We start from the raw sequence: 72089 nt of genomic DNA, 5'->3' as shown, positions 1-72089 counted from the left end.
ATCAGATCCAGAATCCTTCACAGGCTGACGGAACGCCTCCTGGTCTGGGCTCAGCACAATCTGCGCTCGCTCAGGGCAGCGCATGTGCCTGGCCATCTGAATGTGGGACCAGACAGACTGTCCAGAAACAATCTGCCGACAGGAGAATGGTCTTTACATCCACAGACAGTCAAAATGCTATGGAGGACATTTGGCAGAGCGGAAATAGACCTATTTGCGTCTCAAGAGAACGCTCATTGTCAGGAATTCTTCTCCAAGAGCAGGGATGCGCTGGCTTACGTCTGGCCCCGCTGCCCGCTCTATGCGTTTCCCCCTGTCACGCTCCTACCCCAGGTGTTAGAGCGAATCAGGGAGAGCGGATGCCCAGTGCTACTCGTCGCCCCATTTTGGACAAACCAAGTCTGGTTTCCAGTCCTGATGCAGCTGACGAGTACCGCCCCGTGGCCGATACCGGTGAGGAGGGATCTCCTCTCGCAGGTGAACGGCTCGATCTGGCATCCTCGCCCGGAGCTTTGGTCCCTACATGTGTGGGCCATCAACGGGTACCCGTTAACCTCCCAGCGGGAGTGTTAAACACGATCACGCAGGCTAGAGCTCCATCTACGAGGCGGCTCTATTCCTCAAAATGGTCTGTGTTCACTAGCTGGTGTACAGCGAGTGGCACTTCACCCTCACGCTGTGGGGTGCCGGAGGTTCTCTCCTTTTTACAAGAGCTTCTGGATAAGGGCAGAACCCCATCCACGCTCAAAGTTTATGTGGTGGCCATAGCAGCGTTCGCTGAACCACCGCTTGGCCAGTCATTAGGAAGGAACGATCTGGTCATTCGCTTCCTTAGAGGAGCTAAGAGGCTGAACCCTCCCAGACCACCCTCAGTTCCCGTTTGGGACCTTTCCACGGTTCTGGGTGCCCCATTCGAGCCAATACAGTCAATAGACCTGAAACTCTTGTCTTTCAAAACAGTGTTTCTTCTGGCTCTCGCTTCAGTGAAGCGCATAGGGGATTTGCAAGCGCTCTCAGTGAGCGCGACGTGTGTGGAGTTTGGGCCGAATGACTCGAGAGTCATACTCAAACCAAAGCACGGATATGTTCCTAAATCCCTCAATACACCGTTTAGGGCACAGGTGATCTCCCTGTCGGCCCTGCCAGTATCTGAAGAGGAAGGGGACGCAGGCTTCCTTTGCCCGGTCAGGGCGTTAAGGGCCTATGTGTCTCGCTCATCTGTTTTCAGACAGACAGAGCAGCTCTTTGTTTTGTTCAGCGGACGTTCTAAGAGACTAGCTGCGTCAAAACAGAGTCTATCCAGATGGATAGTTGATGCTATAGCGCTAGCTTACACATCCAGGGGCCTGCAATGCCCGATAGGTGTCAAAGCGCACTCCACAAGAGGCATGGCCTCGTCGTGGGCTTGGTCCAGTGGGATTGACTTGCAAGATATCTGTATGGCGGCAGGCTGAGCCTCCCCGTCGTGGGCTTGGTCCAGTGGGATTGACTTGCAAGATATCTGTATGGCGGCAGGCTGAGCCTCCCCGTCTACATTTATAAGGTTTTATAACCTCGAGGTTCCCGCTTTGCAAGCTAGGTTGCTCTCGGTTAAATTTTTCAGTATTGCCCGCCCGATGCTATCGGCTCGGGATGCTGAAACTGCTAGAGCGTCGATCACGGATCGTCTGTATACTTCTGTGGGCAGTGCGTAAGTCCCCCATATTTACCAGTCCAGGCCGAGTTCGCCCTGGCTGTGTGAACACTTGATATAACATGCTCTTATCAGAGCTCCATATTACAGGAATGATGCTATTCTAGCCCCTCTTCCCGGATTCTCTGTGAGTCCCTTGTGATTAGGCACTGTATGAGCCCCGGGCACCTGCCCTTGGGACTTTAGTGTTATGTCTCAAGCACGCACGGCGTTTTACATTGTGTTCCCCTAGCGTAAGATATCTTACGCAAGTACGAGAGACCTCTCGTAAGAGAACGTACTCGGTTACTAACGTAACCTCGGTTCTCTCTAGAAGAGGGAACGAGTACTTGCGTATCTTGCCGTGCATGCGTCATGTTCTGATTCGCTTCAGCGATGAAAAACTGACCAAACCAGCCTCTCTGGGCCGTATTTATAGCCCTGGCCCCACCCGATTTCGGCGGGACATGACGTAATGGGCGCGAAGCGCCCTCATTGGTTCTGACGTCATGAGGAGCCTCTATCGATAGGCTGGTGCAGTTGCCGCAGAGCAGCCAATGGGCGCGCGAGCTGTCTCGCCCATGTCTGCATGCTGCTGCAATGCGTTTTACATTATTGCAAAATTAAAGATAATTTTTAGCTTCAATATCTCGAGGAAAAGAGGTTTTCCCCTAGCGTAAGATATCTTACGCAAGTACTCGTTCCCTCTTCTAGAGAGAACCGAGGTTACGTTAGTAACCGAGTACGTTTTTGACCAGGTTAAATTAGTGTTTTCTTACAATACTAATGAGAATTTTTAATTAAAGTATATTACAAACTTTTAATTTAGACCCTAAATAATCATATTAGCTTGTACAAAAATGGCATTATATGACCCCTTTAAAAAACATGGTTAATGCCTCATTCATTGTAATTGTGTGGGAAAAGGAGCAACAAATTACATTTCTTTAAAACTTCTTCTTTTGTGCTCCACAGATGAAAGACTTTCTTTCATGAATCCACTAAAACAGTGTCAGTTTTTATGCAAAAAAATTCCATTGCCAATTTAAATTGAGAAGGCCTTTTCAATTCCAATTCAGTTTCTGAATTTGAGTTGAGGAAGCAAACAGATTTTTTTCGGAATTACAATTTCAGTTTGAAAGAAAGTAAAATTAAAAATAGTTTAAAAATAGTTTGCAGTGAAATTTATATAACTATGTTTGAAAACAATATTTGTCAAAACAGACCTTTAAATCTGGCTTGAAAAAGATTTGTTTAAAAGTTCTGGATTGTTTAAAAAGTTTTCTGGTTGGTTGGTTGGTTGGTTGGTTGGTTGGTTGGTTGGTTGGTTGGTTGGTTGGTTGGTTGGTTGGTTGGTTGGTTGGTTGGTTGGTTGGTTGGTTGGTTGGTTGGTTGGTTGGATGGATGGATGGATGGATGGATGGATGGATGGATGGATGGATGGATGGATGGATGGATGGATGGATGGATGGATGGATGGATGGATGGATGGATGGATGGATGGATGGATGGATGGATGGATGGATGGATGGATGGATGGATGGATGGATGGATGGATGGATGGATGGATGGATGGATGGATGGATGGATGGATGGATGGATGGATGGATGGATGGATGGATGGATGGATGGATGGATGGATGGATGGATTCATTCATTCATTCATTCATTCATTCATTCATTCATTCATTCATTCATTCATTCATTCATTCATTCATTCATTCATTCATTCATTCATTCATTCATTCATTCATTCATTCATTCATTCATTCATTCATTCATTCATTCATTCATTCATTCATTCATTCATTCATTCATTCATTCATTCATTCATTCATTCATTCATTCTTGATTTTGCCAAGTAAGACATGTTCCTGGATCAACATCTTTGTTGATCCTGGAACAACATTCCAATCAACCAATCAGATTTGAGGTACAAGTTTACAGTTTATGTCAAGTTTAGGCTTACAACCAGGGTTAGGTTCTACATCAGTATTATTAACCATCATTTCCCTCTGATTTTAGGGATAAGATATAGGGTTAAGTTTAGGGACCCCTAAACTTAACCCTATATCTTATCCCTAAAATAAGTTTCTGTCCAACATTTCTGTCCAAAAATCTAGTCCTAAACATATACCCGTATATGTTTAGGACTAGATTTTTGGACAGAAATGTTGTTCCAGGATCAACAAAATATGTTGATCAAGGAAAAAATATCTTACTTGGCAAAATCACAGTGACCAAAGATAGAGACAGACTTCATTTCCCAGAATGCATTACTTATTTTGAATTTCTTTTCAAATTCCAGTTAATCTTCCTGTGTGCTTTGGCCAATTCACACTCATAAACTGAAAGGGAAATACTTCTACAATTCTGAAATTTGAACAATCCCGCTGTTCACATGTCCAATGTAGATTTGCATGAGATGCAGGTAAGCAGATTTCTTAACAGGTTAATTGCTGTTAACAGTACTGATTGCTTTTGATTGAAAAGATATGTAAAATACGTGCCCGCTCTCCACACTGATTGCAAAGAGCCGACTCTCAGCTGCTAATGTTTTCTACCATCACAGATGTCCTGTGTTTCCCCAATCAAGTCAGTGAATTTAATCACCACATCCATTTGTCAGGCCCCAAGTTTGGGTTGTGGATTCGCCTCTGCATATGAGATGTATTCATTACTGTCGCTGCACTTCAGTAATTTCCAAACAGATGCTTAATTTGGCCGTTTTAACATATGCTCGTCATTTCCACATGCATCGGGGACTTGGCCATACAGAATCCCCACATGTGTTGAATGTGCTAACGGAGGTGTTGATGGGACTGTCATGAGCTAATGAAACTGTCACCAAAATAGCATCACTGTGTATATTTGACCACCGCATCTGTGTCAATAGGCTCTTTAGTCGGACAGAAAGTCAAGTTTTGAAACCACCTCCTGGTTAGTCTTGCAGGTAATAATTTAACTGCAGCACAGATGTAAGCAAGTTTATGGACTGTGTCTTTTGATGGAGAAAAGGAAAAATGTCTAAATTTAAGAGATAGAGAGACATTTCTGGTGGAAAATGTTTTTTGGTTTTTTTTAAGGCATCAATGGTGGAGTAATGTGGCTCACAGACCCATTAAGTTCTATAAAGGGAAATGAGGGGTAGCAAATAGAGGGTTTTTTTTTTATGTGTCCATTGTCCAGACAAATGTGCAAAGAGGAACTAGAAGGCTTTAGTGAATCTCTAGGCAGTTGTTGTCACATTTAATATCCCTTGATGTTATATATATATATATATTCTTATAATTGGACTTAATAACTTTTAAATAAATGTAAATAACTCACAAATGCGACTTTATTTCACGCAATTCAGAGGAGAAAAAATCACTTTCTCGGTCCCACTCGGTAGAGATCCTGCTCTGGGGGCACGCGATATGCGATGCGACAAAAAAAAAAAAATCTGAATTGTGGGATAAAACGTCGCAATTATGTTTTACTTTTCCTAGAGACTGCAATTTTTCTTGTTTTCTTGTGTGCATGATTTGTCTTGACATCATGATCTCTACACAACAAAAGTTCCATTGTTCCAATTATTGAATTAGTTCAATTCATCTATAAAGCATGTAACCATCTATAAAGCGGTAACCTCGGTATAAAGATGAGATAGACTGACTAATATTAGCGTATGCTATTCTTTGTACAATGTAACTAGTACATTGGGTGAAATAGGAAGTGTTCCCGGTTCCGGTTGACCTGATTTATGCAGCCAAGCAATCACTGATTTGAATAATAGAAATTGATAATGCTCTATGTGTATGCCATGTTAAAGAGGTGTGTTTTTTTTTTGTCTAGATTTAAACTGACAGAGTGTGTCTGCTTTCTGAACAAGGCTAGGAAGACTGTTCCAGAGTTTGGGTGCTAAATAGTCTGTCCATGTTGAGGTGAGGGTCACTAGTTCATATGATGATAAAGCTAGTCTCATTCTCAAGTGTCAGACATTGATTAGGAAGTGCTCCATCACAGACAGACATGACCGTATATCAGCCTGAGTGAGTCCTTGGTTAAAAAGCGAAATCCAATTTTTCGCTTGTTAACAGTACATCTATTTCATTAGAATCTCTTGTTCCAGCCAGACAGTAACCAAGAAAACAACTTTCGGGTTGAGATCTTGAGAACACAACTTTTGTTTTGTCACTTTTTTCACCGTTTTCAACTAAAAACAGGAAACTTTTTAACTGTTCATTTACATGACAACAGCGTTTTGTGTGCCTGAAAATACAAACTTTTAGAAAACGGGTTTCAAAGTGCAAGTTTTTGAAAACGATACCGTTATCGTCTCAGTGTAAAAATGGGAATTTGTGAAAGCGCATACATATTATGTGTTCAGTCTATAGGCGTGTAGTGTTTCCTTACAAAGTCACATCGCCCACTACTGGCCTGGCAGCATAATACATCGTTTTTAGTCCTTGTGAATGGAGTTTTGACAAGGTTGTCGTCTGAACACAAGATAAAACCTTTCCATTTTTAGTACACCGTTCCGTTGTCGTGTAAACGTACCTTAAAACAAGGCAGCATGATCTCTTAGTGCTTCTCTACTAATCACTTAAACACATTGTGGCCAACACAAACCATTTGAACCCATTTTTAATGCAGTGTAAGTCGTAGTTTCTTTTATTTTATGTTGGTTTGACGTGATTTTTCGGGTTGAAGGGATCTCAAGGAAACTGTCCATTTTGTTGTCTCTCTATTCTGCAAGTTTCTACCACCTGAGGGATGTATTTGCAGTGAAATATCAGTTTGATGCTATTGGATCCACAGCCATTGATGCCAACAGCAACAACAAAAGGCGTTTTTCTGACTAAAAATTGACAAGCCTATTTGTTTGGTATGATTATATGGTTAGTTGTGTTCTGTTATCTACATTCAACCTTTTTTTCCCCTCTCTGTCCTGACCTCCAACCCATTTTGGGGTTGTGACCCAGCAGTTGAGAACATCTGGTGTAAAAGACAAGATTGGAGTCTTAATACATGTGACCAAGATTAGGTGGTCTTTAGTCTCGCACAGACAAACGCAAGACCCTGTCCAACAAGGTGAGGAGTGTTCCGACAATTTGCCAGGCTGCGCGTGTTATTGCAATATTCTAACATCCATCGGTTAGCAACCCAGAATGAGAGATGGATAGGCATTTTTTCACTGCAGGCTAAAATGTAATGCTAGGCATTTTTCTTAATACGGTTTCCCCGCTGACACTCACAAGCCGGCCAAGGTGTTATTGTAAACCGCACAGAGTAATGATAAGCATGAATCTATGTCAGCGGCCATCATTACAGCAGACCCTAGAGATTTGCACTGTCACGGCTACAGCCTTTTCTTACACCCTATTCTTCAACAATAAAACTTCCATGCAGAAAACAGCAGGTAGTTTCCTCTTCCTCACACACACATAGACACCAGCACCAATTTAAATGGTAGTTCATCAGCAATTATTTTATTAGCACCTTGCAATTATCTGCATGGAAACGCATTACTTCCTGTGTGGGCTGGGGAAGATCAGATCACATGATGTGGACCTGGAGTGCAGCAAAAAATGCTGTACTGTATTTATCACACGTGACTGCAATTATCTATGATTATCTTCTGCCCTCTGTTTGGGGAAAAGGATGACACCTTGCTTGGATAAAAACTTCAAGGATTCACCTTCAAGAGAATCATAGAGAATCGCAAATCCCGCAATTTTCTCAGCTGTGGAGATTGATAATTATAGAGGTCGCTCCAGGGCTCACTTGTTTGAGTTTTGCATGAAATTGACATGCAAAAGGTGCAAAGCATCTGTACTATTTCAAAGTTAGTCTCTGTTGCAGTTGTCATAATCCAGTTGAGAACTGTTTCGGTTGGTCATAAACGTAAAAGGTTAGTTCACCCAAAAGTAGAAATTCTGCATCATTTACTCATCATCATCATGATCATCATACAGGTTTCAAACCTGTAAAAAATGTACTCTCCAATTTTATTTTATTTTATTTTATTTTATTTTGAATGTTCCACAACAGAGAGAAAGTTATACGGATTTTGAACAGCATGACGGTGAGTAAACTATGACAGTTTTTGTTTTGTTTTTTGGTAACACTTTATTTTGATGGTGCATTTTAGACATGCTTATTATTATTATAAGTAACAATCCACCTATACGTCAACTAAAGCCTGCTACAGACAGTCCTATTTTGGTAATTCTATAAGACCATTACAAATCATACGTACAACATGGATCTAATAAACTCACTGTAAAAAAAAATTACATCCCCAAGTCAAAATTTTCTAGTGACTGATAACATCTACATTTTTCAATTAGTCTGACGTATTATTTCTCATTGAGCCAATGTTAACAGACTATTGCAACAAGAATTGCACTTGGGCCAATTAAAAAATTTAGATGTGACCAGTCACTAGAAAATGTTGACTTGGAGAGGTTAGAAATTTTTTACAGTGCTTGGAAACGACATGTTATGTATGTAGTCGACAGTACGATGATGACACCTATTAAATCTTAGGCTATGACACAAGTTAGTATAGAAGAATAAAACGTCATCAGAAAGCACTAGTGGTAAACAAATAGAGCAAGATGAATCACAATTGTGGTTTTTAATTTGGCTGAAAAAAGAGGAGAATATGGACACTGTCATGGCTAGGGTAAAGACACCAACTTGGCATGGCAATTTTGCAATGGAACTCGAGGTAAATAGTTTTAAGTTTTAGCACCTTAACTTATTGTAATGTTACTTATGATACACACCATGTTACTTATTGTTGATCAATACACCATTTCATGTTGCAGTTTAATTGGCTAGTCAGTACGGAACCACGACCACAGAAATCGTCACGATTTGTCATCTTTCGTTTGGGACAGCCCAAATTCGTACAATGTGTACCGGACATTGACTGTCATTAGAGTATTAGTAGATTGTCTGCTTAATATCTGCTAACACTTTATTTTGGATGCTCCCCCAACAGACTATAACCTAACTGTCTACTCAACTAATACTTTAATGAGAGTGCGTTGACATGCAGGTGCAACGGTTCTTATTGTCAACAGAATGTCTGAACCATGAAGGGAACCATCAAAATAAAGCATTATTTATTTATTTATTTATTTTTCATTTTGGGTGAACTAACGTTTTAAGAAGATGGTGTTAGCAGTGAGAAATGAACCACCGACTACAACATATTACTCTTGAACTATGTGCTTGTTCGAGGCTATAAAACCTATTTCTATAAAACTTCCCTTCTCATTATTGTACTCCAGCTCTAGCCAACTTTGTAGGACGAATTTAATGATCAGATGTCATGTTTGATTACTACAGGCTGTGAATTTAATGCACTCTAGCCAGAGGACAACTTTGTCCGTCACAGACATTCGACTTGCACCTGATTCCAACTCACCTGCCAATCTGAACATAATTGTCAACTTTCTTCAGGTAAACTTAATATTTTGATGAAGTAGACCTGCAAAAAAACATTTATTTGCCATATAGCATAACAAATTTATAAGTATTTAATATGTACGTACAACTTTATAAAAATGAACATCTTAATGAATTCTTTGTATTATGTTTATGTACTATTATGTACTACAAAGTTGTTCTAAACTAGATTCTATCTATCTATCTATCTATCTATCTATCTATCTATCTATCTATCTATCTATCTATCTATCTATCTGTCTGTCTGTCTGTCTGACTGTCTAATAAAATATCTATCTATCTATATGTCTGTCTGTCTCTATCTATCTATCTGTCCGTCCGTCCGCACCACTATTCATATTGAAATTCATAGAGGACAGTCGGGCTCTCTGTCATCACTTTTAATTATCTGATCTTCTCATTATCTTGCTGGCCACGCCTGACTTCCTCCCTAAAACAATCCTTCCACACGTGCCATCTCTCCTCTACCTGTTTCAGGCCAGCTCACTCCATCAGCACTTCTCTTTCCACAAGGTCCCTTTATCCTCCTTTTTCCTCCCATGCAACAGCCCGTTTTTATTTCCCTCAGGGTATTTACAGCTGACAACAACTTAATTATTGGATTCTGAAGAGCAGCTCATCAGTTGTCTTCTCTTTTGCTCTTTCACCTTTCCTTGAGCAGGTTGATGGATACACGGCTCGGTCTCCACAGGGGTCGTTGGACAAATGGAAGAGTGGCATTCATCTCAGCAATCCTATCCGCTGCTAAATGCCTGTCAGAGGCTTCCTGCAGCGTAGGGTTGAGTAAGGTGACCTCCAGAGGTTTTTACCACCAGGTGGACCTCAATCAAACTGCTTACAAAGTCCCTCTAAGGAGACCACCCTTCAGTTCATAAGCACTGTCCAAGATCAATGCACTTACTGTTAGCACACATATATTGTACCTCGGTACACATCTTTTTTAAGAACCAGAACCAGAAGGCTGCATTTTTGAATGATAAAGCACTTTCTCGTATCTCAGCTCAATAGGCAGATACAGAAGTAGCCTAATGCGAGTGTACCTTAAACCTTTAGTAAGTACTTTTTGCATAGACTTAACTTTTGTAACATTCTAAAGTCTCACAGCTCTTTTTAAAGTTCAAGTTCTCTTTTCAGCCCCTCAGGAGATCTGCAATCCACCCTCTGACCCACAATGCTATATAACAGAAGACATCATTACCCGGTATAGATCGAGCTGCTGGACAACAACAGTCTGGGGAGAAACGGGATTATGCCAGGAAGTTGACCTCTCTACCTGTGTATTTTGCTCCGACTGAAAGGTAAAACAACAACAACCATTTCAGGTATATTATTTTTTGCATAATGAGACAGGAGGAACTACTAATTATAATGGCAAAATTATACCTTTTAAAATCAAATAATTTTTCAAATTAAGAAATGTATTTATTTATTTGTTTGTTTGCTTATTTCAGACAGAATATAATATATAGAGTAGGCTGATTGTTGTTTATTTTTGTCAATTACATTCATTCATTCATTCATTTATGCAAATCTCATATCCCATATATACATTTCACCCTCAAATCTCAAGAAAATAAAACAAATTCAGTTAAATTTAATTCACATTTATATTTATATGTATACATTTATACATGTGCAAATATAGTGCATTTCACAATACATATCATACAGAAAATCATATCATAGAGTGATCTGTGATCAGAGGTGACTGATATAATGTCAATATTCTACAAGATAATACAAATCATGCATTTAGCTAACATCATGTATTCATTTTAGGCAGAAAAAAAATAATTACAAGTTGTGATCACAATGATTACAATATATAGAAAATTTGGCAGTTGTGTATGTTAATTCAGAGTTGGTGTCACCTGAAGTCCTCACAGGAGCAGGGGCGTCAGACAGGGGGTAATAGTGGAACTGAGTAACAGGGGCCCTTGGCGAAGGGGGGGGGCCCCACAAAGATATATTGATATACAGTGAGGAAAATAAGTATTTGAACACCCTGCTATTTTGCAAGTTCTCCCACTTGGAAATCATGGAGGGGTCTGAAATTGTCATCGTAGGTGCATGTCCACTGTGAGAGACATAATCTAAAAAAAAAAATCCAGAAATCACAATATATGATTTTTTAACTATTTATTTGTATGATACAGCTGCAAATAAGTATTTGAACACCTTTCTATCAGCTAGAATTCTGACCCTCAAAGACCTGTTAGTCTGCCTTTAAAATGTCCACATCCACTCCAATTATTATCCTAAATTAGATGCACCTGTTTGAGGTCGTTAGCTGCATAAAGACACCTGTCCACCCCATGCAATCAGTAAGAATCCAACTACTAGATCATTTGCTAACTATTAACTAAGGCTGGAAAGGGCTACGGGGAAATTGCCAAGCAGCTTGGTGAAAAAAGGTCCACTGTTGGAGCAATCATTAGAAAATGGAAGAAGCTAAACATGACTGTCAATCTCCCTCGGACTGGGGCTCCATGCAAGATCTCACCTCGTGGGGTCTCAATGATCCTAAGAAAGGTGAGAAATCAGCCCAGAACTACACGGGAGGAGCTGGTCAATGACCTGAAAAGAGCTGGGACCACCGTTTCCAAGGTTACTGTTGGTAATACACTAAGACGTCATGGTTTGAAATCATGCATGGCACGGAAGCTGCTTAAACCAGCACATGTCAAGGCCCGTCTTAAGTTTGCCAATGACCATTTGGATGATCCAGAGGAGTCATGGGAGAAAGTCATGTGGTCAGATGAGACCAAAATAGAACTTTTTGGTCATAATTCCACTAACCGTGTTTGGAGGAAGAAGAATGATGAGTACCATCCCAAGAACACCATCCCTACTGTGAAGCATGGGGGTGGTAGCATCATGCTTTGGGGGTGTTTTTCTGCACATGGGACAGGGCGACTGCACTGTATTAAGGAGAGGATGACCGGGGCCATGTATTGCGAGATTTTGGGGAACAACCTCCTTCCCTCAGTTAGAGCATTGAAGATGGGTCGAGGCTGGGTCTTCCAACATGACAATGACCCGAAGCACAGCCAGGATAACCAAGGAGTGGCTCTGTAAGAAGCATATCAAGGTTCTGGCGTGGCCTAGCCAGTCTCCAGACCTAAACCCAATAGAATCTTTGGAGGGAGCTCAAACTCCGTGTTTCTCAGCGACAGCCCAGAAACCTGACTGATCTAGAGAAGATCTGTGTGGAGGAGTGGGCCAAAATCCCTCCTGCAGTGTGTGCAAACCTGGTGAAAAACTACAGGAAACGTTTGACCTCTGTAATTGCAAACAAAGGCTACTGTACCAAATATTAACATTGATTTTCTCAGGTGTTCAAATAGTACAGCTGTATCATACAAATAAATAGGTAAAAAATCATACATTGTGATTTCTGGATTTTTTTTTGTTGATTATGTCTCTCACAGTGGACATGCACCTACGATGACAGTTTCAGACCCCTCCATGATTTCTAAGTGGGAGAACTTGCAAAATAGCAGGGTGTTCAAATACTTATTTTCCTCGCTGTATATTGGTGTTGTGAGGGGCCCACCTCTTGGTTCTGTGACCGGGGCCCAACATTTGGTGCTACACCCCTGCACAGGAGTGTTGGAGTCATCTCTTCACAGGTTTGGGTCATCTGAACTCTTCATAACAGGTTTGGTTTGGATCCAAACTGTGGCTGGTGTAATCTCTAGTTACCTCGGTATGTGCATATCAGGAGAATCAGAAAACGAAAAATGGAAAATGATTTGCATAGCAGCTGTTCATAACATTTCAAGCAAATGATAATTGTGCAATTCATCTGATATAACTGGAGTACAAGGTTATGAGATGCATAATGTGAATGCATGGCTAAAGAGATTTAAAATGGGAGAGTGAGTCTGAGCCCCAATCATTATCAGGAAGGCTATTCAAGAGCCAAATGTGAAAACGCTCTCCCTGGCCTTAGATATCCTAGGTACTACCAGAAGCCTAGAGTTTTGTGACCTTAAAGAGCATGATGGATTGTAGGGAGATAGAAGATCAGTTAAATACACAGGAGCTGATTCCATTTAGGCCCTTATAGGTTAGAAGCAATACTTTGTAATCGATATGGAACTTAATATAGGTAACCAGTGTAGAGATAATAAAATGGGTGTTATATGATCATATTTTCTTGGTGAGAACTCTAGCAGCTGCATTTTGGACTAATAGTAGCTTGTTTATTGAGGAAGTAGGAGAACAGCTAGTAATGCATTACAGTAATCCAGTCTAGAGATCATAAATGCATGAACTAGCTTTTCTGCTTCAGAAACACATAACATGTTCCGTATCCTAGCGATGTTTCTGAGGTGGAAGAAGGCTGTTTTTGTAACATGAAATATGATTTTCTAAATACAAGTTGTCTAGTAGGCCTATAACACTGTGAATATATTATTGTATGTAATACACAGTGACATTTTTATGATAAATGAGTACCCCTGAAATATGGAAAAGTATCATATCACTGTAATTACTGTACTGCAAAAAGTATGATATGATTATTTCAATTGCAAAGTACAGTTATAGTAATTGATATACTGAATATCATTTATTTAAATTAAGATTTTAATAAAAAAAAGGATTAAATATAATTATTAATGTTTGTGTGTGCACAGCAATGTACTCAATCATAATGAAAATAATGTCATTAAGATTTTACTTGTTTTAAAGAATATGGGCTTCATAAGGACTTTTCTCTCATTTTAAGCTGATTTTAGGGTGAAATATGACCCAGAAATGTCTTCTTTGGTTTCATCCATTTAATTTCAATAATATAAACTGTTGTTTCGGATAGCAGTGGAGGCCATTTAGTTCCCAGCTCTAGCTACTACATAGTATCTTGTATAATTGTATGTGAATTGAGACAGGGCCAAGGTGCTTGTTCAGTCTTTCAGTGCAGAATACCCTGATGACATTTGTTCTTGCCCTGCAGAACAACATCTGATTCTAGCTAATGAGCTAGCGTTGTAAGCCAGGGAGGCTAACACATTTGTAAAACCAGCTGGTGTCATGCCTCACCAGGTCAGATACCCAGAACATGTGGTCCTACAGTGAACAGCTCGCACAGACAGGCACATAAAAATGTGAAGATAGATTTACATAATAATGCAGGTTGTACAGATGCAGAGTTATGAATTGTGGGCTTAAATGTATGAAAGAGAAGGAGATTTGTTTGTCGAGTTGAGGTGAGTCCTCAGAGACGTCTGTTTATCTGGCTGAGATCCAGAACTAATCAGAGATGTTGAGTTGCTCCCATAAGCAAACTAAGACTTCATTTTTAATTTCCTAGAATATATACACTCACTATTTGAAACCGGTTATATTTATCTTTATTAACAAAAATGCTTTGGGGAATAAAACATTTCCTAGTCACATTTCACATTAGCATCAAAATGAAATAAATATGATGAGTATAATGAGTCAATACATCATTAATCCTTCTTCCAAAATGTGTTTTGACTTATCCTGATTCACTATGGTGAGCCTCTATTAGTGTGTATATTTTAGACCTGCCTGGATGGTTTTCGTAGGAAATTATGTAGGCCTACATACGTCACCTGTCAAGTATACGAGTAAAGTGTTTTATTAAACTGCCATATGTAAAATTTATTTTCAAGGAAGCACTGTGTCAATGAATGGGTACATTAATTCGAAGCCAAAGCACAACCAGAACAACGTTCTGCCACAAAATGCATGCAGTTTTGTTTTATAACCACTAGAGGACCAAAATTGTACCTTTAAATAATATTTGCCGTTAAAATTAGGCTTATTTTAGGACCATTAAGATTATTTGCATTGTAACATTATTTTCATGACACATTTCCCCCCATAATTCTCATTGCCATGCATTGACATTTTTGTCCTTGCCATTATTCTAAATCTAAATGAACCAAAATGAAATGTTTTACAACAAATAATTCATGATATCCAATAATAATCCTAAAATAATCTTTATTAAAATATAATTTCTTTCTTTACATTTTGTGGTGAAACACCTCACGTTTCTGACATGTTCTGGACAGATGAGATTCACTTTTACAGAACCACTGAAATGATAAATTCCCTGAATTCAAAATGGTAATAAATACACAAAAATAAACAGGCTATAGGCTGTATACACTGCATTTTTATTCAAGACATGATGCATTTCACCCACGCATGTAATGACTTAGAGCACATGTTTGCTGTCTGGCATTTTTCCAAAGGCTTGTTAGAGATAACTGGACCAATGGGTCCTGCTCTTCTCACACTTCTCGCTGTCTAAAAGCACTTAGAGATATCTGAGAAACAACTGTTTTGTATGTTGTAGCAAGAGATTTAACTACAGCCTTAATAAGAGCAAATGATCACCTCTACCTCATGAACACCAAACAGAGGAATGAAAATCTATTAAATGCAATTTTTTTAAATTGTCAAATATGAGTGTTTGGTGTGTTGGTATTATAATAGAGCGCAACAGTCAGGTTCTGGAAGTAAAAATCCCATTCATTTTCTCCATAGGGAAATTTACTTGAAAACATAAACCTTTAAAGACAGCCTTACTGTGAGCTATGTGTCACCATTATGTTCCGTTTTATTCAGTTGAAGGACTTTTAGTTTGTATTTCTTCAGTTCATGTCTGTCTTAGTTTGATTTCCCGCCATTCTTTAGTTACCATGGTCACATCATTATTAGTTCATTTGTTCCAGCTGTGTTCTATTAATTACCTTGTTTAGTTCGCTATATAGTTGTACCCCTGTCTTCTCTCTTTGTCACATTTAGTGGTGTTTTGCTAATGCCTGTTTGCATGTGGATTTTGAGCATTTAACGTCGTTGGAACTTTATTCTTCTGCCTTTGTCTGTATTCCTGCATACACCCCGTGATACTATGAGGTTGTTAATCCATGGTATACACATTTGTTAAAGCCAACAGTTCACGCTATTTCAACTAGTTTTATAAATAATTGTTTCCTGGTAAAAAAAACAAAAAAACATTATGAATGATTCTGCAAAGAAATGACAGATTACTATGCTCTCAAAATACTGAGACAGACAGTCAAATATTTCAGTGTACTGTATATATATATGGCATTCAGCAACGGTAATGTTCAGAGTTGGCAATGGGAATAGATACATAGATGCATTATTAGTAGCTGTTTCTATGGGCTGTTGTAAGCCGTCCGCCATATTGGAACGGTTAAAACGGGTCCATGAACATTTGAGTGCAAGTTAGACACATGTATGAATATCTATATCTGATATATATATATATATATATATATATATATATATATATATATATATATATATATATATATATATATATATATATATATATATATATATGTGAAGAGTTCAGATGCAAAAGCCTCTAAGTGCCATCTGAAATTTTCTTCTAGAATGATCATTTTTATCAAGCTTGTATATTTAAGTTCAATAATTTCACTTAAATGACAATGCAAATGACCTATTAATTGTCATTTAAGTGAAATTACTTAACCTAAATATACAAGCTTTATAAAAATGATCATTCTAGAAGAAAATTTCAGATGGCACTTAGAGGCTTTTGCATCTGAACTCTTCATATATATATATGTATACAGTTGTCAACATTTGAAGTAGATCAAAAAAGTGAATCAAAGTTGTCCTAAGAAAAGAATGGGTATTGTTCAAAATTCATGTATAACTTTGATGAAAGGTTTTGATCCACTTCAAATGTTGACTTCTGTATATATACTGTATATTTATATATATTTACTTGATCCTAAATGTCACGGCAAAAAGCAAACTGTGACTGGTCATTTTACATTTAATGCTGACTTTAAGTAAATCTCGAATGCATTTGGCTAGGCTCGTTATTTCCCCCATCAGTCTCAGGCTCAGCTATGACTCATTTCAAATGATATCAGCACTCTATACTGTAGAGGCTTTTCAGAGGTAAACACATGCATCTGTGACCACTTCACTCTTCTCTCCCTCTACAGGAGGGCGGGCTCTCTGATGTTAGTTTGCATAGCTTTCCCTTAACATGTTCGTCCCTGTCGGATTGCCTAATTGCATAAGATGTCATATTCAAGGGAGCCCAGCTTAGCAATGCCCCATTTTGCATGTGTTATGGAGCTTCAGTGACCTTTTCGTTCCCCTCATTAAAGCTCTGGCTATTTGATAATTAATCTCTGATGTTCTTGTTTTCAAGGGAATGGCAGCGGTTGTGACAGATGCATATCACATAATGACCTTTGCATTGGTCTGAGCCCAGCATTTAAGGACAGTTTATCACAGAACCTGCCAATCAAATGCTCACATGGCAACTTGCTGTTTTTGATACTAAGTTGCTAACTATGTCCTCATTTGACGCCTTTATAGGCACATAAAAAATACATAGGCAGTGGTAGATGCTAATTAGGGGGCTTCAGGCCCCTTCTTTCATCTCAGTCCTAAAAACCAGTGGTAATGTGGTCTCTCTTCACATGTGTTGAAAACAGCAGTTGTTTAATAGGTTATCTGAGGATTCTTCACTCGGAATCCTCCTCTTAGCAGTTATAAAAACTTTATAAAAACATGACAATGATCACGCTTGTTTCGTGTTTATTCTCACACCTTCAGTTCCACTAATATTCACAAATCTGTTTTTTATAACAGTAAAAGCGCTTTTCATGTAATCACGGTGTTATATTGTGTTGTGTTTATCAAAATAAAACTGATGAAAAACGTAGACCCCACTACATTGGTATTTAAATAGTAGGCTATAGGCTTATGTTGAACTTTATTCTTGTTCAAATATGCTGTATTTAGCAGTAGGCCATCATAAAGTATTAAATAGGAACGTATCTGAAACGTCTGTGTATTTGACAAATATTGCATTTATTTCACTTCAGCTGTGGTAAAGTATGCAAACACCACGTGAGCAGTCACTACGGGAAGCAGAAAGTGTCCGACTTCACGTCTCCGTTTTTCTCCGTTGCCTGCACTCGGCAACTCTCGCCGATCGGTTACATCCAGACTCAGCCTATGTCCAACACACCTATTTTCTCTGATTATGTGTTTACTGGCATTAGGGTGGGACATCCCGTCACTCACATGAGATCGACCAATAGCAAACCACAATGATTCAACAATCCAATCAACTCCTGATGGACAAAACCAAGTCCCACACTACATTTTTTCTTGTTCGAGAAGACATTTCACTCTGATATACGTCACAATAGGTAAGAAAAAACGATCACAACTTCTGTTTCATACCAACGTTAAAGGGATAGTTCATCCAAAATGAAAAATCTGTCATCATTTACTCACCCTCAAATAGTTCCAAGCTATAGAAATGTCTTTCTTCTGCTGAACACAAGAGCATTGTGAAGAATATGAGTAACCAAACAGTTGGGGGGGGGGAATACTATGGAAGTCAATGGGGCTCATCAGCTGTTTGGTCACTGACATTCGTCAAAATATATTTTTTGTGTTCAGCAGAAGAAAGAAATTCATACAGGTTTGGAACAACTTGAGGGTGAGTATATGATGACAGAATTATCATTTTTGGGTAAACTAATCCTTTAAAGGGATAGTTCACTTTGAAATTAAATTTTGGTATGTTTTAGCTTACCTCAAGGGCATCCAAGATGTAGGTGTCTTTTTTTCCGCAGTAGTTTCAATTTTGATATTTTTAGGTCAAACCGTTCAAACCCGCGGGCGGGTATAGATATATACGAAACCGTAGCCAAGGCGACATCTAGTGTATATATCTATACCCGCCCGCGCTCTCAGATCACTTGGACGTGGCTGAGTTCAAGAGGTAAAAACGATATAAATACTGTTCGTTTTCTCACACAAACCGCTCGTTTCGTGTCTTAGGCCATCAATGTGTACTTACGATGGGGAATTGTTTAATTTGGACGATGGGGAATTGTTTTAATTTGGACTCTGTGCATGCTCTTTGAGACAGTGACCATCGACCTGCATTATATGACTGACAGACAAGAACGGTTTGACCTAAAAATATCAAAATTGAAACTACTGCGGAAAAAAAGACACCTACATCTTGGATGCCCTTGAGGTAAGCTAAAACATACCAAAATTTAATTTCAAAGTGAACTATCCCTTTAAGTAATATCCTTCTCTCTAGTCAGTGATGGAGCGGGTTATAGGCGACAAATACGTAACAATATTTGTGTGGCATGATTGTCACTGCATGTTCCTTTTCAACCCAACTCTTTCAACTCAACACTCCAGTAAAATCACAAAATAAAATGCAAATCTGACTCAATTTCTGTTTGTTTTAAAAAGTTGACACTCAAGCAAGATTAATGAAAGACTGAACTGAATTACATACCTATTACCCACTATATTTTCCGGTTTCTTTTCCGATAATTGTCACCCCCAGCACTGAGAAAATGATATTGTCCTTCCCAAAAGCCATGTGTTTAATGGTTACCATGGAATGGCCCTGCAGTTTAGTAAGCGAACATCAAATTACAAATAAATTAAGGGCGTGAATCGCCTCTGCACCTCTAATTTAGATGAGTCCAGTGTTTGTGGTTACTTCTTAAAAGCTTTCTGCAATTAGCCGGTGGAAGTGATGCACCAATGCTAATTATCGAATAATTGCTGTGATCACGTTTGTAGAGGTGAATGAGAAGGTTGTTTATTCATGGGTCTCAAATTTTAGGACTCCTATAACTCATACACAAAAGAAATATATTTGAAATATATTTTCAGGATAGATTTTGGAATATATGCAAATATTTGAAATTGGCCCAATAAATATATTTCATTATATTTCATATATTTTTGTTATATTTCAGAATATATTTCAATGTATTTGGAATATATGCCACATATATTGTTGACACTTTTGGGGACCCATACAGAAAAAAATACATTGAAATATATTCTGAAATATAACAAAAATATAAGTATGAAATATATTTATTGGGCCAATTTCAAATATTTGCATATATTCCAAAATATATCCTGAAAATATATTTCAAATATATTTATTTTGTGTATGGGAAGTGGCATTACAGGTAGATTGAAGGTTTGCCTTCATTTTGATGTGTAAAGGCACTGCGTTGCTCGTTGGTATTAATTTTAACTAACATAGCGAAACATTCTCCAAAAGCTGCCAATAATTAATAAACTAACAAAAGTAATGAATAAAAACTAATACAAATTCATTATGGACTCCTTAAAGGGTTACTTCACCCAAAAAGTTAAAATTCTGTCTTTCATTTACTTACCCTCATGTCGTTCCAAACCCATAAGACTTTTGTTCACCTTCGAAACACAAATGAAGATATTTGAATGAAATCAGATTTCTGTCCCTCCATTAAAAGTCTATTCAACAAAACTCTGATGGTTCAAAACGTCCTTAAAGAGATCATAAAATAAATCTCTATGAATCGAGTGGTTTAATCCAAGCCTTCTGAAGAGATATGATCACTTTATATGATGAACAGATTTAATTTAGACTTTTATTCCTATATAAACATTGATCAGCGGGCATAAAAAGAAGCTCAACCGAACCTGCAAGCATGCTTGAGCTTCTATTTACCAAATTTATAAGCTATATATGCAGGTTCACTGATCAATGTTTATGTGTGAACAAAATCCTAAATTAAATCTGTTCATCATATAAAGTGATCGTGTATCTTCAGAAGACTTTTTTATGATTTATTTATGAGCGTTTTAATGCATCAGAGGTTTGGGGGAATAGACTTTCAATGGAGGGACAGAAATCTCTCTAGATTTCATTAGAAATACCTTCATTTGTGTTCTGAAGATAAACAAAAGTCTTGTGGATTTGGAACAATATGAGTAAATGATGACCGAAATAAAATTTTTGGGTGAACTAACCCTTTAAGTGGTCAAGTTTAATGATACAAATTGAAATTGAAAATATCCCTGTTGCTGCTTTACAGGTTGAAGAAATCTCTCCAGACACACCAGTGAACAAGAAGACTACGGTCCTCAAGGAATCATGTTCGGTTTGTTGCGTTCTCTGGCCTCACCTGAAATTAAACTCGACATCTTACACACAAGTAACCCAAGATGTTTACCTGACCTTCAACCCAAGAAGAAATCCATCACGACTGTCTGCTGCTCAGATCCCATATTTCGATATTCCAAAAGACATGCAAAATTTAAAGTGCCATTCAAGACTGACTTTGTACACTGTAAAAAATGTCTAACCTCTCAAAGTCAAAATTTTCTAGTGACTGGTCACATCTAAATTTTTAAATTGGCCCAAGTGCAATTCTTGTTGCAATTGTCTGTTAACATTGGCTCAATGAGAAATAATACGTCAGACTAATTGAAAAATTTAGATGTGACCAGTCACTAGAAATTTTTGACTTGGGGATGTAATTTTTTTTTACAGTGTAGAAAATATAGCTAATTGACAGATGCTTGAGAAAAGTTGAAAGGTTTGAGAAGATGCTAATTGTTAAAATGACAGCTGTAATCATTCATTAACCTTTGTGGTGAACTTTTAAATAGCAAGATAAAAATTTAAATATTTCACACTTTTTTTATGGTATTAGTTGGACACTTGATGTTTGAAGACGACACACATGCCAATAAATGTCTTGACAGCACACTCCAGACCCTTTTACACATTTATACACTAGTGGTCAAAAGTTTGGAATAATTTAGTTTTTTTTATTATGTTTTTGACAGAATTCTCTTATGCTCACCAAGGCTGCATTTATTTGATATGAATGATTTCTGAAGGACCATGTGACACTGAAGGCTGGAGTAATGATGCTGAAAATTCTGCTGTGCATCACAGGAATAAATGACATTTTAAAATATATCTATAAAAAAAAAATGTTACATTAAATTGTAATCATATTTCAAAAATGTACAGTTTTTACTGAACATATACTGTAAGATACTTCTTTCAAAAACATTGAAAATCGTTCAAAACTTTTGACCGATAGTGGTTTTGCTGCTATGTTATGCCCTGCACACACAAAAACAAGTATTTTGAATTGTAATCAAGTAATGGATTGAGAAATGGACTTCTGAGTGTAAACTTTTAGTGGGATTTCATTATCATGGTTGAATGTATACATGTGCATATGCTAATGTTTTTGCTTGCATGTGTGTTTGCAGCCACACAGTTTCCTGTTTCCCTGTGCATCTTGCCACAACTCCCAAGAATAGGTACGTGAGACACAGCGGCAGCTGTCCTAGAAATGTGACGCTCAGCCATAAACTGAATGAGGTGTATCATGATTGATCATTCTTCACATCACCACTATTGAAGTGAAAGAGCCAGTCACCCATGTCAGGAACTGCTCCCAGATGTGTGAGCATCTCTCTCTCTCTCTCTTTCACTTTATCAGCTCTCTGAAGCTTTCCAAAAATTCTCTTATGCAACAATAAAAATCACATCATGCTAATAATTTAAGACTCATCTGCACTCAAGGGAACAGCTGGTTGCGATGATCCGCTGAAATGTTTCCCACCATGTTTCTCAAGGTCAGCAAAACTATTTTTGACACATTCGTTACATAATGATTCTCTTTTTATCTGAAATGTTTGCTAATAATATGTTTGCTTTGGCAGTGCAGTCATTAGGGTGGAACAAAAGAGACGTGGCTTACATCACACAGACATATGCGTTTCTACAGAGGTCATGTCCTTGAGTTGCAGTTTCATTTAAAACTCACCGATTCAACGACTGCAGTTTGCATGGATTGTTCGGACAGCAGGGGAGAAGGACTCTTGGGTGTCCATATAGTGTTTAAAAGGTAAGTTTTGTCATTTATTAGCCATTAGCAGCACCACAATGGCAAAACAATAATAACTGTTGTCAAACTTTCTCTTCAACTCTGTACCAAATTCATGCCATTGGTTGAGCCAGTTTTATTTCTGAACCAGTCGGGATGTTCAAACAAAGATTGCGGCTCAATTTGGTGCAGAAATTATGAACTTCACTGATGTTTTGTGCTGGTAAATGAAAGGTTGTAGGTTCAAACCCCATTACAGGCAGTGAACAATTATAAATGTGCCCTAAACCCTGACGCTTAAAATAATTAATTGGTTTGAGTAGAGCAAACTTAAATTAAACAAAATAGTTGAGTATTACTTTTATACTTTAATGAGTATTTACAACTTTCTTTTTCTTTTGAGATTACGAAACTGACACATTTGAAGTAATCTGAATTGTGTAATTGTTTTGAGTTTAATCAACTTGTTTCTTTTAATTTAGACAAACTTAAATTTAACAGAAACTGGGCAGGAATTTCTATTTCCCAACATGCTTTGCTGTTATTCGAAAGGGCGAGTACATGCTAAAATAAAGTGTTATATAATGTTTTTTTGTGTGTGTGTGTAAGGTTAGTGTTAAGTGGGAGATTTGTTAAATTTTTTGCTATGCTAATTTAGAAGAGTTTGTGTAAAAAAAAAAAACATGTTTTTTTTTTTTGGGGGGGGGGGTTACCCTTTAAATGCAAATGAGCTGCTGCTCCCAGCATAGGGGGCGAAGCTACAATGTTCTTTTATGTTCAAACCGGAGTCAGACAAAGATGGGGAGACTCAAGAAGAAGTGACAACATGTAGACAATATGTTAGTTGATGAATTTATGTAGCTTATGTGTAGTATCTTCTAATCATTGATTAGCATATTCTGTAATGATAATCTATAAATCGCGTTCCCGGGGGCGGGTTTATGTACATTTTAGGGTTTGTGATGTCACTAACCCGCGAGGAAGCTTGTGTAGTCCCTACCAGCCGTTTGTTGTAGTCCTTAAAAAGCTATTTCTTTTTAAAAAATATCTCCCTTTGCTTTGAACTTTGAGCTTCGTAACTTTGCAGATGTTGTTTATGCTCAAACAGCAACATTACACACTAACTAAAGTTAGAAAAGTGAAATCATAATCAACCACCCCTTTAAATTGAGATTACATGATCATTTTAAATTAATATTGTGTGAGTTATCTTACTCAAATACTTCAAGTTAAGAGCAGTTGACATGTATAGTACAAAATAAAAATCTGCTAGTTCTGCTTGCTTAAAATTTGAATTTCTTAACTTGAGGTAACTGATTACCCAAATTTGAGTTTTGCCAACTTATTCTGATTTACAAGCAAGACCCTTAAAGTCAACAAAATTACATTTGCAACCAATTTACCTTCTGTAATTTGACTTATTTCTCAGTGAAACTGGATATTTATTCAGTTTATACAATTATATGTCAATGCTTGAATATGTAAATATCACAAATTGAAATTTCAATGCTTTTGCGTTCTCTCACAAATGTTTTGCGAGAGAACGCAGAAGCATTGAAATATATTTTTCCTCCCATCTCATCATTTTTTCCATCACGATGTCCCTTAGGGGCTCCGTAATCAATAAAAAAACTATAAAAAAATCAAACCTTGAAACAATTTTCACTTAGTATTTTACAAATAGTTACAAATAAAATACATCGAATTAAACATTAAACTTGAAAAGCATGAAAAGTACAAAGACTGATAGCCTATAGTATCTCTTGTAAAACGAACTCCAGTAATCTAATCTTGCTTTATTTATTGTTTATTTACTTGTTTGATTGTTTTTTTATCTTCTAAAAATCTTTTTTTACAGTGTCATTGCAAAGCATTACCTTTTTTGAATAGCATCCCCAAGTTTAGATACAGAAGAAAATTAAAACAGCCCAATGTACAGAGAAGATGGTAAAACATCTTGAGGCTTGGTTCCAGCTCTGTACTGTAGGTCGTCTCTGCTAACTATCTGAGGATAGACTCCTTTTGCTTGGATGCTTTATCGAAAGGCTTTCTGAGCCTGATAATAAGGCTAGCAAGACTAACAACAACAACAAAGCAAAAAAAACAAAGACATTTCGAGATCTTCCCTTAGGCACGAGGGTGAGAAGAGTTACCAAAGAGATCTTCTGGCCTTTCCAGATTTTGAGGCCTGGAGGAAACGCACTGAACCATACACTGAGGATTTTGCTGGCATGTTAGATGTTGCTGTTTTGATGTCGGTACCATGCATAAGTAGACACTACTTGGCCAATCCGTAACGTTAAGAACATAATTTAAATATAATGTATGCTTGGTGTCCTAGCCAGTTTGAGAGAAATTATAATGAACAATAAAAAAAGGAATTAGGTGAGAAGCCAAATAAGCAACTTGGCATTTGGTAGATGTTCTTCATCCAACTCGATCTATGCTAAGTGCCGGGAGAGTCCCACTGGAAATACCTGAAATGAAGTGATTTACTCAGGAGAACAAAAATGCAGTTTATCAGTTTCACCTCTATAAATGCTGAAGTTTTGTTCTGCCATGGTTTTTCATTATTAGGTTACAACCACAGCTTATAATGAGCCTAAAGCCCTATTTGGACGGGATTAGTTTAACATGGAGAGGTGGGATAAAGTAATTATTACCAGAGCTTCTCAGTGATTTTAGTCCCGTCCGAATGTGCCATTACGGACAATGTCAGTAAAGGTTATACGGCGACTTTTTCCTTTTGGAAAAATTACCTCACATAATACTAATATTCTGTAATTTCCTGTTTAAAAGTACTTTTTCGCGGTTTTTCCAAGTATGGAGGCGCTTGAAACAGCATTCAGTTGCGTTCTAGGTGGTGGGACGTCAAGTATGTGGCAAAACTCAAGTGTTTTCCACATACCATTCAGATAAAAAAGAAGGTTGAAAGCACTTGTCAGAGGCATGAAACTTCTTCTAGCTTTAGGTAAGTCCCTTTTACCATCAGAATCCAATCAGAGTTGAATTAATTTAATGAATAAATCGTTCGACCGGACCTCACTGTTATATGTAGCTTATATGTGTTTGCGCACGTGATATCAGGAAGGAAGGTAATACGTACATGACTGCAGGGAGGTGACAGCGGTGCATAAATCTAGTTACCCCTCCCACTTCTGCTGGTTTTACAGAGATTTATTGTCCCGTGCGAATTGGCCATTAATATTACAGACGTCCTGTGGTAAAATTACATTACTCCTTCAACCCTTGTAAAACTAATCCCGTCCGAATAGGGCTTAAAGTCTATATACACTACCGTTTAAAAGTTTTTAATTTGTAAGAAATTAGTACTTTTATTCAGCAAACATGCTTTTTTTTTTTGTGCTTTTTTTTTAAAGATGGACAGGTAATACGTTTACATTTTTACTAAATAAATAAATTCAAATAAATACGGCTATTTAGAATTTTCTATTTATCAGAGAATACTGAAAAAAAATCTTTTCAAAATTGATAATAATAAGAAAGTTGTCAGATTGCAAAATGGTAATGTATTTGACATTTTCAGTCATGCACTGAGCTGAAAGGGAATGCTACATTTTATAGTAAGCTTTCTTCAGGTATTATAGACCTCCTTGAACTGGAACCGAAATGGAATTGACTGACATATTCGCCAAAGTCTTATTTTTGTAAATGATTGTGCAATTATTGTGGCTTTGGGAACAGTTGCATGTCCTGATTTTGTCACAATTTGTTCCTGTCTGAACATTTAATCCTAACCATATGCCTAACCCGAAACCTAATCCTACTCATAAGTTATCCCTAAAATCAGAGTGAAATGATATGTGAATAACACTGATGAACTCTGAACTTGTCCCTCAAATCTGATTGTTTGATTGGAATGTTGTTCCAGAATCAACAAAGATGATGCACTTGGTGAAGTCAGCTTCTGCGGGATGGCACACTGAAGAATTTGGCTCATTTTAGAGGTAAACAGATGCTGCATCTTTGAAGTTAAAATGAATTTACACCATCCTGACCAGGTGTGATAGAGCAAAAAAATCTCTTCCATGTTAATTTACATTTTTAGCATAACTGATACTGCAACAAGCAATATTATTATTGGTCCAAAATGCAAAATAAACTTCAAATATATGTAGATTCACTTTGTTCCGTATAGCATTTCCACTTGCAATGTGGACAGACAAAAGTTGTTGGAAACTGGTTAGGACACAGAGGTGAATTTGTATGCCTTCTATTTGTTTCTGTTTGCTTTATCAGATCTGCATGCTGTATCATTTCTGAAATATCATCATGGGTCAGGCGTATTATTATATCTGGATAAAGCAGCTTTGCTAGTGTGTTTACTAAGGTGATCGTGAGGGCAGACGCTGGCATGGGCTGGGCTGCTTGGATTACCATGTGCCCGGTTTCATTGTTACCAAGCTGGGATGTGTTTACACGCTACTGAAACACAAGCCACCTCACCTGCCTCTCACATACAACCACAGGGCTAGACTTACCGGGGTCCTGTCTCTGCAAACAAGTGTGTTCTGCTTCCTGTGTTTAAGTGTGTTTAAGATTTTCTCGAGATCGTCCATTTTTTCGCATGCATTTTTTGAGCAGGCAAACAAGCGTGAAGATGAACATGCTGGGGAAAAAACAACAGCGTCAATCAGCAAGGCTGAATCTACCACCAGTGTGGACATGAACTATAAGAGGCAATCACACTAATTAATTAATATGCTCTCCAAACAAATCAAACATACAAAGCGTTGCCATGGAGATGAGAATAAAACCTCAGACACAACGATGACTTCCTTTTGAGAGACAGAAATTGGGGCATCGGGAGCCAGGCAGACTTGCTGGCAAAGTTGGTTTTGTTGAATGTGCAGTTTTCTAAACTACGCACAAATGGCATAAAGCCTCTTTATGATTGATGATGTAGTTATCTACATCTAGGCTCTGGTGGATGCATCACCAGGCTCGCTGAATTATGGCCTTGCAGCTTATGACGACAACATCGTGTAAGACGGTGTATATGGGCCAGAGAAAACAAATGAGCCGACTACACGAAGACTTAATACAACACTCTATGTGCTATAAGACAGCATGGAAAGAATCTGTAGCTCTCTCAAGCGTTCTGCCCTCCTTTTTCTTTCTCATTACCTCCATATTATTTGGTTTGGTTGTAGTCTGAGACATGTCGGATTTGTTGACAAAACTGTTAAGGCTAAACAACTAAGGTTAAATTAGTTATGAACATTCCTTTAGCTCAGTCAAGCTCTTTTAATTAATGAAGGGAAGGACAATCCACCACCAAATGGTAAGAGAAACAGAAAAGAAAGGAATATGGTTTGTGATGCATCTATTGGATAATACCTGAAGTTAATGATAGAGAGCCATATCATTCAAAACAATCTTTAAATTAGATGTCATGGAATTTATTTCAAAGTAATGTAATCCCTCATCTTCCTAAGGTTTTGGCAAATGGACTTGCTTAGAAATGTCTAAGAAATTAAGAACAACACTGACTCTTCTTCCTGTAAAAAGCTGTCTCCAAGTTGGGAAAGGCTATTCTGTGCTAAGTTATTTTATCTACAGTAATTTTGCAATTCTTGCTTATTTCCTGACCAGTGATTTGTGATTAAAACTGGGCTTTTTTGTCTCTTTTTTATGACCATGACTTTTCAGACATTGTACAAGGTATTTGACTTACTTTGGCTTTTTCCAATTATAAAGACATCGGGATGTTGGAAATGTGAAAGATGGCTCATTTTCTTCTGTTGCTCAGGGTTTCAGATTGTGCGTTCCTTTGGCCTTGGATACAAGATAAACGTCAGCCCAGCAATAAATTCCAGCTTTGTGAATCCAGTCTTCGGTAAGAAAGAGTCAGATTCAATTCTGAGGTAAGCTATTATCAATCATTACTTTCAAACTCCAACCCTAAACTTTACAAATAATACCTTTAATGACAATCCACAAATCTGAACTGTCTCTAAATGAACAGTATGTTTCCATCAGATTTGTAGTTGAGAGTTTCTAGAGGACCATATTTTATGGCCGTAGGCTTCTGAGACCTTGACATTTGAAGGAACTGTAGAACTGTTTGTTTCTCTCTCATTGACCTCTTTTGTGTCTAGCTTTTCGTCCCCTGATGACTGAGCAACAGGGAGTCAATGTCCACAATCCCGCTAGTGATTATGTGTCATTCTCAGACAATATCACAGACTACAGAGCAATGTCATCCTCTCAGATTCCTTACAGAGACCAGAGCAAACACACACACACACACACACACATTTTTGTTTTCTATCAAGGCTTCCATTAAGTTGTTTTGGGCTACGTTTACACATGGCCGGTTATTTTCATAAACGGACATTTCACCCTCTCCATTTTCAGAAAAGTGTTCGTTTACACAAACCCGTGTATATGCCGTCAAGAGCATGCCAAACCTGTAGGTGGCAGTGTAACGAGAAGCTCAAGCCCATGTTAGCCAATCAGAATCCCGAAAATATAGGTCGCACCTTTGACGCAGTGCAAGTTCTGTCGCATACTGTGACGTCGACTGCCTAAAACTCAGTTTTTCTCAGTTTACATGCAAACAGAGTTTTCCAAAATCTCAGTTTTTAGAGTTTTTAGAAAGAATCGTTTTCAGAGGCGAATTCTCCGTTTGCGTGTAAACGAGGGGCACAACCGAAGGGAAATGTCTCCATTTTTCAAAATAACCATGTACGTGTAAACGGGGCCTTGGTAACACTTTAGAATAATGGTCCATCATTAGTAATGCAGGACAAATGAGTAGTTCTACATTAACACTTCGGCTACTAACTAATATTGAAACTAATCAGAAAGAAATATCAAATTTAGGACTAAGATAGTTCCTTATTAGGTAATCAATAATTACTGATGAGATTAGCCTCAACTGACAAATGATAAAGAATTACCAATTAATTACTAATCACAACATTATCGTGTTTCTGAGAAACGTGTAATTGTGTAATCCATCATATTCACTAATTACTCAAGTGTTGCCTAGTTACTCTGCAGGGACTACTAGTGATCTGTTCTGGACCATTATTTTAAAGTGAAAAACATTTTTCACTTTAAAATAATGGTATTTACTGGAAGACATTTTCTGATATTTCTCTCTTTAATTGTCTCTCTGCATTGCAGTCAGTCAGAGAAGGGTTTTGTGTGACTGTTTTCCTCAGCGCTCTCTGAAATGCCTCTTATAATTTAACGTTCATGCTCAGTCAGCAGGATCATCCTTTAACGTTCATCCTGGTACATTCCCAGCTCTCTCTATCTTTATGTGGGGGTATATAAAAATGCTCACTCCGCATTTTTCCCCCCATTTCCGATCAATAAAATCTGGTAATGAAAAGATGGGGTCAATAATGGGGTCAAAAAAATCTCTTATGCTCACCAAGTCTGCATTTTTAGTAAAAACAGTAATATTGTGAACTATTATTACAATTTAAAATAATGTATTTTAATATATTTCAAAGTATAATTTATTCAGCATGAAATTTTCAGCAGCCATTACTCCAGTCTTCAGTGTCACATGGTATGAGGATGGAATTGTTGCATTATTCCTAATAAATAGATTGAGATTTACAAATAAATGTATAGAGCTTCACAAAAATGTAATAACATTCATTCACACATAAATAAAATCAGATTTGCAAATAAACTGCTCAAGAAACATTTCTGATTATTATCAATGTTGCTTATTTTTTTTGTGGCAACCATGATCATTTTTTGCTGGATTATATGATGAATTGAAACAAAAGAGACACATGTATTTGAAATTGATGTTTTTTTAAAAACGTAATAAATGTTGGTCACTCTTGATTAATTTAATGCGTCATTGATAAAAAAGTATTCAGTAAAAGCATAGGTTTCTGTGGATTGTTTTACATACAGAATGTGTTTATTTGCACATGTTTGTATTTAAAAGCGGTTCTGACCTTCTGCTGTCTCTAAATGACCCCAACATTAATATATTTTTTTTGGTCTCATAATCTCTGCGTCCCGTCCACAAATCGTTAGAGCAGATGGGAATGACCAGATGTTTGTGATTTACCAAGAATGCAAAATGATTCCGGATAAAAAAAGAGTGGGTACTATAAAACAGACATGAATGCCCTTCATGTTCGGTTGTCATTTAATCACAGATGATTATATGGAGAAATCAAACCGCAGTTCAGCAGATGTTGCATAAAGCTGGACTGGACAGAGGGCCAGAGTGATGCGGATTCCTCTGGCAAGACTACTGGAGTGGGCGATTTTACCCACGATTAGTCAATACCTGGAAGAAACAGGTTGAAAGATATTTTCTATTTATTTGAATGTAATTGCTGGAGTCTAAGAAGTTTCCCAACTGTGAAACATGCTTTGATTAGTGATTTTTCTTTTATAACGCACTACGTTTAGTTCCAACTCTCTCTGAGTTTCGCCTGCATAACACACGGGAACCATACTTTCCAATTCATGGATCACCCCTCCCATTATTTGATTGACAGCCACCATAGGAGGTAGTTTTTGATTCTTAGGATATTGTTAGTGTGTTAATGTAAAAAAATAGTGCAATAATCACGATCAATCGCATCTAACGTAAAAGTTTGTAAATATATGTGTGTGTGTAACATTGAATTTTTAAAAATATTTTTATATTGTAACAATTTCACATTTAATCTCCAAATTAATGTAGAAACAACATAAAGACAGTAGCCTATATTTAAAATATTTGTTTAATGGCATCTTTTCAGTGAAGAATGGCCATTAATTATAGCCATTCAGCATTACAGATAGCCTAATTGAAAGCATTTTAACATTTATTATGCTTTAAAATATATTACAACTTTTAATTTAAGAGAACTTAAAACAGTCTTCACATATACCCATTATAATAAATTTCACATTTACCTGTGCGCTTCAATATATCAGGGTTCAATTTTTTCTATTGGCCCAGTCAGACCGGTTCATATTTTTACTTGGCCTGTCAAAATGCACAACAATGTATTGTTGTCGTTGTTTTTGACCCATGTAACCTTGTAAACAGTGCTTTAAGATTTTTAGCTAGGTCTAACAGAGGTCTAATAAAGTTATCAAACACATCACAGTCTTCACTGCATAAATTATAAAATGGGTGGTGGTGGCGCAATGGATAAGACACATGCCTTTGGTGTGAGAGACCCGGGTTCGAATCCACTGTGAGACACCAATGTGTCCCTGAGCAAGACACTTAACCCCTAGTTGCTCCAGAGGCGTGCGACCTCTGACATATATAGCAATTGTAAGTCGCTTCGGATATAAGCGTCAGCTAAATGAATAAATGTAAATGTAAATGTAAATAAAATAAATATAGATGATATTCAGTCAAGAGCAGTGAGTGATTTCTTGTTTATTAGGCTGCTGTCTCTTTAAGACCTGCCGCGTGGATCTGACAAGCTTTTCATTTTCACGTTACGTTCAAAACTTCATTTAACTCATATAAGACTGTGCTTGCGAGGATACTCGACAAAATGGGCATTTTGTCTTAATTTTGTGTTTTTGAATGTTTGAATGCATTAAAAGCATTTGCATGAATAAGAGCGTTATCAGGAACGCTAAAGGTGGCCAAAAAAAATGGATGCTGCATTAATTGCGTTAAATATTTTAAACGCGATAAACTGAAAAAAAAATTATCTCATGCTTTAACGCATTCATTGTGACAGCCCTAAAATATGTCGGCCTATAATCGATTTGACAACACTAGAAAACATAGACACAAATACACACTGGTCTTCCAGGCTGGGATGTCACATCGATGTGAAAGAGACACATGATTGACAGTCACAGCCACAACATCCGGCTCTGAAACTCTAGAAGACATCATGATGTTTAAACAAATGACCTTCAGATAGAAATAAATAAATAAATAAATCCACAAGATATAGAAACACATAAGAGTCTGACAACACACTCAAATACTCAGTCTCTGGTTCCCACACTTGCCCTTGTCGGTCAAAACTTCTTGACCTGGTCCGATTAAAGTCTAGAATGACTGTCTAACTGATTTGGGCAGAGATCAGGTGACCTGTCTCTCACTCACACACACATTCTTGTAGCAGACACCTGCAAGACTATGTGTGTCTTGAACTCCAGGGGCCAATGAAAAATTCAGAATGGCCTGAGCACTCACTTATTCCAGTGCAATGGGCCCTGTGAGAGGACTCATCAGAGAAAACACACCAGGACATGCTATTCCTCCGCACAAAACCAACACCTCGGACTTTTTCCAAGCGGTTGCGTCCAAGCACTATTAATAAAGCACATCTCAAATTGTGATCTTTAATGCTAGAACTGCATCTAATAACAATTTTTTATAATTGCTGATTTTGTGATAAATAATTTAATAATCTAAAGTTTTTTCAAGGCTAATCTTTTGGCATTTTATTGAAATTGTTCTACATTTGATTGTTTGTTTGTTGTTATTACAAACCAAAGATACAAATAATGTAAGTACTTTCCCAATTTATTCTCTTTAAATGCTATTAAATATTTTTTAAATAACTATTATTAAATACCTATTTTGATAAATGCTGATTTGTGATAAATTATGAAATTGATTCATCTAAATGTTTTTTAAAAGGATAATCTTTTTTCCAGTCCTGTATTGAAAAGCATGTTTCATTCATTCATTCATTCATTCATTCATTCATTCATTCATTCATTACTTTATTGTTATTATTTGTTATTACAGAAAAACATACAAATAAAATATGTACTTACCCAAATTATTCCTTTATAAATGCTAATAATATTTTTAAATAACTATTATTAAATAAATACAATATAAATAACTATTTTATAAATGCTGATTTTGTGATAAATTATTTTTTTTAACTGATTAATCTAAAGATTTTTAAAAGGTCTAATCTTTTTTCCATTTTTGTTATGAAAATAATGGAATGTTGTTCAAATGTGTTGATTTCTTATTTTATTATTTGTGTGTATATTTATTTATTCATTCAATTATCACTTTATTGTTATTATTACAGAAAATAAATACAACTAATACAAGTACTTAACCCCTCTACAAAAATGATATTATATTATGTTATGTTATATAACAACTATATTATAGACCCAACAAATTATATTATATTATATTATATTATATTATATTATAGACCCAACAAATCAAATGAAATGTATCAATTTGGGTTTTTTTCAATGTTAACAATTTTATTGTTTTACTGCAGCATTCTAAGTAACACATTTCCATCATTTTGTTATGGAATCAAGAAATTAATGCAATTCAGTGAACAAGATGTTTTCACAGCACTGAGGTCGGCTGTTGAGCATCTGAAGAGCAGTTTTGCGTAAACCTGATGGGGAAAAAATGCATTGTTACAATGGCGTTTGATTCTTTGCAGATGTCGGATGCAACTGCAGAGGTCAGCTGGAGCACCGAACACAGTAAAATGTTTAATTCAGGTCATAATATTTCAGCACAAAATATTTCACAATATATCCACAACCAAGATAAACACACAACACATAGTCGCACATCTTGCAAACATATGTCACGCTGAAGTGCCAATGGTGTGTGGCTAATGTGGTGACCTCTGTGTGCAGAAATACATGGCTAACTCAGAAGATCTCCAGAGGTTGGGAAGGACTGAATCCTGAGGCCATCGATGTGCCGAGTTCCTGTAGCAACAAGGAACAGCTTTGTCTGAAGGGGATTATGGAATATCTCAAGTGTATACATTCTTTGTCTGTCAGGTGAGCTGTCACATGCCCATTCTTATGTGAGGAGAATAGCAGAAGCGTAGCTGCAAGTCTTTAGGAAGCCATTGTACTGAGAACCTTGTAGACATGGGTGCAGAGCATCCGGTTTTTCTGTCGCTCTACTCTGTACAGGATGTGACTACAAAGGTGTTTCATTTTCTCTCCGAGAGCTGTTAAATTTCCAGAGGACTAAAACACAGGAGGGCTGGCTTTCAATTTTGTGTTGCGTAAGATAGAAATGTTCAGTCAGAGAGACAGGCGGCTGTCACGGGGAAGCAGCAACACTTAACCCCTTAAAACAGGAGACAGAGCTTTGGACTATAATCTACATGTACAGCTATAATGAAAATAGAAATATAGGAACACAACAGGAGAAAACTTGCAACCTGCAATTACGACTTTATATAGTATTAATAAAAAATTATACAAATCCATGGAATTACCACAACCAAATAATTTGATGTTAAGGGTGGTTGCCTGCTTGGGCATTACTATGTGGTTGTTAAGGTATTGTGAATGTGAGTGCTTTAGGGTGGTTGCTAAGGCATTGCTATGCAGTTGCTAAGGTATTATAAGTGGTTTAGGGTGTTCAGGGTGGGTGCTGTAGGCATTGCTGTGTGGTTATTGAAGTATTATGAGCGATTTAGTGTGGTTGTACTGCATTGGTATCCAGTTGCTAAGGTATTATGAGTGGTTTTGTGTGTTGAGAGTGGTTGTTAGAGCATTGCTATGTGGTTGTTAAGGTATTCTGAGTGGTTTATGGTGGTTGTTAGGGTGTTGCTATGCTTTCGCTATGTAACTGTGAGTGGTTTTATGTGTTCAGTGTGGTTGCAAGGGCATTACTCTGTGTATTCTGAATGTGAGTGCTTTAGGGTGGTTGCTAAGGCATAGCTATGCAGTTGCTAAGGTATTATGCATGGTTTGGGTGTTCAGGGTGGTTGCTAAGGCATTGCTATGCGGTTGTTAAATTATTCTGGATGCTTTATTGTGGTTGCTATGGCATTGCTATGCTTTTGCTAATGGACTATGAGTGGTTTAGGGTGTGGAGGGTGGTCGCACTGCCATATGGTTGTGAAGGTATTCTGCATTAGGGTGGTTGCTATGGTACCCAATCTGAGAATGTAACAGTAACTCAAGCATTGACATAAATGCAGCATACTGCACTGCCACTGGCATTATATAATCATAGAATTTTAAATATCTACTTGCTTTTCCATTGGGAGAGAAAGGCCAGTGAATGGAAATGATTTGCTAAAAATTGGTTTAGTCATTTAGGTGTAATTATAAAGGTAGGCACTTCCTGATATGCAATAAGGTATATTGATTGGGGTCACATAGAGAGGTCACTGCTGTCTATTATTATGTAAATGAATTGTTCAGGTGTGTTCAAAGGCTCTTTATTGATATTTAATGATCTCTAATGTTGTGTTTGAATCAATTGGATTTATATTTGTTGAATGCATGTGATTATTCTAAACAGTTTTAACATGCTAATAACTTTTGTCATGCTTCACGGAAGGCTTAAGTTTGTGGGTTTTTTAGAGTTGCTGTTTTATTTAGTTACAGTAAACAAGTTACAGTATACTCTAAGGCATTTTTTATTCAAATAGGTGTAAATGAAATAATTTGATTATGATTATTTGGACACTTAAAAGTAATACACACATTATACAAAGTATAATTGTAACCTCTTTAGATCTTTATAGCTTCAAATAGCTCATATTACAATTTACATAATCATTTGTCTTATCTGGGCTCTCAGGCTAGACAGTGACAGCAGCTCCCTGCGGACAACAGCCAGAGGACAGCAGGTCTGATGCCATCCGGTGTGCTCAGGTGGAGACACGGTGTCTGGAGTTACATAAGAACTGTACAAGAGGTGTCATCTTACCTGCATACTCTCATCACTCAGTCATGCCTTTTTAACCACATAATGCTGTAGTTATGGTATTTATGAGCAGAGACTAACTGAAGCTAACCAGCCAGACCATGACCACTTGGGTTTTACACTGCAGATAACTCATCTGAAATAATTTTTTGGCTATGTTAGGAATTAAATATTAGCGTACTGCCTACTGCATACTACAGATGCCTAAAGCCTAAATTCGGAAAGGCATGGAAAATGAGTAATGCATTCTACGGAGCCCCTAAAGCGACATGGTTAGAGGCCGTTCAAACAGAACGCGTTTTTCCATTCCACTGCTCTACTTTTCCATTGTTTTTCAATATAAACACGTGCTAGACGGATGTCTAGCCGTTGCGCTCGTGTCTTTTGCAGCATGACGCAGCATTCTAAAAATGTGGTTCTCAAAGAAAAAAGAAGAACCTAAAAGAAGTTCAACTAAAAAAACGCATCTCTAGACCTTGCGCTTTTATTTTTTCGTTCCATTGACCTGTGTCTCACGTTATTGACAGCAAAAACATGTTCTGTGTGAAACAGTGTGTAGTCTTGCTGAGGTGGACTTTAAAGTACATCAGATTTAACTTTTCATGTGAAGAGAGGGAGAGATGACTGACTGCGATGTCGGAGGATTTTGTGCACGACAGATCCTGAGCGTCATTGACAAATATGTTAGGCTGTCTTAAAAAATGTGTGGTCAGTCACACGGAGTACGCGAACGCAAATTCGAAGTGAAAGTGAATAGCAAGCGCACATTAAAAAAACGATTTCAATAATCCGCATATTGATATAGCGGTACAAATACAATATACAATACAATTTACAATATAAATACATACAATATAATTACTTAACTATAGAATTGCGATAGAACAGGAAAGAATTGAAATATATTTTTCAGATTTTTTTCCATCACCATGTCCCTTTAGGGGCTCCGTAGAATGCGCCATTTCCTTTCCGAACATAGTATTGGGCTAACTGTTTACCAATTATGCTTAAAACAGTATATGATATAGCAAAAATAAACAGCACACACACACAAACACATGCAACAAATTAATTAGAAAATTATTTAAAAATATACATGTCAAATAAGTTTGCAAAATTGTTGTCACGTGACCTTGTTACATTCCATGTGGTGTTATTTCAGAAAAAAATATAATAATTTATAAACACATGAAAAAAGATTTAATTCAATTTTGTCTGCAAACTACATACAGTACTTCAAAATTAAAAGTATTGTAAATCTGAACACTTTAGCTACTGCAACTACCTGATGTCATTGTAGCAAGTTTTCCATGGGCATTTAGAATATAAAAACATCTATTAGTGTGGGTCATGACAGTTTTTACGTATGTTGAATATAAAAACACAAGTAGGTGTACCTCCTCTTTTCAGGTGGTCAGACAGACTGTTGGTTTATGTGTGCGTGGGTTTGCGGTGTCCTGAGGGACTGAGTGTTTGTCTGAAGCAATAGCACTATGGGACATTCCTGTATTGTAGCTGACTGGTGCCTGTCTGACAGTGATGGATGCTGATGTTATGACAGCCTCCATTTGCTACGACTGCCGTGTGTAGTGCCGCAGCTCAGAGTATGAACTGTGAGAGAGGAGAAGAGAAGCTGGCATCTATACAGACAGACACCGTAAACAGATTATGGTGGCTGCACTGCAGCTCTCGCTCTCTGCTTATCCCAGAATTCCCTGCAACGTCCTCACTCAGCTGCAATGCTTTCCAAGGCTGTATCTGAAACCGAAGGCTGCCTCGTTGCCCAGAAAGTCTTGCCATGTGCGTTTTTGTATGAAGGGTTTCAGACTGTCTTTGCACCATATCGTCACATCTAATCATTTAAAATTCATGTAAGCTTTATATCCAGATGAACCATGTTTATTTCTCAGTATATATTATCTCTCAAAAGATTGGGGTCGGTAAGATTTTTAAATATTTTTAAAAGAAGACTCTTATGCTGCATTTATTTGATTAAAAATATAGTAAAACAGTAATATTATGAAATCGTATTACAATTTAAAAGAACTATTTTTATTTAAATACATTTTAAAATAGCAAAGCTGATTTTTTTTGCATTACTCCAGTCTTAAGTGATCCTACAGATGCCTTCACATGATCCTTCAGAAATCATTCAACGCTGATTTGTTGCTCAATAAACATATCGATGTTAAAAACAGGTGTGTCATATTTTTCTGGAAAACGTAATACATTTTTTCAGCATTCTTTGATGAATAGAAAGATGAAACAAACAACATTTATTTGACATAAAAATCTTTTGTAACATTACAAATGTCTTTTCTGTCATTTTTAATCAATTTAATGTGTCCTAGCTGAATAAAAGTATTAACTACGTCTTATAGCGCTTCATTGGAAAAAGTTGGAGGCACCAAGTAGCCTATAGGGAGATGGCAATCAATATGTCGTTGGAAAAAAATTACATATATTATCAAAGGCGGATATAGGGATTTTGAAGATGCTTGGAAACCCTTTATGTGTTTCTTGGAAAAAAACAACAATGGGGATATATCTGATGGTATATTAGAAGATATGTAAGGAAAGTATTGTTGGATGCGTCTTGTACTAGGAGGCCTTAATGTATTTATTTTTATTTTTTGGGGGGTCTGTATATTTGTTGGTGTATATATTGATTTGTTTCCCTTTCTTTTCATTTGATTATCTGTATATTATGTCATCTTTGTTATGTAATCTAAAAAGCAAAAAAACAATAAAAAAATAAAAATATTTAAAAAAGTATTAACTACATTCAAAAACTAATTTTACTGACCCAAAACTTTTGAACGGTATAATAAAGTAAATTATATCCATCTATCCATTCTCCAAAATGCTGGAGCATATTTTAACATGATAAAGTAAATGATTATATAAATGTGTATATACATAAATTAGTACTTCTCGTTCTTTCAAATGCTGAAAATGCAGGGTTACAGAGCCCAAAAGTCATTTAAAATGACAAAGTTTGGGGCTGGAATAGGAATATGTTAGCCTGTGGAGAGGAGACAAAAAGGTAAGAGTTGAGGAAAATAAAATGGTTGATAAGGGAAAAGATGCAATCAAGGAGAGGGAAAATGGAACAGAAGGATGCATTGAGAAAGAGACATTAGTTTGGCCATGTGTGTGTCCAGGAGTCAGCATGGTGCCGCTCCGTGATTGGTGTGCCAGACGTTGTGTAATCACCTTATGCCCACCACAGAGAATCTTCCCTGTCCACAGGCCCAATTCTCAGGCAAGGTATAATATGTAACCGAATGGACCGAGAAAAATATAAGGGGGAAAACAAAAGCCATTTGAACTTATTATGGTGACACTTATGGGTAAAGTGGTGCACAGGATCCTCTAATAGGACATATGCTGCAACATCTGCAGGCCTGACTCAAAGATACACATGCACACTGCAGATACAATTAAACAATAGCACTGGTATTGGATTATTTGCTTTATACCATTAAATTAAAATATGATTTTGCTCTTTAGAAGATTGCATGCATTTCTAAGGAGCTGTGGGCTTGTAGTTAGTGCACATGCTCTGACGTATTGAGCAGTGGGGCTCATTAAGGCGAAGTGCATTTGATTCCAACTTGTAGCATTTCCAGATCTGGTTCTCCCTTCTCGTTCCCCATCTTTTCCAGTCTTCTATCCGCTAGACCAAAATTCTCACTGGAGCAAGTTTGCTCATTTGGCAGCCATCTTGGCGAAAACCCCTGGCTGCTATTTTCGAGTCACGTAAGCACATCTGCTACTATCTTCTTGAATAGGGACTGTGACTGTTTGTCACGCTGTCCAAAATGTACAGTGGGTTCCAAATTATTATCATCTTTTTTTTTTTTTTTTGCCATTTGGACACAGACATTTGGACTCCCCTGTAGGCTATGTCACCACTGTAATAAATACAGCAATTAAATACTGTATTTAAATAAATACTGCTGACAACAACTAAATCATGTCTTCTTATAGCCTAGCTCAAAATCAATCTTTGTTTTTACAAAATATAAAAATTAAAATGTTATTTTTCAAAGTTGGTCCAGCTAATGCGATCTTTTCATTGAAAAGCCGAACTTCCATTCAACCTCACGTTACCATTTCATTCTTTTTCGAGTTTTATAAAATAGCATAGGCTAACAGTTGCCATTTTTATTTGCTTTATAGCTTTCTTTTAATTGACATGCTTAATTTCCTTTGCCCCTACTTAGCATTGCAATTTCCTTCTTTTTTTCCTTCAGTCATCTTTTTATAGGCCTACTGCTTCTTACTAAACGAGTGCAATAATAAAATTAAAAATTAAAAAAGATTGCATGTTTTGTTTAGAGACAACAGAAACCCCAAAGGTGGGACTTTCAAGGCTATATAAAGATATTCATATTCACATTCATGCTATACACAGACACATTGCACAACAACAAAACAAAAATGCCCTGTGTAGAACGTTATAACGTTAGGCTATAAAGAAGAGAGGCAGGAAAATACACCGCCTCTCTTCTTTAAGACTGGCTGTGAGGGATGTTTGCACCTGGAGACCATATGACCATGCTCTCTCTAATTTATCTATCTTCCTTTTTTCCTCCTCTCTGCTGAGCCATCAAAAACTGTAGAAACTTAAATGGCACAGCAGGCACCCTCCCTGGTCGTGACGCACCCCGGTATTTATAACACTGGTCATCCATTTTGTTTACGATGACGGAGGTGCAGTGCTACACTGGAGTCGAAGAGTCATCTAGCGGTCAACAGCGGTACTGCAATTGCAGTTTGACGTGTTCTTGTGGATTTTTCCCTTGGTCAAGGGATACCATATGCACCTATGCCAGCATTAAAAAGTGCACATGTATGACAGGATGAGCATTTTAAACCATAATGATTTGCTGTAGCGACACACAGACCAGCCAGTGAGTAAATCTCGGTTCACAGATTTAGTATGCAGGTCATGTGAGGTAGAAAACCTGACAGACATCTCAAGATTTCCCTCCCTCTCTCTCTCTCTCTCTCTCTCTCTCTCTCTCTCTCTCTCTCTCTCTCTCTCTCTGTGTGTGTGTGTGTGTGTGTGTGTGTGTGTGTGTGTGTGTGTGTGTGTGTGTGTGTGTGTGTGTGTGTGTGTGTGTGTGTGTGTGTGTGTGTGTGTGTGTGTGTTCCAGTATGATGTATAACTATAAATCGTAGGTCTCTCTCATCCTGACTGGACATTGTAATGTTGATGCAGAGTGGTTGTAAATCCCACAGCTTCATTTTCTGTTCTCAGACATTTTCACATTCAAATCCAGAGCTGTCTTCTTCATGTGTCAACTATCAGCTGAAGAGAGAAAGGGAAGGAGAAAAAATAACAGTGCTGAGCCCCCCGGATGACCTTGATTATGGACCATTGATTTGGGCGACCCAGAGGTCAGCATGGTAAATTCTTCCTGTTCTTACACACCACAGTACACACATGTAAATGTAATTATCACAAGGAGTTGAACCTTCATGTCAGAACACATATGATTCTCACTTTGTGTAAAGAAAAATGGCACAGGTCCTAAATCCAGTCATTCACATTTTTAAAAAGAGATCTTTAGCCAGTAGATTCATTTAAATATTTGGCACCAAAAAGTATTTGGATGCGCTTCAAAGCATTAGATACAAAATTTAATTATTGCTTAAAACAAACAAACAAACAAAAATCTGTCAGTGAGGTTAGAAAAAAACTTATTTTCCTTTTGAATAAAGTTGTTTTCTTACCCCATTGGCAGATATGTTTTCTGGTTTTAAACATAATTTCGATTAAAAAAAATCAACTTAATGTCTTGAGTCATTTTGCTTCTCAATTAAAAAGTAAATATGCAGTTTATTTTAGAAGTCAGTATTAGTGGGGCACTTTGTCACCGTAGAAACTGCCATTATTATTCCATATTATATTTTCCATTTATTCCATATATATATGCCATATCATTATTTTTAATATAATTTAATTTTTTAAGCTTAATTTAAAACAACTTACAACAATTATGAAAAATACAAAAGTTCATGAAGCATAAATACATATTTAGGCCAACAGATCATGTAATTAGCCTAACGAAATTACATTTAAAACATGTGACAACTTGTCTCAAACTGGTATTCATGAGAGAGAAAAAACACTTGACATGAGAATTTAAATTATTCTTTAATAGTTCAAATCTGCCTGCATTATTTAGTTGACTCTTGTGCTTGTGTTGTTTTATTGTGTTCACTCGTTTACTCAACAGCTAAAGAAATAAATATGATGATATTTAAATTTGGTTTCATGACAACAGTAGATGTTTGAAACACACTATTCAAAAGTTTTGAGTATATGTTTTTGTCTCTTATATGCTCACCTGCATCTATTTGATCAAAATACAGTAAAATCAGCAATATTGTGAAATATTATTACAAATTAAAATAACTGTTTTCTATTTTAATACTTAAAAAAAAAATATATAAATATACATTTATTTATGTGATGTTTAAGCTGAATTTTCAGCATCATTACTCCAGTCTTCAGTGTCACATGATCCTTCAGATATCATTCTAATATGCTGATTTGTTGCTCAATAAATATTTCTTATTATTATCAAAGTTGAAAACATTTGTGCTGTGTAATATTGTTATTAAAACCATGCTACATTTTTTCAGATTTCTTTGATGAATAGAACGTTCAAAAGAATCACATTTATCTTACTGACCTCAACATTTTCAATGGAAGTGTACAAAACCTCTGCTTTAGAAAACACATTTGTGTAATTGTCTTTTGGCTCAAGACTTCATTACATTGAAACAAATCATTGTTCCTTGGAACTTGGAATGTTTGCAGCTATTATACAACAGAAGTGGGGGGGAAAAGATCTTATTTCTTCAGTCATACCCAATTGCAAATATTTGCATCTTGACATTAAAATATTTGGAAGGCTTTTAAGACTGCATATTTTCCTGCTGTTACGCTGCTCAATTTGACCTATTTCCTATTCCTTACTGAAAACAAAACTTCCAAGCACACTCACTCACATATTTGTATCATTGCGATCATGGCTGACTCATAACAGTCCACACAATTCTTAACTTTTATGTAAATCAGACCATCCCTTACAAAGCACAACAAAATGCTAAACTGTTATCACTTTGCAGCTACATAAACTGCTTAGTTAAACAATAAAAACTTAAATTGCTCATTGCTGTTTGATTAGGAGTACAATTCTTTAAAGAGCAGGTGTTCTCTGTCTGAAAACAATTCATTTGTTCTATTTACCTTGTTGGGTGTTTGAATAGCTCAGCATGAATTATGCAACCACCTGAGATTGAAAAAAAACCAAACAATATAAACAGCTGGAAAGAATTTGAAAACAAATGCTGCAATGAAAGTTTAAATGTTATAGGCTACATCCACTCACACAGGGCTTTACATTAACTTTTTTTGCTCACCAGCCACTGTGGTTTTCCAAAGTTAGGCTAGCCTACTAGCCACTAAGAATTTTTACTGGCCACAATTTTGACACCAATACCATGGGAAAAAACTGCCATAGATATTTTTAAAGGGCCAATAAAGTTTCTTGAAACACGCAGCATTATTCATTCTGTTGGCATAATTTCCTCTGAAACAGGAAGACATAGGCTATCCAGCAGCCTCTCGCCAGTTTTAAAATGGCCAATAGCATTTCATTTATATCACAGCTCGGCCAGAACCGTTGAGCTCGGTAAAACCGCAGTTTCCTCCTAATCTCTAACCGTTTCTCCTCCATATCGCTCTAAAATATAGCATTCTGTGCAGAATTCATATGAGCCCGATACGTTCGCATATGATCCGCTCTGTTCTATCGTGTCTCGACCGAAGCAGACTGTGTGCGCGCTGCGGCGGTTCGCGTGACACTAACGTGAAACCAGACTTCATTCGCCCCAAGGGAACGCATAATTACACTGTCTGAATCGTTCCCTATCCCCTGTATAGTGCACTAGTTGTAGTTCACCATATAGAAAATAATAAATGTGTGAAGAAGAGTGACCGATTTAAGCCGCAGCGTCTATTTATAATATGGGGGCGGGACGCTTAATTCTAGAAAGCATTTGAAGAGAGCGAGAAAACGCAAATGGTATCTTATAGCCCATTTATTATGCGGAAAATGAGTATTGGAAGTGTTTCATATATTTCACTATATCGAAATATATCGAAAAATCTATATTTTTGACAACATTTCAGATGCCTTTTAAAAAGACTCCAGTTAAAAAATGTAGGCTATAATTTAACCTGCCAAAGTGGCTAGTAGTGACGTGTTACACGCCACTGTTAAAATCCACCTGCACTTCGTGTCAAGCTCTGCACCCTTGTTTTGTGATTGGAAATAAACGTTAAAGTGCCCTTTTTTGGATTTTTGAAAATGACCTTTCATGTAGTGTGTAACATCTCTAAGTGAATGAAAACGTTTTAAATCTGAAAGTGCACCGTATATAAAGTTATTGTCGACTCTTGAGTCAATGAAATGAATCGTTTTTCAAACGAATCATAAGCGTTTCGTTGTGACGTCAAGACGAAACATTAGCATATTGCCCGCCCACCTATTGCACCGCAGACACCAGGGAACCGGCAGCTGATTCCTGTGGACACTGGAGAGCATCATGTCGAGAAGACGCTGTGCTCTACAATGTGAAGGTAAAGGCAGTTTTTTCCACTGCCCAAGGACGAGCATGTGAAGAATCAGTGGTTAAAATTCATCTTTACCATGATACTTCAGCAGTATAATCCTAAACTTTTGCTGTGTTCCCTTTATTTTACTGACGACTTCTTCTCAAATCTCAGAGTTCAATGCAGGATTCGCAAATCACTTGCTCTTGAAAGATGGTGTTCAAAATACTAAGTTTTGAGTTTTATATTGTGTTGGTCTCCTGCTAACTGGTTAACTCACATTATTACTGTCTTACTGAAATACTTATGCTAATCAGTTGTGGGCCATTATTACCTAAAACTGTGTCTATTAATGCAGATCGTCTGTCGTTCTCACTACTTTGAGGAAAGATTAAGCATGGAGCAAAATTTGTTTTACCAATGTTTATGTTACATCAGTCATTCATGTTAAAAAAACTTTATCGGTAAATAAATAAGTACAAGTAAAATAATCGGTTTATTGATGGACATCCACTTGTTAATGCTGATGGTGAAGAATTACAGTTGCAACATCTCATAATGTTCTCAAACTGAGAAGTGTATCACTGAGAAACGTCCAGCTCGAGTCGTCCTTGCGATGGAGGTTCAGGTTGAATGACTAGTTCTTCCAGTGTTTCATCATCGCATTCACGCTCGGATTGATATGGTAAAACAATGTCATTGTTCATGATTGTGTTAGTCTACTCTACGGTTTAGGAAGCCTCAGGACAGCTGACGTTGTTATGGCAATGGGCGTTTTTGTTTTTGACGCGCACGCTGTACACGGTAAACCAATCACAACAGACTCAGCTGTCTGGCCAATCAGAGCAGAGTAGTTCGCGGAAAGGAGGAATTTAGAGAGACTGATTCAACTGACGAGTCGTTTGAGAATCATTGAAAATGTGGTGATGTGCAAATGTATATTATGAGAAAATTAAACCGTTTTTTGACCTTTGATGCATGTAAACCTGTTGTAGGAGACTCCAAAACAACATTAGGAAACTTTAAAATAGCATAATAGGGGCACTTTAAGAACAGTCTCTCACATTCTGCCTAGATTTTGAGCCTTGAAACCAATGAGTGAACTTGTAATACTTAGCTTAAAGTCTCCATAAAGTCTAGACATTGGCCCTGGCCTGATGACATCAACTTTGCATCTTAAATCTGTTGCTTGAATTGTAATGAAAGTGTTGAAAGAAAAAGACAAGGAGGGTTTATCACTTCAAAAAAACACGGCACGAAAAAGTGATCTCAGCCAAGATTCATCAGCAGCATCATGCAAACAGCTCCATGGAAACACATCTTTGGAAGCAGATCATTTATTTGCGCTTCCAAGCACTTGAGGTCGACCCCGTCTGATATATTTACAGTTGCTTACTCATGAGAGACGGTTCTGAAACTCATGAGATGCGAGATTATTCATCAGGACGTTTTTTCTGGCGAGAGCATCTTCATTTATCGCTCTTCAGATGGTTGGGAATGGCTCCTCTGCATAGAAACAAGAAACAGCTGCTGCTTTGTCGGCCACTAGGGGGCGAAACTTTCAAAAAGTCCCCCAGTTCATCTGTGGCCACAACTGAAATAGTTCTATGAATTACATGGGCATCAATAACACTAACTTTGAAATAACTACAATTCAAGAATTATACTATTAGCCTAAATCTTTTTTGTGACAACAGTAGGCCTACCCTGGCCTTGTGGGCCGTTTGGGTCCCTTAACAGCTTATGGCATTAGTCAGAGGTCAAGGATGAAGACTTGGTGCAAACAATTCCTTTTGTGAGGGATTCAGTTTGCCTAGTTTAACCTTTGAGGGCAATCAATGGGAGCTTAAATCTATTTTAATTTTTATAATTTAATATTTTCATTCACTTCACATTTCTATATTCATTATTTCATAAAACATTTATTTCATAAGATTATTTGTGCAATTGAAATTCTTATACATAATTAAACACTTGTCATAGGTTATAGGCCTATGCAGCATCTTTTTTTTTTTTTAAGAAAAAGAAACATGCTGAAATATCCGCTAATCATTTGGACATTTTCCATCTAAAACTGTTGACTCTTTTCCCTAATTATTCTATGATTATAATAAAAAATCTCATTAATTGAGAGACATATATCTTCATTTTCAGTAGTATATTTATAAATGACATATTTATTGTATATACACACACATTCATGTCTATTTAAACATGTTATAATATTATATCAAATAAAATAATAATGATTTAACTCAAACCTCACACCCCCTGGGTTTTCACTTTTTTAAGCTTATTTTCAGTAATGGCTTTACAGTTATGTGCGGCAATTATTAAATATTATATCTATGACTATAACTTGCTTTTCTGAACCTATGGAAGTTGATCAAGTGTTGCAGTAGGAGGGGCCGGAGGGAATCTGCGCGTGGGGCTTCGCAGGAGGTAACCAATCAATACTCTCTCAATTCCTCAGAAACAAGCTCTGAACTTCAAGACACTGGCTTTATTCGGACAAATATCTTTTTATCATCTCGGAGTGTTTGAAATGAGCTCCACGGGCAGAGGAACTCCTCTCAGTCTCGCTGTGGTGGTAATACTCTTCTCATTGGGAACGCCGTGGACTTTCCGAGAGGAGAAGGAGGATGTGGACAGGTAAAGTGCGCGTGCTGTCAGCTCGCTGCTTGCACTAACTCAGAGGATGGAAAGTTTGTTTCCTGTGCGTGAGGAAGAATTGTTTCAGTAAAAAGAAACAGCTGACGTCTTCTTTGTCTTACAGAGAAGTGTGTTCAGAGAGTAAAATCGCAACGACGAAATACCCGTGCGTAAAATCCACGGGAGAGGTGACCACATGCTACAGGTAAGGAACTGTTTACTTATACAGTTGAGCGTTCTGTAGGTTCTTGTTTGTGGGTATATATTGTCTGTAATAGCTTTTGTGATTTATTTAACGTTTTGTATTTATTGAAGCAGGGCTGAATTGGACAGCTTCTCATATGAATAAATAAGTGCCCTATATGTCTGTCTATCATGGTCATTTTACATGTTTATGCAATGAAACCTGCTTTGCTTGAAAAAAAAAAAAGTCGTATTTGCAGGAAGGCTGCCAATAAATTTTGGGTTGTGAAAAAATTGTTTTATGGTTAAGTTTGAAATAGACCCACTGGCTCCATTTCTGACAGCAGACCGTTTTTAATGTGCCATTGCATTCTACACCACCAACAGTACACAGACTCCAGCTGTGTTTAATGCAGTTCTTATGTGCAGATGGAAGAACCATATACTGAGTTTATATTTAAAAAATGAGACCCACATTGTGTCCTTTCATATTGAAAATGACTCGAAAATCTGTTCAATCAGCCGGTCAGTTTCTCGTTCTCATAAAGTGCCCAGGGTTTTCTTTCACTTGGTTAGCTGTGTTGGTGTTTTGTGTGGGGCATGTTAAGTAATCCTGTTTTCATTCCTGTGACCTTTTAGAATTAGTGAAAGAAAGCAAGGAGATATTATTCTTTGAAGGTTGGGGATTATGATGCTGGAGGTTTAAGCCGGCTCCGGATGCAATGCAGACCAAGATTCCTCAGCCTTAGCGCAGTAACTTAAGCTAGTTTTGAAAGCAGGTCTTGTCTTTCCAGTCTACTACTTTGCCAAGGGATGGTTAGATTATTATTAAGGTTTATTGTGTTGCTGCACACTCCGTCAGTTAAAGGTATAGTTCGTTTAAAAATCGACTCACATTAACTCACTCTCATAACTTTTCAAACCCATATGTTTGAAGGAGAAGTTTTTATGAATGTACTTGACATCAAAGCATGGATCTTTCTGCAAAAGACAGAAAGCACCATAAAGTTTTATAAATGTGGTTCAAATGATTCGGTCATATGGACTACTTTTATTCTTCATAATCTCTTCTTTGTGGTCCATGGATGGCATAAAGTCACACAGGTTTGGAAATGTATTAATAAATAATGGCAGGTTTCATTTTAGGATTAATTATTTCTTTAAATATTTATCTAGAATAGAAATCAAGCAATCAAAATTGTAGATGATTTTATTCTCTCTTCCATTTTCACTTGATAATTGTGGCACTCTCCTCTGTGGTGGTGCATTTCAGTCCACCTGCATGCTGGAGGCTGGAGGCTGGAAGTAGCAAGTTAAAGCACAAACTACTACAGGTTTTTTATTATTATTTCAGCAGGCGCTGATGTGTGATGCTTTGAAACACTTGCCAAAATCGCTGTTAAGCTTGTCCTTGTAAATTCCTGGCGTGTATGGTGCGCCAGCGCTGGTGACCTGTGGAGTCCCTAAATCTCTCAAGCGTGCTTTGAGAGTATTTACACACTGGGTCTCAAGTGAGCACGCTTGTCAGTACCATTTGCTCATATGCAGATCACTAAAATGACTCAATCGCTGTTTTGATATGAGCTCATCGTAAATTAACAGGTGCAGTTAGTATAAGCCACCACACCTCTTTTCGGTTGTGGCTTGGCGGCTCTCAAAATCGTGATGGGATATTTGGAAATATTTGTGTGTCATTTATTGTTCAATTAATGCTTCTGATGTGATCTGATTTGATTTGATCTTCTGCACATCTGTTGTTGTGTTAGAAACATCCCTGGAAGCCAGGTTTTGTCTCTTGAATAGATTATAATGTCTAACTAAGGAGAACTAATAATCATGCATTGCAGTTTGACATTGTCTTTGGTTGTGATCCATCCTGGAGCTTGATAGCTGTGAAAACTAGCCAGGGATGTAGAGCTAAAACTTTCTGTCCATCAATGAATGATCAGTTTTTGAGCTCTTATTGGCTTTGAATCTATTTGTGTATAAAAGTATTTTGGTTCTATGTTGTACCAATTTGCTTGTGGCTGAATGTAATAGATAGCATTTTGTATCTGAATAAGGGCTGTTAATGATTACATATCTAAATCAAACTACCAGCTGTGCTAATTATTTAATTAAATTAAAATGTCAATGTTTTATGAAAAAAACCCCCACAAGTTTGCTAAAAAATGGATGAGAAAATAATCGACAATGCAAAAATAAAACACAAATATAAAAAAATGTGACTTTAAAAGTGTAAATCACATGTTTTTCTAAAGTGACACTTTCCAACAGCGACACCAGCGGTTAAAGTTACATTCAGGAAACAGCATATCTCTCGCCTAGTTTTAACAGCCCCCTTAAGTGTGCCGTGGGTTTGGTGGGGGGTAATTAAGGATGAACAGGGAAAAGTCACGTGAGGGGAGGCAATGCCTCGATCGCACTATGATTGGGCAATTGCTCTGTTCTCGCGATAAATCCCACCTCGTGCTTTATGTGCGTTCCACATCCGCGATTCAGCCTAAATGAACAGTGTTAATGGGAAGACTTAAAAAGTAAACAACTCAAAAGTAAAACGTACACTTTTTTTTATAGTGTAAGTACTGTTTAATTAACCCGGAAACATTAAGTGTCGACATTAAGTGTAACTAACATGAATTTACATTGGAAAAAACATTAAAATAAAACTGTAAGGATAGTTTCGTTCTCATTTCAGAACACCACTGAACGCCACTGACATTATACATTATATTTATTCATACTGAATTAACATTAAAGGGGTCATGACATATAAAATTTGCCATGATCTTTTTACATATAAGAGGTCTTTGTACCATTAAAACATCCTACAAGTTTCATAGCTTAAAACATCCATTATTTAATCAAGCTCCAAAAATGGCTCATTACGATATTGTGCAATTTGAGACATCACACTGGTAAATACATCTGCATATTTACATTTACATTTACATTTAGTCATTTAGCAGACGCCTTTATCCAAGGCGACTTACAAATTAGGACTAAATTCAGCGAGTCATCATAAAGAGGCAAGAGCAACAACAACGCAGGAAGTGCTCAAAATACGAAGTTCAGGTATTATTCAGAGTAGCATAAGCCTGATAAGTGGTGTTTCGATGTGTGGTGTTTTTTTTTTTTTGTTTTTTTTTTTCTATAAGGTTAAGTGCTCACGGAAGAGATTGGTTTTCAGCTGTTTTTTGAATGTTGTCAGGGATTCTGCATTCCGGATGAGGGTGGGGAGAGCGTTCCACCAGCATGGAACTGTGAATGAGAATGTTCTGGAAAGTGATTTTGTGGCTTTCTGTGATGGAACCACGAGACGTCGCTCGTTGACCGATCGTAGGTGTCTGGTAGGGATGTAGACTCGTAGGAGTGAGTGAAAGTAGGAGGGAGCTGAGCCTGTGATAGTTCTGTAAGCAAGCGTCAGTGCCTTGAACTTGATGCGAGCAGCTAGAGGTAGCCAGTGCAGAGAGATGAACAGAGGAGTGACGTGGGCCCTCTTGGGCTCGTTGAAGACAAGACGAGCTGCAGCATTCTGGATCATCTGTAGGGGTTTGGTCGCACATGCTGGGAGTCCAGCCAGAAGGGCATTGCAGTAGTCAAGCCTAGAGATGACTAGGGCCTGGACGATAAGTTGTGTTGCATGCTCAGTTAGGAAAGGCCTGATCTTCCTGATGTTGTGCAGTGCAAACCTGCATGATCGAGCTGTCTTTGAAATGTGATCTGTGAAGGTCAGCTGGTCATCAAACGTTACTCCAAGATTTCTGACCGATCTTGATGGGGTGATTAATGATGACTCTAGCTGGATGGTGAAGTCGTGCTGTAGAGATGGATTGGCAGGGAGGACGAGAAGCTCAGTCTTTGCCAGGTTGAGCTGCAGGTGATGTTCCTTCATCCATGTGGAGATGTCCGCCAGACAGCTTGAGACCCGTGCAGCTACTGTGGGATCATCTGGTTGAAAGGAGAGGAAGAGCTGTGTGTCATCAGCATAGCAGTGGTAGGAAAAACCGTGTGCCTGTATGATGTGTCCCAGTGATGTGGTGTAGATGGAGAAGAGGAGGGGACCAAGAACTGAACCCTGGGGAACCCCTGTGGTCAGCTGATGTGCTCTGGATACCTCACCTCTCCATGCGACCTTGAAGGACCTACCTGTGAGATAGGACTCAAACCAGTGGAGTGAAGTTTCTGTGATGCCCAGTGATGAGAGGGTGGACAGAAGGATCTGATGATTCACCGTGTCGAAGGCAGCAGACAGATCCAGGAGAATGAGGACTGAAGATTTGGAAGCAGCTTTTGCGATCCGTAGGGCTTCTGTGACTGACAGTAATGCAGTCTCAGTTGAATGTCCTTTCTTGAAGCCAGATTGGTTGACATCCAGCATATGATCGCCTCCAGAGGGAGACATCAATGAATAGTTATACATCATCACACCATAGGCCCCGCCCACTGGCATCAGTCACTTAACAGCTGACACTTGCCTACACCGGATACGAGTGTCGCGTCAAAATAAAATAAAACCCATTATAGTCACTGACGCTGTCTACACTGAATACAGTATACAGATGCCTGTTCACTTTCTAACATACTCCACACTACAGCCCTGTACAGACTGATTTCTTAATCCCGTTCTCGCTAATTATCGCCTGCTCCTGCAACGTGTATGTTCCACTCCCTCCCGCACCCGCAAATGTTCTGTTACAGTTATTGAAATTGTGAAAGTTTATACAAACATTAGGGCTATGCTAAACGTTCAGAAAAACAGGGATAAAACATTAAACTGACCATAAGATAAAGTAATGCTAGCACCACACATGACAAACACATTTGGCCAGTTTTTTATTAGCCTTATTTTGTTGATAGTTTTAATTAGTGGGGCCTAAAAACATATTTAAACATATGCGTAACAATACACACACACACACACACACACACCCCTAACCATAACAGTTAAACTCTGGTAACCTGATAGGGCATGGTATTTAATTGAATTACTTACAAAATAATTAGAAAACAAATTCAATAGAAAACAAATTAAATAAAAAATTATAAATAACAAATAAAAACCTCACAAATATCCCAGGTGTTTATATAGCTAATTAACAAGTAGCAAATTAAACGTCTATATTAAACGTACTTAACAAATTAATTAAATAATGAATCATTTGGCCTAGCTTACTCCAGATTGCTGTGGAGGAAGAGAATGGTAATGAACGACTGCGGAGAACTTAATTTTCAGCAGAGTCCTTGTTACGCGGCTGTATTTTCTGACTGCCCACTCCCACCCGTAGAAAAGTAAAAACCAAGCAGCAACCTTCCGGTCTCTCTCTTGAATCCAACACGGAAGGGACTTAAACTGCAATTTATCAACTTGCCAGTAGAGACAGGCTCCAAAAGAGACTCAGTCCCATATAACCCCCCATGTTAAAATGGCCAACTTTACAGCAGAATTTTTTTTTTTACAGCCTGGTACAAAAAGAGGTTTTGGTCTATATAGTACATTTTTATAACTCATCTGTTTAAATTATATTAAGCCTTAAAGTTCTGCATCACTAAGGGCATGGCCACTGGAATGACAGGTGGATTGCTCTGCTGTCACTACTAGCCGTTTGTCTACTGTCTGTTAGCCGTCACGTCACCTCAGCTAATTCCCGCCTCTTTGCCTATTTTCGGTTATCTGGGAATGACGCGCTGCCAAGATGGCGACGGCCGGCTCCACCCACTCTGGGCTTCAAAAATGCTCTTCAGAAACCTACGGGTGATGTCACGGACTCTATGTCCATATTTATTTGTACAGTCTACGGGTAAATCCGCCCGCTCCCACAAGATTTGCTTTGGGACCTGCGGGATCTCAATCCCAATGCAGCCTTCTACTCCACGCACTTGAGTCTGTCGAAAACAGGACAAATGGGAGAGTAAATGGAAACATAAAGGAACGTTCACTTTTTGAAGCATCCCGATTAAACGGTTAATTTGCTAATTTTTGTAGAGACTTCAGAAGGATACTAGCGTCAGGAACAAGTGGATGAGTTATTTTTAATGGCATCATGGATCCTTCCATTATTTAGCGCTTTATTGGAGGATATAGTTTTACAGGGGAAAGCTGTGTATTCTGAAAGGCTGCTGGGAAGTTGTTGATATAGTGCCATAGAATTTATAGGTCTTTGTTTTAAATGATTTAGTACTATAGTTTTGGATTAAAAGATGTATTGTTTCACAGGAATGGAATCAGGGACAACACTGTGAAGCCAGATCAGAATAGGCCTTTCCGGAACTTACTGGAGATGTTTCTGGAGAACTTGGTTGTTGGTAATTCTTCCAAATATTTCTGGTGGTTTTAGGCCTGTTTCTGCGCTCTGAAGTAGAAGCATTCCAGGGCAAAAGGCAAAGTGAACCAAATAGACAAAGGCCATATCATATAAACCCTATCACTATCCCCTTTAGGACAGAAAACCAGCCATGAACTTAAACATAAAGTTCATCTGACCACAAGCACTTGTTCGTCGCCAGCGGAAAGCTTTTTAATTATCGGCTGAACCTTTATACAAACTGGGAACCCTCTAGAGTCCAGTCGCATGTCTTTTCTCACCCCTCTAGTTCATCTTTAATATCCACTGGTGTCTAGGGAGATTATTTCCAAAAGTGTCCATTAAAAGAAACAAGATCCTATTGTTTTTTCAACCCAGACATGTCCAAAAGCTCCTTTGAGCAAATGCAGATGTGTCTGGCATATGCACAGTAAACCAAAACCTGCAACATGGCTTCACAAGGGTACTGGTTACCTACCGCTGAACAGCTTCAGGATTGATCGTTCAGGTACAATAAGATTTGGGACTTAAGGCTGAAGGACAAATGTTTTCCAAAACATTCCTACTGTCCCTTTTGCCCCATAACTTCCATTGTTTGGACAAAACAAGTATAGCCCTATCCCACATCCCACACCAAATGAATACATAAATACGCTATGACATTATTGCCTTGCACAAAATGTGATGTATTGAGGAGAAGACAATTGAAGTTGGAGAATCTTTCAGTGTCCTGTTTCTTTTGTATTTGCAGCAGATTTATTATTTGTCCACTTAAATATATGGGGATATTTAAGTTTTCTTCTTTTATTGTTTATTAATTGTGGAAATCCACAGACGTAGACAAGCTGTGATTGGAACAGAGTGATGAAGAGAAAAATGTGGCACAGATTAAGATAAAAATGTTGTTAGAGAAGCTGATGTGTTCTCATACAAGATTTTTCAATATTGTTTTTGTAAATTGATTTTAAAATACATCACTTTTAATTGATTTAGATTTTAGACTTTTGCCAGTGTTCATATTTCATCAGGAACAGTTCATCTTAATATATTTGTTATGAGCATGAACTCTGTCATCTAGATTAACACATGCGGCAGCACATGAGCAGGCTGAAGACGTAAGATAGCTTTACTGCTTAATTGCAACAATATTTAAGAATGATTTATTTCCAACAAACATTTTATGAAGGATTTGTCCTCCCCTTTAATATTCAAAAGCCACAAGCTGGAAGTAATTGATGCGAGTCACTCTCAGAGCATCTGCCATTTGGGATTTCGGTACATTTAATTTTATGACTTAGGCAGAAATATTATGCAATTTTACATTGATTAATTCCCTCCTTGGTGAAGTTGACCAGATGGTTCATATCAGTGAAAGTCTTCATCAATCAGCTCAAAGTGCTCATCAGGTCAAACATGCTGTCATACAAACCGTTTGACCACCAGCTCGTGAAATTCCGGGGAATAGGATATTGGTGTTTTTGACCCATGAAACGAAAAGGGTGATTTAACAGGAAATCCTTTGCATTGTTCTCTGTTGTCTCTTTACGATGTCTGTGGGAATTAATGGCAGCAGATCAAACCATGCTCAATGTACCAGTCTTTTCTTTGTGGTATTGTTTTTTTGAATATCATACAAATTCCTTCTTGTTTGCTCATACAGAGCTCTGTTAAAGTGTTATGGGGTGATTTTTATAGCCACAATTATTTCATGCAGGGGTTACGCTGAATATGTATCTTTTTAAAGCACAAATGAGTCATGAGTTCTGTAGATGCTTAAATCAAATGGACCACTGACCACTGAGTCAACACCACTCAAGCTGATTTATAGGCTTTTCAACTGGCCGGTATTTACGACAGGGATGACCTTCATTCTCTTCTCCAAAAACCCCAAAAGTTAATGAATGTCCCCTAAAAAGCATTTCCAGCGTGCTTGCAGCCAGCTCAGGAACCGTTAGATTGAGTGATTCTAGTTGGTACGTGGCCAGAGTTAGTTTGAGATCATTGAGCCTAGCTAGTCAAAGCATGAAGAAAACTGAATGCATTACCCAACAACCTCTGGAATTTACACAATTCTCTGATGGATTCTGTGATAATTCCGATGAAAATAGGTGTTTATTTTTTAGCAGTCTCCTTTAAAAAATTTCTCTCTTTGCTTTCCACATCTTGTAATGACGCTGTTTCTTTCAACACTGGTCTGGTTGGTGATGCTGCATTTGAGTGTGTACACAGCTGTAACCTATGAATTCAGATGTGTTTGTGAGCTTTCTTCGGATGTGACTGAGCTTTCTTCGAAATATCAGTCTTGAAGAAATTATCGGAGGTGAAAATTGTTACGCCCCATTGACATCTAAACAAATGGTGTCAACTTCAGACAGATTTGCTCATGCGATTTTATGAATATAATGAAAGCTGTGGGTTTTATAAAAGTTCTCCATCAAATCTCTCATATAAAATGCTATGAATGGCTCTGAAATTATCTAGGATGGAAACTGAAAGGCTAAATAAACTACTGTACTAAGGTATAAAAATGATGCATCCTTATTTTTTTAAATTCGGGACTGTATTTAAATCCTATTTTGAGAAATATACTTAATAAATGATCAAAGTTTTACCGTGTTATTGTGACATGACATTATGGTGTCACATACAAATGATGGCCATCCCTCTCACTGTCTTACATTCACAAAGGTTAATTACATGACCACAGTTTTACATATTTTTGCTAATAATCGCTGCTCTTTTTGCAGTAATTAGAAGCAATGGTGGTCTGTTTTGTTTCACTAGTCAAAGCGATACAGACTCATGGTTAGGCCGGTAATGGTTTGCTCATGCAATTTAGAAGGTCAAAGGGCAACAACCTGAATAATTGGGGCCTCCTGTGGTAAATCCAGTAAGTCATGTTGTCTTTTAACCAGTTCCCATTACCTCATTTCTTCACTTGTAAGCAACTAATGTTTAAGTTGATATTAATTAGAAATTTTCACCTAAAGTTTGCCATACACAAAAGTTTGGGGTCAGTAAGATTGTTTAAAAGCTTCTTTTCAATTATCTATTAATAATTATCTTATGCTTACCAGAGCTGCATTTATTTGATAAGAAATACAGTAATATTGTGAAATTATGAAGAACTGTTTTCAAATTGAGTACGTTTTAAAATGTTATTTAAACCTGTGATGCAAAGCTGAATTTTCAGCATCATTACTCCAGTCTTCAGTGTCACATGATCCTTCAGATATCATTCTCTTATGCTGATTTGCTGCTCAAGAAACATTTCTTATTATTATCAGTGTTGAAAACAGATGTGCTACTCTTAACTTACTTAAGCTCGACTGTGACGTTATTTTCTTCTGGAAACAAACTTTTTTGCATTATTTTCCTGTTATATCTGTAAAGCTACTTTAAAACAATTTGTATTGTAAAAAGCACTATGGAGTAAGGAGTAAGTTTATTATGGCGTAAGTTAGTTTATTAAACACTTGACATAGCTACACATCCCAAATGAATGTGGACAATCTTGCCACATCTAGGTCGCAGTTCAATTCTTATGTACTTTGTGAATGAAAAACGTATTGAAGAAGCGCCACTGAAATAATGTGATTCAGAACTAATTGTCTAGTTGAACTCTTAACTTTTGCACTATTTCCAAGGGCTTGTTTTTTTTAAAGTGCCCCATTGTGCTATTTTAAAGGTCTCCTACACAGACATCCCAAGTCTCCCGGAAGTTCAGGTGTTGTCCCGCATATTGATAGCAGCTCCCTGAAGCCCGCAAATTTGTTAAAATCTCCCGGAATCTAGAGCGAGCGAGCAAGAGTGCGCATGCGAGACAGAGACTGTGTTCCAAACCGTGGAGAGAGTGAGAGGGAGCGAGAGACCTTGCGTGTGTGTGCTAGTGTGCGCCTCATGAAGTGCATGTAAGATAGAGAGCATCCTGATTGGCCTGTTTCGGTAAATCAACCAATCAATTGTCAGTGTGGGCGGGCTTTTATCTCTTCTCCCAAAAAACGAAAGTATAGATACATTTTACGCCAGACTACACGAAAGTGTACCCCTGTCTTATAAGAGTAAAACATAATGACAGTCTTGCACGCTGTACAGTTTGTAACAGTGACTTTAGCATTGCCCATGGCGGGCTAAAGCTTCATTATTCATACATAGGTGTGGTTTGGGCGTAACGTGAAATAAACAAATCAGAGCGACATCTCACATTCCCTTTAAGAGCAGGCGCGCTTGTTCTAAAGCGGATTCATATTGTAACGGCGGATTTGCCAGGCGCGCGCCGGCAGCGGTTCACAGCCGAGGAGACCGACGTTCTCGTCCGGGCCATAAAACACAGAGAAGTGACATTGGGGATGGAGAAACACACCCAAATTAACTTCGGTTAAACAGGCGTATGATAATTTGGGTAAATGTGTAAGCTAGATGTATGCTTTTATAATAAACTATCTATCTATCTATCTATCTATCTATCTATCTATCTATCTATCTATCTATCTATCTATCTATCTATCGTAATAATGTATGATTTGCAAAAATGAAAACTGCTGCTTCTGTGTAGATGAGAGAATCAAAGTGTATGCGCGTTGTGCACATTGATTATGGCCAGGCATGCACCCTTAAAATAGCATATGAATAACATGCGCAACGCGCCACTGACTTTAAACTAGTTTTTTTCGGTTAGTGGCGGAATTGTTTTCTAAACCTGTAAAATAGCATGCGGGAACGTTTGCGCCGGAACACGCCTCCTCTTTGCGCTGAACCGCCCCTGGGAGCGCAAGTGTATTTCTTAGTTAACCGACGTGCGTCTGTGGAGGGAAAAGTCCGCTGTGCGCGGGTGCAAAATAGGAATGATACATGCGTCGGTGTACAAAGTCAATTGTGCTGGGTGCAAGATAGGGCCCTCAGTCTCTCTAAACCCCTCCTTTCCAAGAGCCTACCCTGCTCTGATTGGTCAGACAGCTCAGTCTGTTGTGATTGGACTACCACTTACAGCGCATGTCGGAAATGAAATGCTCATTACCGTATCTGAATTTCAGCTCCGGAGGCTTTCTCAATGCTTGATACACAGTGATACGAACAGTAACGATGGCGTCGGTTTTTCCGTAAAAGTTCCAGTGAGAGTCCTCATCCTTTTGAAGTGCAGGCAAAGTGGAATCACAGCGCTGAAAACAGCGTCTTCGCGGCAACACGAACCAAACTCTTTCAGGCCTCAGCTACAACCACAGTGTAGACAATGAAGAACTTGGGTTGGCATTTTTGCTACATTATGTAGGTATGTAACAGGAAGTGAGACTAAATTGCTGATGACTTATTTCAGCAGTTCGAAATCTATTCTTTCTTTTAGGAGACCGTAACTTTTATTTGTCATGCAGTTTGATCTTTAAAACTTTGCAGACCTTTTACATTCACAACCGGCTATTATTACACTCTGCATGAAAGGTAATATTCGAAAAAGCCTAATAGGGGCACTTTAATAAATTCAGTTTGTTCCATCACTTGAAATGCCCTTGGTGTAGGTTGGGTTTTTTATGGCTGGCTGCGTGTGAATCTCAAAACCCTCAAAGACATCGTTGGCAGGACCCTTTCTTCTCGAGTTCTGCCAGTCGTTCAGGACGAATAACTCAGTACCTCAGCTCATTGAGAAACCTCTCGGCTAAAGCGAATGTAGTGTTCTCTCTCCATCCTGGCATTAGAGAGATCCGGGAAACTCGTTGTTAAAAGCCCATTTTTTCCAGTAGTTGACTGAAAAAAGCAGAGATCTTTTCGGCACAATCTGAGAGCACAGTTGAGCAACAGGGAGTCTGCAGTGCTGTTTGGGATATCTTGGCAGGCATGCGGGGGAGAGGACGTGTTGTTTTTGTTGTGTTGCATTCCTCAGTGATGTATGAAATGCTTTGGAACTCTGGTCTTGCTCTCGTTCACGTTTGCTGATTACGCATCATTATATCCTGCTATCCATCCCATCGCTGTTTTTCATTTACAGTGAGGACAGTGACATCATGTCCCCATTACTTGCGACAGTCATGTATCTAATATAGTGGAAGCATCTCCATTTCTGAGGCATAAGTGTGTATTTTGTTTGTATGTGTTATCATGAGTGGCGATCTGCTGGAATTTTGTCATTTGTTTGCTGAGTTATTGTTGCAGTTGTGTACAGCGGCGTAGAGCGTCCATGTTTTCTACCACACACAGCTGTGTGCTCTACCTCCCTTTTGCTTTTCTGCGGTCCACTGTCCGTTCCAGTGAAATCACAATTCAAAATGCAAACAAATGTGTTCCCACTGCTGATATACATCTTTGTACAGCTGCAATTTTGGCTTATTAAAATCAAAAGTCATATTAGAGTGGGCTAGAACCCTGAATGTTTCGTACTCCATGCGATAACATTGCCATGTCATCCATCCAATTCAATTTCTTATCCATGCATTTATCAAATGACCTACAGAATCAGTACTGTACATTCCTGGAAGGAAATGTTGAGCAATTTCAAATTTTAATGATTTGAGTTAATCGTATTTGTTTACACTTTAGTTTTGACTTGAGCAAAAATGAGCAAATGCTGTACTGCAGACCTTATCTATAGATCAATGTCACATTTTTAATAGTAAAATATTTAATATTTAAATGATAATATGTAAGGGATAATGTAGGGCGAGGCAGTTGTTATAGCGAATACAACCCCGACAGGCTGATCAGGACCCTGACACGAAGGGAGGGGTCTTGAATCATCCAGAAGGGGTTGTATTCGCTATAACAACTGCCTCGCTCTACATTATCCCGCTTATTACTATATTACTATATACTATAAGTAATTACTTATTACTATATCTACCAAATAAATCAATAATTTGACACAAAATATTGATTTAAAAATGAGTTTATTGATTTAAAAACGATTGTATTGCTTCCGCTAAAGAAAATAGTCAGTTCCGTCTCTACGGTTAGAATCCTGCATCCATAGCAACGCTGTTTTTCATGGCAACGGTGTGTTATACTTAGCAGCGGTCTGTTATCAAGAAATAACAGACCGCATTCTACATTAGAATTCAACCAAGCCATGTAATAAATAATGATAATATTTATGAGTGAAGCCATTTCATAATATCACAACTAGCACATCTGTGCCCTATTTTAAAACACTGTTTTGTCCATTCATACACACACATGAAGCACCAGTCCTATAAATGCTGAAGTGAAATTTCCATGTCAACCATTTGATTTCCAACCTGGCAAGATTTTTTATCCACCTGTAAGCAATTACAAAGGGTGTAGATTGATATCTGCCATTAATGTAGGTTTCTTATTGTTCTCACGTCAGTCTTTTTGAGAACAATGTAGAGCAGAGGCCGTTAACTAAAACACTGTTTAGATGTCACCAGAGAAACTCTGCGTTTATGTCATCAGCTGTCCGTAAATGAAATTGTTTATACGATTGCAGTGTTTTCTGCTATGATAAAATCATTGCATAAGCTGCTGATTGTGAAACCATATAGTGCTGCTTGAATTGTGCATGAACCCATTTTCTTCACACTTTCAAGGCTGTAAAGATTTGAAGCGCCTTTTTTTGGAGCTGTAAATAAGTGAAATTTTCTTTGTCGTTTCTTTTGGATGGCCTTCAGTAATTTATCTCCACTGTTTAGAGAAACAGAAAAATTATATAGTCTTTCCCTCCCCAGAGCCATTTGTCCAGCCATTTTTATTGAGTTAGCCATGTTAACAAAGCATGTTGTTGAAGTTATGAAGGATAGGAAGACATAATTTGCTTTTATCTAGAAATATCTACTGGATTTATTGACAATTTCTTTAATTAAAAACGACATTTCTGCATAACACATTCTTTGCCATGTTTTTCAACTCATTTCAGATGATGTCAAGCAGTAGTTATTTGAGACATAGAGGCATTGATTGATGTTCTCTAAATTTAATTGCTTATGTTTTCCACCCAGAAAGAGCCAGAGGCAAAGCCAATGCAAGCAGTTATTCATTTAGAGAGTTTGGATGAGTATAACATTTGACAGGTAGCTCTAAACAAACCCAAATTAATGGGTTTAATATTCAATGTATATGGCAGTCTTAAATCTCAACCAGTGGATAGCACTGGCGTTCTTCCTAGGCTCATGATATGTAATGAAGTACGCTGGTATTGGAGTATCACAGCAGGATATCTTGTGATATGCCAGAGTATTGGCAAACAAGCGCTATAAATGTCATATATATCTGTTAAGTCTCATATATCATCATGAACACGCTTGGTAAGAATTCTCATTCTCCAAGGCAGCCATAAACCAAAGCTGTAGGCATTCTTATTTTATTTGCAGGATTATACCATTGCGTGACTTTTTATAATAAAGCAATATTGAGTTCAAGATGAAATCATTTGATTCGGTTCATTTCGCTAGTTCGTATTTCTGGATTACTGAACGGAAAAGTGTCCTATTTATTGGAATGTTACAGTATTTATAGATGAATTCCTACAGAAATGTAAGTAGTTTCCCAGTCATTTTCCTGTCCTCATGCTCTCACCAGGCCAAATGAACTTGCATTTTGCTGTTACATAATGCATTAAAATGTAGGGCTGCATGTTATTTATTAGTACAGAGTAGGGGTGTGCAAAGCAGCCGGTATTTGTATCTGTATTTGTATTTGTTGAGAGAGGAAAAGTATTTGTATTTGTATTTGTATTCGAGTAAATTTCAAAATAGGTGTAAAAATCCATTTTTTTGCGTTACACTTCTAATTTACGTTATAGTGTAAGTATTCTTTAATTATATATCAATTATAATAATTATGGATATGCAATATTGGTTGATGTTTTTCCATAAATCCAGCAATGAACATGTAACAAGGAACGTCATTGAAAAGAAAATAACATAACAGCCATTACCTACGTTAATGTTACTCTGTCAACAGCATATTGTCTAAATTACCAAGCTAACAGAGCTACTAGTGTTGTCACGGTGCCAAAATTTCAGTATTCGGTACCAATACCTGTGAACATCCACGGTTCTCGGTAACAATTTCGGTAAAGCTTAATTTAGATTAAATTTACATATATTAAAGTTTATATCACGGTTACAAAGATGGAAACTGTAGTATTAAAAACACTACATTAATATTACATTTGTTAGATAACAATAGATAAAATGACCTAACAATAAACAATAGTTAGGCTATATACTGTCGCAATTATTCTCCTTGGGGTTCATTTAAAAATACATTTTTAAAATCAAAAGTTAACATTATTTATGTTAACATTATTTAATGCACAATGAATGAAGTGAACAAACATGACCAATCAAGTGTTTGTATTAAATAACATTCACAAACATTAATGTTGTAAAAATATATTGTTCACTCAATGTGTTGATGTTAGATGCGCATTAAGTAATGTTAATGAATGGTATCTTATTGTAGTGTTACCAAACAGGAGATAAAACATGTTTTATTTGACTTGACTGTACTTATATTTAATCCAAAACTGCATTCATATTTAATTTTAAAAGAGCTTTTTAAACCTGCTAAGAGTTATCCAGCCAAGAATAAGCCTAGAACTGCTTTTCTGACGGACTGATATTAATGACAAAATGACGGCTTTTTTATTTCATTTCTCATCTCCATAAATATATCTAAAGCTAATGCAAGGGCTAGAAATCAATTAATTCTTTGCTGATACTTCGTAATCATGAAGAGCGCAGTTCGCACGCTTTCTCCTTTCCACAAGCGCTTGCCCTCCCGTGGCGTCTGTCGTTGCTATGCAGCGCGCTTGCCGCGCGCCTACATTTGAAATCTGCACGCGCAAAAAACGCGCTATGTGAACTACCCCTTATGACAACGTGACATTAGCCTAATCCAAAATATTTCAGCCACCACATCAGCAGCACCGCCGGTCGCCATGTCTCATGAGGAAACGTAGCTTTTTGATATAAAGTTTTTCTTGTTCCCGAATACAAATATTTTTAAAAGTATTTGTTCGAAATAAGTATTCGTAAAAAACACATTATTTGTGCTTTCCGAATACCGTATTCGGGTTCGGCTCCACCCCTAGTACAGAGGGATCAACACACTATTTGGAGAGCTTTTGAATTCCTTTTTTCCTTTCAGAGTTGTCTGTGGATTGTCCTTCCTTTCTGATAGTCTCTATGTTTGTGTGCCAAGCTTTAAGAATCTCTCTTATTTGTGGCAGGATGTACCAGGGCAATACACAAGGCCATTGAAGTGAATTACAGAGAAAGGTCATTTTCTGAGATTGAAATGCATCTGTGAAGTTCCCTCTTCAGGACACATTGGTCATATGAATCTGGTGCCTTTTGTGTGCCTCAGTGATATGTAAAAATGACATACTCTATACACTTTTAACAATGAATTATAGGTCTTTTTTTGTGTGGTAAAAGCACCAACAATAGTCAACCCTATAACCATGGTTTTGTACTTTGCAGAAATATCTAAAACTCTAATACCTCTAACAAATTTCCTCTATCGAGGACAAAAAAGAATGAATCTGAATCTGAATTTAATTGCCCGTTCACACCAAGAACGATAACTATATTAGCAACAACACCAGGCACCAGCGGACGATAGCATGTGCTGCAGTTTTGACGTCTGCCGCTTTAAAGGCTCAAGCTCTTTAATGTTGGAAAGATTATGATTGGCTAGAAAGATATGATGTTTTATCATTCATCAGCTGGAAAAAAATCAGCCTGAAAGTGATTCCAACTATATAATTTCTTGGTGCCATTATCGTTAGCTATAGTTGTGCTGTGGACTCTGCTATTTTAGAGCAATTTTTAGAACTATATCTTTATGGTTATATTTATGGTTATCGTTCTTGGTGTGAACGGGCCTTTAATCACGTTACTTCTTCGAGCTCGTTGTTATATGGCATAATACATAATTTACTCAATTTAAATTTAGCTTATGATGGCTTAATACTGTTTACAGTACTTAAAGCCTGCGGCACCCCTTTCAAATTATGAACTATTTTATTTAGACACAAAAACAGCACTATAAGTGTGTACAGAGTTAAAATTAGTATACATAAACAATGATGGATTTGTTTTGTAACATTTGGTGCTCCAAAATTGCCTTTACGCTCTCTCCTAAAATTGACACCAAATGACCATTTACTTTTTTCTGTTCTTTTTTTTGTGTGTAATTGACCTATTTTTTTAAATATCTTTTTATTATTATTATTATTTTTTAATCAGGGCATGTGATGTCTCTATTTTTCATAGCCTTGGCTTGAGTCTGTTTTCATAACTTAATCATCGTTTACTGTTCATTACATTGAATGTGGCTGGCATGGTTGTTACATTCCTTTGCCAGAATTGTTTTATCCAAATGATAGCAATGACCTTCATGGTCCTTTATAAGTGCTTCAGTTCCCATTGATTTTTCACTTCTGAGGTCAGGTTTCAGCACTACAAAAACTACCAACAAAGAAGAGCTTAAAGAAAAACAGACCTTCAACCAAAGGGGACTTAACATGTTTAGGCTTGGATAAATATCTCTGTTTGCATCTTTGTTTGGGGCTGTGAATATAGTTTTCAATATGATTACCTTTTCATTTATATTAATAATGTTTTAGATGATCTTTTTTAATGGCATAAATGGCAGATGATGAGCTGTATATAATTAAAGATGAAGTAAATTGGCACAAAAACAGTACAATTGTGTAATTGTGCATTAGCGTCATTTTAGTATTTTGTGCCAGACTTAATACTAGCTGTCTAGACCTGTTAGCTGGGCACTGAAACGTTTTGTAATCCATGTGTTTCAGCGATCGGGTCAAATAGAATATGAACGAGCACGTTGGTAGCTAAAAACGCTCATATATTTGCCAACAAATGATGAGTTTGATCCTTGTCTCTCTTTGGTGTGGATTAGCCTCAAGGTTTTGGCTTGGCAGAGGTCCACTCATCCTGTCTACATATTTACCTCAAAATTCCAAGCTTCTGTTAATCATAGATGATTCGTTTCTTGCTCATTATTTGCTGTTATGGGTATGGCATGTGGTTCTATAAACTAGTCTAATTTGCACAATGCTATGATAGGTTTGTTTGTTCATGTTTAGCTCACTTGTAAAAGCATGACTGAAACATCCTGTTTTACTAAATGTTTGTGCACTGCTTGCAAAAGCTATACTTCTAACTTAGGAAAAATATTGATTTATTTACTTTGCTGCACATTCATTGTGTATTTTGCACATAGCTTTCTTTGTGCGTTAATTGACCATTTACCTGAAAATCACTTTTTTTGTGTGAGTTGTAAACAGATCTTAAGTCTCTAATTGATGTATATTTTGTCTTTTACTGTTGCAAGTTTTATTAGCGAGAGGTCCGGAAATGAGTGAAGAAGGCAAAAATGGGACAGGGCAATGTGAACTTGTTACCATAGGGTTTTGTATATAAAATGTAGTTAGCATTTTATGTACAGTATGAACAACTTTAACTTGAGACCTTAAAATGTTTATAAATCCTTTTTACGGTAGATTCATAGAATATTAACTTCAGGAAATTAAAAGGGTTAATTTTATTGCATTTAATCAGTGACATAAATGTGATGGCATTAAATGTAATTATATATATATATATATATATATATATATATATATATATATATATATATATATATATATATATAGCAAAATGTAACTATAAAAATATATCTATAATATAAATAATGATTTTTTAATGCATACAGTACCGTTCAAAAGTACAGTACCGTTACATACAGTACCGTTCAAAAGTACAGTACCGTTACATACAGTACCGTTTTTAATGTTTTTGAAAGAAGTCTCTTCTGCTTTTCTGATCAATTTATTTGATCAAAAACACAGTAAAAAATTACTATTGTGAAAGATTATTACAATTTTAAAATAAACCTGTTCTACTTTTATATATTTGTCATTTATTCCTGTGATGCATCATTACTCCAGTCTTCAGTGTCACATGATGCTTCAGAAACCACCATACATTTTTTTTATGATACTTTGAATACAAAAGTTCAAAAGCATTTATTTGAAATGAAAATCTTATTATGAAGTACATTATACATTTCTTTACTGTCACATTTTATATCAATTTAATGCACTCTGCTGAATTTAAGTATATAAGCAAGTTAAAAAATTGCACTGATCCCAAACCTTTGAATGTTGAATGTATAATTTAATGTTATTATGTCCATATTACATATTTCACTGTACATCCAAACATACAAAAATTCACATGTAATTGACACATACGAATATCTGAAAACTAATTAAATTAAGCTGGATCTGGAAATTGGAAATTATGTTATCCTTTTAATCTCCACAGTTCTGAGCACGTGTTAAACTTTTCAACGTGGCTCCCTCCCAAATTACCTTGTTAAGACAATACCTTAACAGACCCCCTTGTGAGGATGAGTCTAGTCATCACCAAAAATAGCCAGTAATCTAACCGTTTCAGTCCCCTACTGTACTGACAAACCCTTGGCTCTTTCCAACTGCATGAACAATAGCACTGTCACTCTGTCTTTGCCACACACTTATCCTTTTTAAACATAATTTTGACATTATTCATTTGCCCCTTCCATGGTTTTGGGGGGTTTGCGTTGAATAGGTGCCAATAGTTTGAATGCAGACTACTGAGGATTTGGCTTGCTAAGGAGAAACAGATGTTGGCTTTGGCCTGAATTAAAACAGGATGGTCGAGACACAGGTTGATGATGTATAGGGCTTTGTACTGTGTGTGTGTGTGTGTGTGTGTGTGTGTGTGTGTGTGTGTGTGTGTGTGTGTGTGTGTGTGTGTGTGTGTGTGTGTGTGTGTGTGTGTGTGTGTGTGTGTGTGTGTGTGTGTGTGTGTGTGTGTGTGTGTGTGTGTGTGTGTGTGTGTGTGTGTGTGTGAGAGAGAGAGAGAGAGAGAGAGAGAGAGATTATTATTATTAATGATTATTTAAGGTGAATACAAGAGTGGCACTACATTAAGCATCTACATGACCCCTCTGTGTAGAGTCTGGACAGGGTGTAAAAATATAGTTTTAGCATTAAGCATTAAACTTTAAAACTCAAGCTGAAACAAATCTATGAATTATTATGCTGAATGGATAGTTTGTTGCTTTTTCAACTATTGTTGTGCAATTGGCTTTTCTGAATGCTGTTTGAAAAAGAATGAAAGTTTGTTATTAGTAGTAGAAGTAGTCATAGTTTTATTTATTTTACACCTTTCTAAAAAACAAGATTGCTTTAAAGAAATCTAAACAAATGAATTTAATGAATTTGAATTGATGAATAAATGATTTTGGATCATTTTGGTGCTGGAAGATTTTCATATTTCATACAGGATCCATCAAAGCTATAAATTCCCATCACAGCTAAATTGTGTTTATGTTAATTCTTATGGAAAGACATTAAATGTGTTAAATTGCATGATTGATGTGCAGTGGATAATGAAGTCAACCATGGATTGTCAAGAAACTGTTTATGTGGGTTTGCATAGGAAATTGTACAGGGTTCCACAAAACCACAGTCTGGGTTTTTTCTTCCTTTTAGCTGGTTAACGTTTTGGGATTTGCAGTGTATATTTTACTGGCAGAGCTTTTCGTTTCTGTTTTGCTGTCTTGCTTTATAGACAATTTGTGGTCATTTTAACTCTTAATTTATTCTGCCATAGACGATAATTTTTAACAAGCAAAAGGAAATGTTCTGCACTGTGCTACAGTAGTAATAATTTTCTATTGCTAGCAGCTGGATATTCAAGCGTTCGGATGCCAGGCCGGTCTTTTTTTGTGCATTTTGTCTTTTAACCACCATTATAATCTTGTATGCTACTGAATTTGAATATTTTTGTCAGTCAGATGGACTTTCCAGGTCATACATAAATCTTAGTCACTTAGACATACTGCTTTCAGTTCAGGACATGCAAATTGTACAAGCTCGGTTTTCTTGCTAAATCGCAGGGAAAAACTTGGTCATCTGATACCCCATAAGCCTTTGACTCTCCAACAAATTGGATGTGAAGGAAAAAACTTCTTTGTCTGAGAATGCTTTAACTGCAGCTATCGTTAAAATCGCCTTGTTGATGTATATTATATATTTTCCGCTTAACTGAATCATTTGTTTCCAAGCAACAACTTTTTGTGCTGATTTGGTGTTTTTGTAAACCTCTTTCCAGAGGTCAGTGCCTCCAGGATTTATTTTTCACAAAACAGGGACATGTTCATTCATTCATCCCATCATTCATTCATGTCCTTTGGCAGTAAAGGTGTCACTTTCTATAAAGCGGCCCAAATGGTCAGGCTAAGCACTTGACATTTTCCTGGAAAAACCTCCCGTTACTGTGCAAATCGTGAGTCTATTGAGGGTTCCAGTAGTCGAAGCCCTTTCTTCATCATTGATCTGGCCCAAGGCCAGGGGTGTAGTATGGTTCGAGTTAAGAGAGTATAAAGTGCAGAAAGGATGTCCGTAAACGTGGATTCTGTATAACAACCTATGGACGGGCATGTTCTCTGTAATTTCCGGGGTTGTCAGGGTGAGAGACATCACACAGGTTAGATTCAGTGCCAGTCCTCCTTAACACGCTTCTAAAGATACCTTCACTTCCTCCGCCTGCTGTATATTGAAGCCAGACGTTGCAGATTTCGGACTGATTTCTTGGTTGTTCACTCGGTTGGTTTCAAGGGTTTGTGTATTTGAGACGACGCACTTCTTTTCTTTGTTTGTTTTAATTACCCTTATCGTTTACAGGCTCAAAAGAGATATCGTGAGATATTTAGATGGTTCAGATAACGAAATTGGTTACTGAGTGTCAAGAGAGAGCGATGGAGATGAGGAGAGAGATTGCTCCACATGTGATTACTGGCCAAAAGGAGACACAGAACTGCATCTAACCACAACCACATGGGCTTTGGGGGGTCTTTTCTAGAACCCTATGACTGTTGTCAAGACAACAAAAGAATTTGGCATTTCTAATGTCAGTGAGCATGTGCAACAACAAAAACCGAGACGTTCACATGTGCGTCTCAGGTTGGGAATTTTGAATGTGATGGGAAAAACAAGACCTCACACGATAATGACATAAATATTCTGCAGCAGGTCGTTTCATGTAATTCACGTCCAAAAGTGATTATCAAAGCAGTTTTCTTTTTTCTTTTCAGTGACATTTTGTGAATATTGTGATATTGTGGAGGATGTTGGCCATTGTAGCAGATCATTCTGCACATTTACACTGTGAGAAGTGTTGTGATTTGACTGCATGACAACTGATTTATTATTTTCTGAATATCTGACAATACTTCAGTTGGGAATGCGAAACTAAGCGTGAAGTGAACATTATTAAATTAAGCAAACTATTCATGCAGGTTTGATGTATATGTTTTTGTTTGTTTTGGATAAGACAAGGCTTGACAGGGAATTTTGGAGAAACTGTCATATACCCACACTACAGTTCAAAAGTTTGGGGTTGGTAAGATTTAAACATTTTCTTTTCTTTTTTTTTAAAATAAGTCTCTTATGTTCACAAAGTCTGTATTTATTCAATAAAAAAAAGAAGGTAAAGTTCTGTTATATTGTCAAAACAACTCTATATTTGAATATATTTTAAATGTAAATATTTAGAATATATTAAAATATATTATATATTATACAATATATCCATTATATTTAAAATATTGCAAAATGACTTCAGTTCTCAGTGTCATATTATCCCTCAAAAACAATTTCTTCATCATGATAGGATGTTGTGCATGCTTGTTTTGTTAAGGTTTTGTGGGTGTTTTTAGTGTGTTGCTATGTGGTTGCTAGGGTGTTCTGAATTGTTGGTTGGGGGGTTGTCTATGATGTTCTAGTCTAGTGCCTTTTTATTATCTGCCAGATGAAAATGATACAACTCATAGAAAATTAATAGCACATCTGTCCTCAATAAGCCAATTAATTTGAGGTTTAATTTATTTCTCAGGTGCTGCATGAATTAAGTTTAATAATCAGGTTAGGGGTTTTGAAAAGCTGGAGGAGAAAGCGTTTTCACATCAGAAAATTACACAAGCAGCTGTAAACATTTGATTGAACAGATAATTATATAATGCAAATGCAAAATGCAATGCTTAGTTAGAAGACACTTTAAAGAATGTAAATTCCTTCCTCTCTTGTATTAAAGCGGTCATGAACTGCATTGTTTTATTGTTTTATAATGTTTCCTGGGGTGCACTTATAATGTTAGTATGATTTCAATCAAACATTGTCATAATTTAGAAATAAAAGGCATTTTTCCTACTCTGATTTTAGCCTCAGATTTGAAAAGGGTTGATTATAGCATTATATTTAGATCTATAGTATTATATTTAGATTGTGGCATGAAAGCTTGCAATGATGAGCATTACAGCTGATCACAGACATGTTGAGAGCATGAATGCAGTGATCTCATCATTTTAACTCAATTTCTGCACACTAACAAATGCTTTCATCATAACTAAGAGTGCAAACACAATGCAAATAATAGATTTGTTGATTATAACCATAGACTATAGATAAAAGGTACTTTGTTATAACGGGAGTTTTTAGGCGAGAGTCCAGAACTCAGTCACTGATAAACTTTTTGAACGCTTTTTTATCACAATTTAAATAACATCATTTTCATCCTACTAAGATAAACAATGTGAAGTTGAGCGTTTAGTGTCTGGTTTGATTTACTGACAAATTGACAAAAAACATCTGACTGTCAATGAACATATCACTGGTCACAGATTAGGCATTAGAATGAACAGTTACTTACATGTTGTGGCAATACTGTCGAGTCCATATCGCAAAAGTCTTTTTAAA

General features: G+C 37.3%; 2 protein-coding genes and 1 long non-coding RNA gene across 3 annotated transcripts in view; 2 read left to right on the top strand and 1 right to left on the bottom strand.

Moving 5' to 3' along the window:
- Nucleotides 1-22730: 22730 nt before the first annotated feature.
- On the top strand, nt 22731-39179 carry LOC309477370. Its single transcript, XR_014198615.1, has 6 exons — nt 22731-22893; nt 26765-26840; nt 28646-28760; nt 34278-34338; nt 34480-34629; nt 36398-39179. It is a non-coding gene; the product is annotated as an uncharacterized lncRNA (long non-coding RNA).
- An 8410-nt stretch (nt 39180-47589) lies between these two features.
- ccbe1 (collagen and calcium binding EGF domains 1) overlaps nt 47590-72089 on the top strand; it is a 57633-nt gene continuing 33133 nt past the window's right edge. Inside the window, exons 1-2 of the mRNA XM_082140621.1 lie at nt 47590-47813; nt 47938-48018. Coding sequence (XP_081996747.1) covers nt 47707-47813; nt 47938-48018 — 188 coding nt within the window. The 5' untranslated portion in view covers nt 47590-47706. The remainder of the gene's footprint in view (nt 47814-47937; nt 48019-72089) is intronic.
- On the bottom strand, nt 50929-52401 carry LOC309477544 (uncharacterized protein; the record flags this gene model as incomplete). Its single annotated transcript, XM_082140821.1, has 2 exons — nt 50929-51947; nt 52146-52401. 2 exons carry the CDS (start codon nt 52399-52401, stop codon nt 51148-51150), a joined length of 1056 nt encoding a protein of 351 aa, XP_081996947.1. The 3' UTR covers nt 50929-51147.

This window comes from Leuciscus leuciscus (genome assembly GCF_965113295.1).
Source record: "Leuciscus leuciscus genome assembly, chromosome: 16".
Lineage (NCBI taxonomy): Eukaryota > Metazoa > Chordata > Actinopteri > Cypriniformes > Leuciscidae > Leuciscus > Leuciscus leuciscus.
The sequence above is the reverse complement of the archived record's forward strand: the minus strand, read 5'-3'. Positions and strand labels throughout refer to the sequence as shown.